The sequence below is a fragment of the Nannobrachium achirus genome (genome assembly GCF_963921795.1).
Source record: "Nannobrachium achirus genome assembly, chromosome: 18".
Lineage (NCBI taxonomy): Eukaryota > Metazoa > Chordata > Actinopteri > Myctophiformes > Myctophidae > Nannobrachium > Nannobrachium achirus.
Window position 1 is genome coordinate 44,066,965 of NC_137825.1, and position 72,089 is coordinate 44,139,053.

General features: G+C 41.9%; 3 protein-coding genes across 3 annotated transcripts in view; all 3 read left to right on the top strand.

Annotated features, from left to right (window-relative positions):
- Positions 1–790, top strand: part of raraa (retinoic acid receptor, alpha a) — a 90,272-nt gene extending 89,482 nt beyond the window's left edge. Inside the window, exon 8 of the mRNA XM_080747823.1 lies at positions 1–790. This exon is cut by the window's left edge and continues 716 nt beyond it. The gene's annotated coding sequence lies outside the window, so the exon portion shown is untranslated.
- A 6,763-nt stretch (positions 791–7,553) lies between these two features.
- On the top strand, positions 7,554–23,810 carry mki67 (marker of proliferation Ki-67; the record flags this gene model as incomplete). Its single annotated transcript, XM_080747449.1, has 20 exons — positions 7,554–7,669; positions 8,329–8,423; positions 9,234–9,315; positions 9,450–9,565; positions 10,144–10,213; positions 10,311–10,380; positions 11,245–12,150; positions 12,585–12,814; positions 12,921–13,455; positions 13,789–13,916; positions 14,451–14,619; positions 14,739–14,945; positions 15,273–16,153; positions 16,343–16,391; positions 16,798–16,962; positions 17,839–18,003; positions 18,336–18,385; positions 19,432–19,546; positions 19,932–20,303; positions 20,971–23,810. The coding sequence occupies exons 2-20, from the start codon at positions 8,335–8,337 to the stop codon at positions 23,808–23,810; spliced, it is 7,239 nt and encodes a 2,412-aa protein (XP_080603575.1). The 5' UTR covers positions 7,554–7,669; positions 8,329–8,334.
- Positions 23,811–25,267: 1,457 nt separating this feature from the next.
- tut1 (terminal uridylyl transferase 1, U6 snRNA-specific) lies at positions 25,268–45,873 on the top strand. The gene is made up of 10 exons (XM_080747556.1): positions 25,268–25,420; positions 27,199–27,389; positions 27,899–28,105; positions 28,881–28,995; positions 29,600–29,727; positions 30,471–30,697; positions 32,237–32,346; positions 43,108–43,230; positions 43,859–43,951; positions 44,668–45,873. The coding sequence occupies exons 1-10, from the start codon at positions 25,336–25,338 to the stop codon at positions 45,849–45,851; spliced, it is 2,463 nt and encodes an 820-aa protein (XP_080603682.1). The 5' UTR covers positions 25,268–25,335; the 3' UTR covers positions 45,852–45,873.
- Positions 45,874–72,089: the final 26,216 nt, after the last annotated feature.

The following is a 72,089-nucleotide window of genomic DNA, read 5'->3' on the forward strand; positions in this document are numbered from 1 at the left end:
GGAGACAAAATGGACACGACAGACAATAAAGAGACTTAACGGACACCAGACACTTTTTTTTCCCCCCGTTCATCGTTGAACTCTGTGGTGAAATCGCGAGCATGGGACTCGTCAAAGAAAAAAAAAAGCCACACTCCCCAGCTCCTCTTTAAAGACTCCTGGGTCTTTTCTTCTCTTCCAACTGCAGAAAACAAACTGATTTCGTACAGAAAAGATATATAAATATATATAGAAAAGTTAAGGAACTATTTGCGACTGACTTTTCCACGCACAGAATGGCAGGTTGGGGGGAAAAAGATTTAAAAAAAGAAAAGGAAAAAAAAAGAGGACAAGTTTTCTGAGATTAGAAACTGTTGTATTCCTTCACTGTTTTAATCTTTTCATACCCGTCAAGAGTACAGAGGAAGATGTTTCAGTTGTTTTATCACATACTGACATTAATTAACAAAAAGAAAAACGTCAAGAAGTTGCAATTACTCTCTTATCTTACACACACACACACACACACACACACACACACACACACACACACACACACACATACACTCGAAACACAAAACGTGCACAGAAAACTAGTCGCAATGAATATCACATGCTATTCCAGGCTGGGTTGGTTTTCCTTTCTCCTTTTTTCTTTTTCTCGCTGCGAAGAGAATGAGGGGGTGAAAAAAAAAATATGATTGTATTAACTTTGGTTGTATGATATGGTCACCGGTCCTTTCAAGAAATCAGATTAATGAAGATTCTTTATTAAGGTGTATTTTAAGTAGCCTATGAGTTCATGTATATAAGCTGTATTCATTTCTTTAAAAACTATGAAGAGTTTAGCCTTCACCTGATTTTAAAAAGAAAACAAACAAAAAAAAAGAATACCTTTTTAATTGTTTTTGTTTCTAGGTTTGTGATTCAAGAAAAGACATTTTGAGCACATTTAAACGGAAGGAACGCATCAATTATGTTTTGTGTCCTACTAGATGCTGGGCAGATCTATGTAGCCATATCACACTGGCTGACTGTTCCATAATGTCTCTCACAAACAATTTCATTCGCCCTCTTAAAAAAAAAAAGCTTTTACATCAGGGGTCTTCAACGGGGGGTCCGGGACGCCCAGGGGGTCCTCAGAGTTACTACAGGGGGTCCTCCAAATCCTTGCGTGATAGAAAGGAAAAAATGAAATCTCCTGCGCTGCGAGGCGTTGTGAGCTTGTACATCAGCTATTTTCGGCAAAGAGGTTTGGAGTAGAGGGGAGAAGTATTGACAGTTCAAGTGGTTAAATATCAGATATTTAACCACTTATATTATATATAGTATATAATATATAAGTGGTTAAATATCTGAAAACACAAATTGACATGAATCCAAAATACACTGATGATTGTGCTGTCAAACAATGAAACGATCTATGAAAAGGTTGTGGAAGTCCCTGCTTCATCTCTTTCTCGACTAAGGGGTCCTTGGCCTGAAAACGTTGAAGACCCCTGTTTTACATTGATAACAAATTAGCACTCTGATTGGGGCATAGCTTTTTGGCCATGTGGCGGAACAAAATCGAGTTCCTTTGGGAGTGGTGGAATCAATGCCGTTCTGACGCTATACGGCCACAGGCCAGTTAACTGGGCTCTAGCTCCAATGAGACTTAGGACTGATTTATGCTTGGTTTATGCACACCGAAAATAGCCGATCTACAAACTCACGATGCATCGCAGTGCGACATGTTGTGTGCTTCTAGAGCTATTTTCACTGGTGTGCAACTAAATATAAGTCGGGCCTTACAATGTGAAGGATGGCATACGTACATACTGTATTAAAAACAAAACCCAAGAACTGTTGAGTGTGAGTTGGGGTTGGAAGTACGTACAGTTGGTTGGAGTGGCTTGTTGTTAAAGGAGCTATAGTCAACTTTTTCTTGAAAAACGGATGCTAAAATAAAAATAATGTTTCGAAAATATTTAATAAAACAATAAGCTTCGTACATGTGTTTTTATTCAAAAATGACCACAAAAAGCGTAAAATAATGATAAAATAATCATTTTGGCCATTGTCAGACCGACACTTTGTTTTCATTCTAGTCTATTCTTTGATAGTGTAGGATGTAAACAAAGTGTCGGCCCGACAATGGCCAAAATGATTATTTTATCGTTATTTTACACTTTTTGTGGACATTTCTGAATTGAAACACACATATGAAACTTTTTTTTTTAAATATATATTTTCTAAACATTTTTATTTTAGCATCCGTTTTTTCAAGAAAAGGTTGACTATAGCTCCTTTAACATCGGCCCAACCAAACTGTCTAGCCCCTTTACAATGAGCTAGACGCCTAGGAGATGGATTACTGCGGTGGAGCACCACACCTACCGTCAGATCCCAGTCGTGGTGACACAAGCAGTGCTACTCATACGCCGAGTTGATGGTGCCTGGGATCAAACGCAGAAACCCGTGCTCCGAAAGCTAGCGCTCTACCGAATGAGCTACCCAGTACGCTGAAGTGGGAACAGACCCTCGAACCAGGCGATCCCTCCCCACTCTGTCTATTGTCAGACAAGTGAAAAGTTATCCCTAATGTGATATTTGTTGACTACGCCGTCACTCAAGTCTTCACATCAGCAACCTGTGATAGAAATGAATGTGACCTTTGGCCGGTTCCAGAGCAACCACCACACACACACACAAACACCTTGTGATTGACTTCACGCCAAGCGCCATCACCGCTAACACACATCCCATTTAGACCAGGGGTCTTCAACAGTGGGTCCGGGACCCCTAGGGGGTCCTCAGAGCTACTCCAGGGGGTCCTCCAAATCTTGTTTTTTTTAATATATTAACCACTTGATCCCTAGCATCCATATTCTGAGAACTTTAGCCAAAAATAGCAGATCTACAAGCTCACAACGCCTCGCGCTGCGAGGCGTTGTGAGCTTGTAGATCGGCTATTTTTGGAAAAGAGCTTTGGAGGGGGAAAAGAGCAGACTAAGTACAGTGAAAAGTGAAGTTTATTAAGTATTGACGGTTCAAGTGGTTAAATATCTGAAAAGCCACGTTAACATGAATCCGAAATATACTGATGATCGTGCTGTCGGACAATGAAACTACGGTATATGGAATCTATGATAAGGTTATGGGGGGGGTCCCTGCTTCATCTCCCTCTCAGCTAAGGGGTCCTTGTCCTGAAAACGTTGAAGACCCCTGATTTAGACCCATCGTTACTGTACACACATACACACTGATGTCTCAGGAAGGAATCATTTTGTGTGCTTTTTGCTTGTTCTTTGTAAATGTTCTCTTGTGCTGCAACCCCACCGCCCGGTACCCGCCGTTCACACACACACACACAGACACCGATACACATCCCTGCTACTGAGCCCCCGGGAATCGTTTCGATCACTCACTTTTGTTTGAACCTGGTTATATGCCAGGAGTTTTGTATAGAGAGAAGGGGCACTTCATCCCAGACCAGCAAAGTGTTACGACATAGGATGCCAGTGTGGAGTTCTCTCTCTGCGTTGTTCACGTGTTCTTTTCTTTTCTTTTATTTGTACGGTCAAAAGCTGCTTTCATCAATCAGGACTTTAACCTGTCCCGAACAGCGCACAATGTTTTTCCCTCCACGGCTAATCTGGAATAGCAACGGAACACACCCTCAAGTTTTTGAGAAGTATGGAATATGTTGCAATTTTGTCAAGATTATCAGGCGACTTTAAAGAAAAACTAAAAAAACAAAAACAAAACAAAAAAACAAAAAATAAAACCAACATTTAATAATTACTGAATGTGTGTGTTTACTGTTTTCTTTCTTTCTTTCTTCTTTCTTTTTTTCTATTTTTTCAATTCATTGTTGGTTTATGGCAGTGTTTCTCAAACTTTAACATTTCAAGGTCTCCCCTTAACTCTGACAGTGTACAAATGGAACCAAATGAACCCTAACGGGTCAGTGTACAAATGGAACCAAATGGAACCAAATGGACCCTAACGGGTCCAGTTACAGACTTGAATGGGTGAATTTAGACCCCCATAAAGGAACCCACAGAGTCCCTGGAATCCACTTTGAGAAACACTGATTTATGGTATAAAACCTGAAGTGTGTTAGCAATGGGATTCCAAGGAGGATTGTGTGAAGACTTGATGCTTTTAAAAATGAGTTAATGTGACAGCCACTGCATCCCATCATTAATCTCTAACTCAGAAGTCGTAAAAGACAAGTAATTTTATGTAATCAAACCAGACAAATTGTTTTAGAAAACGGGTTGGGTGTTTATACAGTGATTTTACTATGAGTCAGATTGTGTTACTGATGGCTTTGCACATTCTTTCATGATCATTCTCGTGATCAAATATTTAGACTTCGTGGAACTTTGTGGAATTTATTTCTTCCTTAACGTGTTTCTGCCAATCAGCTGTATTGTTACAAACTTGTTACAAACCCACTCCACCACTTGTGTTGTTGAAGGGATTTGTCAGTTTTTGTCACATTCTGAGCCAATAATTTGATGACCAGCAGCTTCTCAGGTAGGAGACTCAAGTCTGAGTACAAGCAACTGCCAGGGTTCTCATGGGTAACCTTGAACAAACACACTAACCACACAAAAACGTGATTTTTGGTGGAGTGGGTCTTTAAAGGGTAGGGTTGTAACTGTATACCATACTACTTGGTTGAAGACTTATTTTATCAGAGAACCGGTTGTTCAATCTGAACAATTTGTATGCTTTTTGAGCCTTTATGCCTTTATTGACAGGACAGTAGACGGACAGGAAATGGGGAGAGAGATGGGGAGTGACACGCAGCAAAGGTAGTCGGGATCAGGACTCGAACCAGCGACACGCTGTCAGGCTACACATGTGGTACCCAATCGGAACAATTTAAGGTATTTTGAATCATAGTCGCAAAAACCAAGGACTAGGTGATGAAACTGGCTCTCATGAGGACCAGGACCACCATGGAAGACCCAAACTTGCCCCAGCTACAGAAAAGGTAACACTTTACAATAACTTTATAAATCATAGTTAAAGGGATATTCCACTTTCAACAGCTTACAGGGGAGGGGCTTCTCTCCACATGCACACACATTGTAACTTCAAACTCCATTTTAACCACGATAGATTCATTAAAAACACCCATTATTTTTTCTGGTGACTCATATTACCCTCCTAATACGTGAGCAGGCCGTGTTTTATCCATAACTTTTTTCATTTATTTTTAATAATTATTTGGGAAAATGGAATAAATTAAATACAAAAAATAATTATTAAAAATAAATGAAAAGCGTTATGGAAAAAACACGGCCTGCTCACGTATTAGGAGGGTAGTATGAGTCACCAGAAAAAATAATGGGTGTTTTTAATTAATCTATCATGGTTAAAATGACGTTTGAAGTTACAATGGGTGTGCATGGGGAGAGTCCTGGGCCTGGAGGGCCTGGTAACATTTACATCAAATATCTAAATATTGAATCAAGCAAATTAAAAACTTTTGAAGGTGTTCATAAAAGCCTGATTAGACGATAAAATTACCAAACGTTTTTTTTTTTTTTTTTTTTTTTTTTAAGTGAAATATCCCTTTAAGTGAGGCTTAATTAATCAGAAATTCCTGGTGCTCACCATTAAGTCAAGTCACAGTATGTGATTAATATTATAGTTCACACTTTATACCTTTTCAGTTAAGACATGTTCATTCACGGGGCGCCCGCTGGCCTACTGGTCCAGGCGCATATCACATAGGCATTGACGGTGTCGCCGGTTCGATTCCCGATCCAGATGACCTTTGCCGCGTGTCACTCCCCATCTCTCCCCCCATTTCCTGTCAGTCTACTGTCCTATCTAATAAAAGCTCCAAAAATAAATATTTAAAAAATAAAAAAAAATCATTCACACTTACTCCATACATTAATTTTACCGATTTTTATTGTTCCTATATAGCTCCTTGAGATGCAGCATCTCATTTTCAAGAGGGACACATAAAAACATGAAAAACAAAAGAACATGAACAGCAGACATGGATAGGCTACATAGCATACAATAGGCCTACAAGAATTCAGATACATTCATACACACTGTAGCTTGCTCTCCCTCTCCGACATCTCGCATAAACACATTGTCAGACAGTGTTTTACGTTTTTTATTTGTAGCCTGCATTCAGATATTGAAGAAATGGAATGTAGGCCTATCATCTTGACTTTGAGAATCTGGATGGGAATAAGAACTTTAGTCAAAATAATAACCAAATTAATCAAATAGGACTGGGAGCATTTAATCCATACAATATGTAGGAGCCAAACACGGTTTATGTTTGTATTTGTGCACTGATTGATTGTTAATAGAAGATGTAGGCACCATACAATTTTGAACTTTACTTGAGTAGTTCCAATTCATGCTCCACTACATCTTGGATCCAAATATTGTAGTCTACTTATTACTCCACTACATTTATTTCAGTTACAAGTTACTTTGCAGATATAAATTATAATATAAAACATACATGAACCACTTTAGCCCTATTTTATTATACCTTGGCTATTTGAAAATAGCAGATCTACAAGCTTACAACGTGTTGCATCATAACGTGAGCTTGTAGATCTGCTATTTTTGTACTTTTGGTGCTAATTCCGGACTTTTAACAGAGTATTTCTATATTGCCATTATTGACACTTTTACTTATAAAATATGTGAGTACTTGATATCAACACTTTTTTCAAGTCTTTATTTGTAAGTCATGATGACATACAAGACAATACAATACAGACAGTAGGCCTAGCCTACAGTAACACAAACACAGACAACAAGTTATCAATACATCAATACAAAAACATCATAGCCAGGGGGAATTACTAATTGAAAAGATTAAAAAGTGAACACAAAAGCATTGATTTTTTTCAGCCTTCTTTATTCTTTCAGTCACAAATTGTTTTAATGTAGCTTACTAACTGGCTTCAATCTCAAATATGATAATGAAGGCATATAAGGACTCAATTTAGATTGAGTATATGAAATTTAGCTAGACTTATTATCAAATTAATTATGAATACCTATAATTTCTATTCTTATTACAATTATTATCAACGACGCCATATTTGCCACAATCTCTGGTATTTGCGTATTTGCCATGACTCCCACTGTTTACTACAGTGGGAGGGACCCGCGGCCAGAGCCACCAGAGTTTCATCCAATCACAGTCCTTCGCGCGGAATTTCAAACATTTTCAAAGTGACTTCTCGCTTTTTGCCTCCAGGATCCCTCCGCCAGATTTGTAAACAAAATAGGTCGGTCCTCGTGGACGCCGGAACCTCGCGTTAAACGAGTAAAATCTCAATGCACATGGAGAGAACGGGATGCTTAAAACCCAGAGCAGTCACTAGCTTCGTACGCAGAAATAACACCTTTTGAAAGTCTTATTTGTGTTGGTTTTCCCCCTCTGCGCTTGTGTGCACTGCGGAGGGATCTCGCAGTGAATGGACTGTGTTGCGACAACAGAACCCACGTTTACGTTCAGTAGTAGAAGAACAGTGGATGAGTTGTAGTGTTGTGTTTAAGCGCGTCGGAAGGGTTAGATAGGAAGTTTAGAAAGTTGATGACTTAATTTAGTTTAATAGGGATCCTTCATTCATAGATCGTCCTCGTCAACTCCCAGGAGTCGACGTTTATGGATCTGTTTCACCAGACGTATCTTTGAAAACAGGTAAAGTAATGTAGTTCGGTCAGTGACGCTCGCACAATGTCGTGTTAAACGCCGCGGTTAATGGGAATAATCTTTAAAGTATTTGCACGGAAACGCGCTACATGTCGCAATAACAATTGTGTCGCAGTAAATATAATCGCTGGGTAAGTTAATGCGGTGTGTTTGTGTGTCTCTGTGGAGTTAAATGCCTGTAATGTTCCCACGTTGAAAATGTTGTGGGCGCCATGATTCTTGGCTCGTGAGCGTGAGCAGACTGAGGCGTCGATTGGGTATGGCAAGCTATGGCAGCTGCCATACCTTGGCTACAGGGGGAAATAATAAAATGTACTTTTCATCGTGCCTGTTACTAAGGTATGGCAACATGACTGGTGTCTTGCACGTGCGCCCTCGCGCGCGTATAAGACACCAGTTATGTTGCCATACCTTTGCTTTTGCGGAACTGACGCCACTGCTCGTGTGAGGGAAGAAAAAGTAACGTACCAGCTCTTTGAAGTCTTGACTTCAAACGTGCTTTTTTAACATTGTAGTGGAGTAGAAGTAAAAGTACTGACAATTCTCAATTAAATCAACATTGTACTTAAATACAGTACATAAGTACACGTACTTACGACTTAGTTACTTTCCACCACTGAAGTTATGTTTGTTTGTGTGTTTTTAAGGTAACAATGCCGTTGCACGGGAAAGTAGTGGTGATTAAGAGGAGCGGTGTGGATGGAACAGAGTTCCCTCTCACTGCAGCGTGTGTTTTTGGAAGGTGAGGCCAACACATGTCAAATTATTTTCTTTGAAAGTAGTGTCATGTTTTTTTGTATCCTGTCACACCATTATGTGTAAAAAAAAAAAACGACAACCCATGAATAGGTTTGTCCTTTTTAACAAGGAGATAATCAGACTTTCTCACACAAATACTTTTTTGTCGTTCTCCATTTACACTAGTTAAATGCACCTAAGCTAACCTCATGTTGGCCATTGGCCATATGCCAGGCATGCAGGCAGGCTCTTGTCTGTCTGGGTTGTTTCAGTCATTTCAAATGGCAGGAGGCGGGGTTTCAACTGCAGACGTCATACTTCCTACATGCATACGTTGTGATCGAATGTGACAAGATGTACACATAGTTGGGAAAGTTATTAATTTTCCAGAGGGGAATTTACTTTCCAGTCTACTCTCCACAGCTGCTTGTACTGTAGATACTGAACAAAAATGTAATAAAAAAATAAAATAAGGCAGACAAGTGGTGAATAGAATATATCGCATACATGCCACTGATATAGATGAGAGGTGATACACATGATATAACATGCAAGTTCAAATTCAGGATATGTTCTATAGTGAGTGCATAATTATTAAATGTACCTAGGTTTAGTTTGTCCCTGTAAATAAGATGAGGTATGTCAAGGAAATATAAGTCTGCAGCAAAGCTAGCCTTTCAGCCACTTTTTTTTTTTTTTTTTTTTTTTGTGTGAATCTGAGCCAGCTGCTAAATTGACTTGGCATATGGACAAATGTGCCGTTCTGTAAAGCTGACAGTGACAGTTTGCTTCTGTAATTTATATTGCCAATTAGGAAAGCGGAATGTGATATACGAATTCAGCTTCCTCAAGTCTCCAAGGAACACTGCAAAATTGACCTGAATGAAAATAAGGAGGTAACCAGCAACCGAACATCAGAACTTTTTAAAGCTGTCGTAATTTCACAACTTCAGTACTTCACGCATAGTTGCATACATAGTTGCATACTGTGCATAATGTGTTACTCATGGTTTCACTGGTTTCTTCACAGGTCATTGTAACCAATTTGAGTTCAGTGAATCCAACACGCATCAATGGAGAGGTTTTGCAACAGGCAGAGCGTTTGAAACATGGAGATCTAATCACGATTTTTGACCGTTCTTTCAGGTTGGTATGAAGTGGATATGACCTTTTTGGTTTAGATTATAATTTTTCTTCTGTAAAACAGAATGTGTTTGTACCGTGCCCCCGATGGCCTACTGGTCAAAAGCGCATGTACATAGGCTTTGTGTAGCCTGCAGCGTGTCGCTGGTTGAGCCCGACCCAGGTTTGCTGCGTGTCTCTCCCCCCATTTCCTGTCAATCTACTGTCTGTCAAGGCATAAAACGCCCCCAAAAATATATATTAAAAATAATGTGTTTGTACGCTAAGCATGGTCTTCCTATTTTTCCATCTTTTTTGTATAACAGAAAAAAAGAATTCAGCTTGGGATCTCAATTTTATCCAACCAGTAGAGCACAATGAGAATTGATCAAATATTTATTTTCCAGTTATGGCATTGTTTCTCATCACTTCCTATATCACTTGCTTATGTTGTATGAGTTCACTCTCCTCATTGGAAAATTGGGGTCTCATTTGAACATTTAATTTTCTATTTATTAAAGAGGTGGAGCAATGTTGCTGTACCAAACAATACATTTACACCTTTTAATCTTGTGATTTCTCTCATGGTTCGCTTGTCTTAGGTTTGAGTACCCTCCAGAACCAACACCAAAAAAGAAGAGATCTTCCATAGGAGGCAAAGCTGAGACACGGGTAAGGTTTAACACTCTTTGTTTTGTTTGCATGCATATCTGCAAGATTGTGTATAGGTGCATGAAATACTTATTGCATTTGCAATGTGTTTACCTAGGTTCTTAAAGATAAGCAAGCAAGTGACACCACTGCTGCTGAGACAGATAAAACATCTGAAGCACCCACATGTGAGTATATCAAATATATCTTGTTAGGGGTTTGTTGCCACTGATTTGGTGTGTCAGTGTGTTTTGGATGTTTACCCATGAGAACCCTGGGGGTGTCCTGTACTCAATATAGCTAAAGCCAAATGTTTTTTACAACCAAAATGTAGTTTCCAGAGGAGCACTCACTGAAAACTTAACAGTGGGTATTTGCGTGTTGTGTGGTCACACAATCAAAGCATCAACAACATGCTCATAAACGCCTGGCATGTGGCTGTCCCTCATTTGTCTGTTGTACAATCAGATGCGTAGTCCAGACTCCAGAGTAGTCATCATTGATGAGACATCACCCCATGCAAACACCCTCTTTTCAAGCTCACAACACATTTGTTGTGAGCTGGTAGATCGGCTATTTTCAGTAAAGCAGTAGTTCAGTAGTGTAGAGTGAAACCGGAGGGGTGGCCTTGTATAGAGCCCTTGGGAAATGATGCCCTGATGTGATCAACTAATTATAGGGTTTAATTGGATAATATTTACTTACAGGAGAAGGAAGGGAAGTTCTCATTATAGGAAGATATTTTGCAGCAGAATTGAACATGATGCAGTAGTGGTGCATTGAATTTGAGAAATTGTTGTGTACAATGTGTAGCCATCAGATAAGTTTGATAAATACAATTACTTTTCTTTTATTATGCAAATGTGTTAAAAGTTCAGGCTATAGCATACAGGGTCATTCAGTGAATCCGTTAAGGCGGTGTGATTTTTGTCATATAGAACATCCCACCAACATACAACTACAAACAAAAACATAATCTAACCAGTTTAGCTGCATATAGGTACAGAATCTTGACATTTACCGAACATTGTCTTTATCTGTCTGGTCTCTAGTTCCCTGTCTGAAAGATGGAACAAACAATGACAACATCCAACGGACCCCGGAGAAAACGGTTGAGGCGGAATCCACAGATTCTCCTTTTGGTGACCTGTATCAAATGATCAAGAAAACCCTGGATTCAAAGCCCAGCCCATGGAAACCATCTGGAAGTCAGCCCCAGACGCCTGCCACGAGGTTTTGCACCCCACAACCTGTGTCGGTCAGAAAAGCCGCTGGAGAAGTGGCAACCCTCCCAAAAGCGGTGGAATGTCCCCCGAAGGAGGTGACAGCTGAAGAGTCCTCTGGCATCACTGCTGTGGAGGGTGATGCTGAAGTTGAAAACGTGGTTGTGGCGACTCCAAAGTCAGCGAAGAAGGAGCAGAAACCGCTGACTGAACAGGCCGCCAATCCTGCCACACCTGTACAGGAAACTCTGAAGATTAAACGACGGTCTTTGACATCCAAAACCAAAACACCCACCGCTACTGTGGCAACCTCATCACCACAGTCTCAGAAAAAGCACCAGGCTACTCCTCAGAAGTTCACTGTCACTGAGATGGACGAGCAGGTGTCAGTTGAAAAGCCCACTTTGACACCCACAAGGAGAAAGAGTAAGGCAGCCACACCCATCAAACCTGCAGTAACTGAGGTGCAAGACAAGACTGAGGCACTGCCCAGCACTCCCAAGACCATTCCTTCTCCAAGACATTCACCAAGGACCGCAGAGAAGAAACGCCAAGCTCAGGAAGCCACACCTATCAAACCTGCTGCAACTGAGCTGCAAGACCAGGCCATGGTGACTGAGGCACTGCCCGGCACTCCCAAGACCAATCCTTCTCCAAGGCATTCACCAAGGACGGCAGAGAAGAAACTGCAAGCTCTGAAAGTTACAGAGGCTGCAGCTGCTGCAACTATCAATGGTAAATGTATATCTTAGCGTTTTTTATTGCACATCATTAATGATAACTTCTCATTTCCTTTAATTTCATGTGCATTACAAATATTTTATCATGGGTTATTTCACTTCTGTGACAAATAACAATTTAAAGGCCCTGAACATTAATGCAATTGTTTTCAGTTACTCTCAACTGATAATCATAGTAAGGTTGAAGCTCGGTAGAATTAAGCTGACAATTCTTTCTCAAAAACCTATGGGTCAAGAAGAATGAATAGTGAGGTAAAGTGTTTGAGGAAGCTGTCCATCTAACCTAGTGAATAAGTGTAATAAGCTAGAGTAGGTATTTATAAAAAAAACCTGAATGTTCATGACCTTTAAAACAATAAGTTCAAATACAGTTTTAAATGTAATGTAAACTCCTATTGAAAATTAAATTCATAATTTAATATCTTACAGTGACGGCATCAAAGAAACGCAAGAGTGAAGAACTTGGAGCCGATTTGTCCATGCCACGAATGAAAAGGAAACGGGTTTCATTTGGAGGTCATCTGACCCCAGAGTTGTTTGACAAACGAATGCCTCCTGACTCTCCGCTGCGAAAAGGGGCCGCTCCACGACGCAGCCTGTGTGTTCCGAAACTCGAGAAATCACTCCTAAGAAGAGCATCTGTCAGTGGTTTTCCAAAGGTAAGACTATATAGATGAGGAATGGTATGCTTTTGCAGAAATGTAGTGTATTGAGCATGGCACAATTTAATTTGTTATTGAAATGTGACTTTTGACCTCACCAAAGGCCAAGACTCCATCCCCTGCCAAGAAGTCACCGAAGGCCAAGACACCATCTCCTGCCAAGAAGTCGCCGAAGGCCAAGACACCATCCCCTGCCAAGTCACCAAAGGCCAAGACTCCATCACCTGCAAAGAAGTCACCAAAGGCCAAGACTCCATCCCCTTCCAAGAAGTCACCAAAGGCTAAGACTCCATCCCCTGCCAAGTCGCCAAAGGCCAAGACTCCTTCCTCTGCCAAGAAGTCGCCAAAAGTTAAGACCCCTTCTCCTCCTGAGACTCCATCCTCTGCCAAGAAGTCCATGTCTCTGGTGGGGTCTGCTGCCCTTGAGGGGAGCACTCCCACTGTGCAAGGTCGATTCTCTGTTTCACGCATCAGCACACCGTCTCCTGTTGCAGAGGAGACCATTTCTGCCCCAGAGCCCTCAGCCACTATGACCCCCAAGTTGCCTTTGAGGCGAAAAAGCATGAAGAGCACGACACGGAAGAGTGTTGGGGAGGCTATGCGCAGGAGAAGTGGTGTGTCACGGGCATCTTTTAAAGGTAACCATGGTCACTCACAAAACCATAACACCATATGATATGCAATATGCTACCATTTATTTTATAAATTAATAGATTGATTAGTTGATTCATTTAAGTGTCCTCCATGAAGTTGAAGTTACGTTATTGTGCAACATTATGCCCAGAGGAATTGCAAATGAATGCAGCCATAACACAAGGTACAGGTACATTCTTGCACAGAGGAAGAAGAAGACAATCTGCACTTTAGAATTTCGCATCATGGACGTGAGGAATGTGACCGAAGCTTCTTAAATCTGTGTATATACAGTATGAAGTCATGACTCATGAGACTGTTTTTGTTTTGTTTCTCAGTTAAGAATTCCTGGGCTGACATTGTGAAGTTTGGCCAGAAAAAATCTCAAGTGGTAGCTCAAGAAGTTAAGAAAGCAACCGCCCAAATGAAGAAGAAGGCGGCGGAGGCTGTTGAGCCCAAACACAAGGTGAGGTGAAATCCCACGCATTAATTGTAAATTAATTTGTTTCTCTAGCCTTCTGACATCTACAAAAATGTATCTAGCGCGGCATAGTAAAGTTATGTATCATAGTAAAATATATGTACAGATGCCTTTCTGTGTAGAAAAGCTTTTGTTTTAACACAATATGCTTCTTATGGGAGACACTACAAACATCATCGGTTTTATGCTTCATTTGTGTGGTTGGCATGGCTTCTCCTAAAAACATTGCAGATTTTTCTGATGGCAGGGCATCGATAATGCTGTGCTTTGGCCAAAAGAAATATCCTCTGTGTATTCTTCCACAAAATGTTGAACCTAAAGTTGTTGTTTCACATCAAGCATACATTCTGTACACAATATGGTCAACCTTTCACAGACAAATACACAGAAGACAGGATATTTTTGCCGCACTATATCATTAATCTTTTCACATGTCCCGTGAATTTTTAAGATAATTTGTGTGACTTTAATCCATCATTGTCTCTATCTTAACTAGACATTCTTCTCTGAATCTTTCAGACGCCTGCCAAAAATGTAATGAACTATGCCAGCACTGGTCATGCAGATTCACCTGTAAGCATTGTTGTGGGCAGAGCTCATAAACGGGTGCAGCCTACGGGTGCAGCCCCAAGACTAGTCCACAACACTGTCCTTCTCAAGAACATGAAAATGGACGAGGATTTGACTGGTAATTACTTATTCCCACTCTTCACTGTTGAAGTGGTAAATTATTTAGTTCTGTATGGTATTGGTGCGCTTTGGTCTACTTGTACTGCTTATGTCGCTCACATTTTTACTTCCCTTCAGGCATTGCTGAAATATTTAATACACCAGTGGGTGCCAAGCAGAGGAAATCATCAGTTGTCAGAGTGCCTCCCAGTGTTACCAAGACCCCAGTGTCAACATCTGTGATTGAGGCTTCATCAGTTGTGAGTGTGCCTCCCAGTGCTTCCAAGACGCCTGTGTCAACATCTGTGATCGATGCTTCAGTGATTAATACACCAGAGGAGACTGGTAAGTGGTTTTTGACAATGCAGATGTATATTTAACCACTAAAACCCTCTAGACGTACTGAGACAGACCTGAGCTGGCGCTGTACTCAGACTGCTCCTTTTTTTCCTTATACACTGAATCTCTTTTACAAAAATGTCAGATCTACAAGCTCACAATGCGTCATGTGAGCTTGTAGATCTGCTGTTTCTGGTGAATGTTTCCACCAGATTAGGGGGTGTTGGCGTTCAGGTGGTTAAGACGACAACATTAAATAAAATCTATTATTGTAAATACTATGTACTATGCCATACTTCTGTCTTTTAATTTGATCTAAATATTTAATCTCAGGTGAAATGATCGTGTCCCCATTGGCTGTTGCATCTTCCGCCAAATCCGGAAAATACAACCATGAAGCTGTCGAACGCCTCTTCGAAGAGCCCAGCTTTGCCAGTGAAGATGAGGCGCTCGTTGATGACGTCGGTGAACAACAGTGCCCAGAACTGGAGACCGAATTGACGACAACTCCTCAGCAGAAGCCCCCTCAGCCTGACTGTCTGACTGGAGTGAAGAGACTGCTCAAAACCCCAAGACAGAAGCCGGAGCCAGTGGAGGACCTGAGAGGGAAACTGTTGAAAACACCAAAACAGAAAGCTGAGCCTGTGGAATGTCTCACCGGCGTCAAGAGGATCATGAGGACGCCGAGACAGAAGGCCGAACCCGTGGAAGACATCAGAGGGAAACTCCTTGTGACACCCAAACCCGAGAAACCTGAGCAGCCTGAGTGTCTCAGTGGAGTGAAGAGAATGATGAAAACCCCAAGGCAAAAGGCTGAACCTCTTGTGGACCTCGAGGGAGAACTTCTGAAAACTCCCAAAGCGCCAGCGGTCGTAGAAGAAGTGAGCGTGGATGGCGTCGGAGAGCTTCTGGAGACACCCATACACAAAGAGCCTCTTAAAAACCTTATTGACGACGACTCCACCACGACTGGTACCGGTGAAGACATGGTCAATGTTGAGAGCCTGATGAAAACTCCTAAGAAGGTGGAAACTGTTGACGTGCAGATGAAAACACCCAGGCAAATGGAAGCACCTGTTGAGGAGAGTTGTCCTAAGAGCCTAATGAAGACACCAAGGATGTCAGGGAACCCTCCTGGGGAAGACTTGGAGGAACTACAAGAGCTCACGGTGGAGCCTCTGACTAATGTCTCTGTTCAAATGGCGACAACTGAGGTAATACTGACATTTTGTTTGTTTGCCCAGCATTTTATGAATAATTTTCTCTCACAATTATTATAAAATGCCTTCTATGGTATCAATAGTAATATACTATTGTGTAGATATCATTATTTTTTAAATGAATTTCATGCATTTTGAATTTAATGTTTTCTAATAATTCGTTTTCCGTCTTGTATTTGACAGGTTCATGATGAAATGCCCCCACAGAATGAATCAGACAAGTCACTACAAGGTTAGTTCCCGATGGAGCAGTTACACATTTACACACGTTTAAACAGTGGGATGTTCAAAGACAATAACAGTGGTCTGGCATGTTTAGCTTATTGACTACAACTCGCTGTGTAGTTGACATTATTGCCAATCAATCTTTTTACAAAGCAATTTCCAGTGGGTCAAGGGTTAAGCTAACATTCCCTGAATTATTCAGCTAAATCCAGTAGTAATGGCTTTAGACAAAATGTTAAACGTACGACAAAATAAGCCATTAATGGTAAAATTCTGTCTTAACGCAATATATGCACAATGCTGCGAGTAGAGAGTGACATATGGTCCATGTTTCTGTGTTGTATTCTAGAATGTTATTCATGTACTACTCCGTCTATTCATGTAATTCATTTCCTGCTTTTCTTTTTCTTCAGAACCAGAGGTTGAGACCATTGTCCCCGTTTCTGTTGATGATACTGAGGAGGTGAAAGAGCTCTCTGTTGAAGCTGAGAACAACACATCTCTGCTAGCAGATGATGACCAGCAAGCATCTCAACAACCCACCAGCACTGTGGCTGATCTAGCAGAAGAATCACAAGGTTAGTTCTGTTTGGGAGCAGACAATGGTGCACCAGACTGTTAATAATATCCAACTTACTATATAATGTACAAAATGTACAGGTAGATGAAAATGATTAAACATCATACATACTGTGGTTTGTACTTTGAGGAAGGCAGTGTTTTCCATTTAATTCAGTAGTATGAAAGTGACTTAACTGCATGTTAGTGACACAGTATGGTCCTTTAACAAAATGTTTATAGAAATATAACTGCTTCTGTTTTGTATTCTACAATATTATTAATGTATTAACCCATTTAGGCCTGAACACATTATGACGCAATATTTTATGCTTTAAATATAAAAAAATAGCAGATATACAAGCTCACTGCGAGCTTGTAGATCTGCTATTTTTGAAAAATCATGAAAATTAGAATTTTGACCCGATTCTATAAGTGTCTTTTGAATCCTTCTAAGATTTTTGGAAAAAACCTATGTTTCTATGTCAGCAATCTGGCCAGCCATCGTCAAAGAAAAGGTCCTTTTCACTTAACAGGAGCTCAGTTAGTCTGTTCTTGAGAGACTACCATGTCAGTGGTTCTCAAACCTTTTCATGTGAAGGACCCCCAAAATTATATTTATTTGGCCACGGACCCCCATCTCAAAATATCTAGTTCCAGGGACCTCCCAGAAGCAAAATTTGAGTTACAAACGTTCGCTTTGAAAATACATATACTCAAAGATTTGCACTCATTTTCACGACTTTTTCAAAAATAGCAGATCTACAAGCTCGCAGCGCGGCACTCGGTGCCGCGCTGTGAGCTTGTATATCTGCTATTTTTCACTGGTTAAAGCATTCAATAATTCTAGGCCTAAATGGGTTAATAATCTGTTCCTGCTTTTTCTTTGTCTTCAGAACCAGAGGTTGAGACCGTTGTCCCTGTTTCTGGTGACGATGCTGAGGAGGTGCAAGAGACCCCTGTTGAAGCTGAGAACAACACATCTCTGCCAGCAGATGATGACCAGCAAGCATCTCAACAACCCACCAGCACTGTGGCTGAGGAAGCAGAAGAACCACAAGGTTAGTTCTGTTTGGGAGCGTACAATGGTTCAGTTGCATGTTAAGTGTTAATATACTGTATAATGGAAATACAGAATGTAATTTATTTGTCATACAATGTGATACGAAATGATTAAACGTCATTCTGTGGTTTGTTTGTTCTTTGAGGAAGGCAGTGTTTTCTATTTAATTCAGTATGAAACTGACTTATCTGCATGTTGGTGACATGCTATGGTCCTTTACAAAATTGAACCAGTATTTCTTTAAACATTTTGTTATGAATAGAGAGATTAATACATTAATTTAATAACATTCGAGAATGTCATTTATTTCCTGCTTTTCTTTATCTTCAGAACCAGAGGTTGAGACCGTTGTCCCTGTTCCTGGTGATGATACTGAGGAGGTGCAAGAGACCCCTGTTGAAGCTGAGAACAACACATCTCTGCCAGCAGATGACCAGCAAGCATCTCGACAACCCACCAGCACTGTCAGTGAGGAAGCAGAAGAATCTCAAGGTTAGTTCTGTTTGGGAGAGTACAGTGGTGCAGTTGCATGTTAAGTGTTAATATAATATCAAAATACAGCGAATGTAATGTATTAATCATACGCACACACATTTGGGTTGTTATTGATGCAGCAGATTGCTACAAGTAATGTTCAACCTACTGTGTACAAAATGTAAGTGGGTAAATGGATATTATATATAATGGTGTTTTTTGTTCTTTGAGGAAGTCAGTGTTTTCTATTTAATTCAGTACAGTATGAAACTGACTTATCTGCATTGTTGGTGACGTGGTTCTATTTTGTCCTTTACAAAATAGAACCAGTATTTCTATAAACATTTTGTTATTCTAGAACAGGGGTGGGCAATATTTTTTTCCATGGGGCCACATGAACAAAAGAAAATATTATGTAGGGCTGGGCCAAAAGGCAGTGCTCCCTGCAAGATGTGCTCCCCGCAAACTAAACACAGGCTTTACCCCCGACTTCAGTAAATAAATACTTAGCAGTCCAGTTTTTGTTGAAAACCCGGCATTCTGCATCGACTTTTCTTTTTTTATCCACTTTAGCCATTTTTGATGGTTACGGTAGGGAAGGTCGTCTTGACTCGTGACCAGTCTGACCACCTGCTTGTTATTGAGACAACATCCAATGATCACGCACACGTGCTGATGTACGCATTGCGTCCATATGTACGTGAATACAAAACGTCAAAATAAAATAAATGCAGCTTTAGTCCATGCATGAGGTAAAATTTTAAAATGTGTTTATTTTGTAATTTGCCATTAACCCTACAAGGGCCGGTCAGTGAACCAAAGGGCCGCACAATGCCCAGGTCTGTTCTAGAATGTTATTAATGTTTTAATCTGTCTATTCATTTCATTTATTTCCTGCTTTTCTTTGTCTTCAGAACCAGATATCCCTGTTTCTGGTGACGATGCCGAGGAGGTACAAGAGACCCCTGTTGAAGCTGAGAACAACACATCTCTGCCAGCAGATGATGACCAGCAAGCATCTCAACAACCCACCAGCACTGTGGCTGAGGAAGAAGAAGAATCACAAGGTTAGTTCTGTTTGGGAGCGTACAGTGGTGCAGTTGCATGTTTTTATTTGTCACACACTCATGTACGGTATGACCAGATTTTGGTGCGGCAGACTGTGCTGTAAGTAATGTCCAACCTACTGGATATTATACAAAATACGAAATATTATCCAAGTGGGTATCAATGACAATAATTAACTGTGGTTTTTTGATCTTTGAGGAAGGCAGTGTTTTCCATTTAATTCAAAACAGTATGAAAGTGACTTATTAACCGCACGTTAACTGACTGATTATTCAGCTAAGCTCTGTAGCACTTTAATTACTTTTTATACAATAAATGCACCAAGCAGTGAGTAAACAATGATATGGTATGGTTCTTAACAAAATGTTAAATCTCTGCCAGCAGACAAGGAAGCTGTCATCATCCCAGCTGAGAAGCCAAGACGAGGAGGGAGGAAAATCAAGCAGGATACAAAGAGTGAATCTACTGAGGCCCAGGACCTACAGCTCATAATCGCCACAGAGACACCCAAACGAGGGGGCAGAGCAAGAAAAGGGACAGTCGTCAAAGAGGTGGAGATCATGTCAGAGGCCAAACCTGAACCTGCCAAGGACGATGTCCCAGAGGAGATACTGGATGATCTTCCCCAACCTTCCACTGCCAATGAGGAGAGGGAGCTGCCCGTTCTCAAAACGAGTTCCAAAAGAGGAAGAGGGAGAAAGGTTAAACAGGATTTGCCTGAGGCTGAGACTCAAGAGAGTTCCCTAAAATGTTCAGGTAAACCCAGTAGTTATGGTTTTAAACAAAATGTTAACAAATGTATGACAACCGTGACATCTAAAAATTAAGCCATTAATGGCAAAATTCTTTATTGTGCTGTATTTGCACAAAGCTGTGAGTAGACGGTGACTTGGTATGCTCCAAAACTAGAGTTTCGGGCCGCTTGGCCGGTACTCCCCGATAATCCCGAGATTATTTCAATGTCTTTCCCAGGCCCGATAATCCAGAGAAAAGAAACATTTTTGAAAAATAAAATCCAAAAAATGTAGTAGGCATGATATAAATCGCGAAATTGCATGTTTAACCCCCATAGCAACCCCATCTTTCAAACATGGCAGCCATCTTTGTTTACATTTTAGGAAAACATAATGGCTGCTATCTCATGAATGCCTGAACGGATTTCCATTCAGATTTTTTTGTTTGAAAGCTGTGAGCAATGTGGACACACGTGGTGCATTATCTAGGCATGGGTGTGCATGATCCGTGCACTATGAATTACATGGAAGTCTATGGAGACTGGAGGCATATGAGAGTACGAAGGTATTGTTAAATGGCAGGGAATGTGTTAAGCCAATTTTAATATAGCATGTTTGTATTCTAGAATGTTGTTAATTCATAAAGCCATCTATTCATGTAATTTATTTCCTGTTCCTTTTTCCTTCAGAACCAGAGGTTGAGACCATTGTCCCCGTTTCTGAGGACGTTGCCGATGTGGTGCAAGAGACCCCTGTAGAAGCTGAGAACAACACATCTCTGCCAGCAGATGATGAACAGCAATTGGATGATGCTCATTCTTCCACTGCCATTGAGGAGAGCGAGATGCCCGTTCTCAAAACGAGAGGAAGAGGGAGAAAGGCTTTGGCTGAGACTCAAGGGCCACACCAGGAGGCTGCCCCAGCTGAGAAGTCTAGGAGAGGAGGGAGGAAGATCAAGAGTGCGGTGTCTCATGAATCGACAGACGTCCTGGACGAACCTCTCGCCATCGCCACAGAGACGCCAAAGACAGGAAGCCCGCTGAAAGAAGAAACGCCCGTAACAGAGGAGCCAGAGGAAGAAGCAGCCACTGTCATTGAGAAAACTGAGATTCCGGTACTGAAAAAAGGAGGAAGAGGGAGGAAGGCAAAACAGGATTCTGTAGAGGCACACGAGGAAGCTGTCGTCATCCCAACTGAGCCCGTAACGGAGGAGCCAGAGGAAGAAGCAGCCACTGTCATTGAGAAAACTGAGATTCCGGTACTGAAAAAAGGAGGAAGAGGGAGGAAGGCAAAACAGGATTCTGAAGAGGCACACGAGGAAGCTGTCGTCATCCCAACTGAGCCCGTAACAGAGGAGCTAGAGGAAATATCTGCCACTACCTCCACTGCCATTGAGATGCCGATTCTGAAGACAAGAGGAAGAGGGAGGAAGGCAAAACAGGATTCTGAAGAGGCACACGAGGAAGTGGTCGTCATTCAACACGAGGAAGCTGTCGTCATCCCAACTGAGCCCGTAACGGATGAGCCAGAGCAAGAGTCTGCCACTACCTCCACTGCCTCTGAGAAAATTGAGATTCCGGTTCTGAAAACAAGAGGAAGAGGGAGGAAGGCAAAACAGGATTTGCCTGAGGCTGTTGAGACTGAAGAGGCACACGAGGAAGCTCTCATCCCACACGAGGAAGCTGTCGTCATCCCAACGCCAAAGAGAGGAGGGAGGAAAGCCAAGCAGGATACCCAAAGTGTAGCGCATCCCGAATCTACAGAGGCCCAGGACCTACAGCTCATAATCGCCACAGAGAAACCCAAACGAGGGGGCAGAGCAAAAAAAGCAACAGTCGTCAAAGAAGTTGAGATCGTGTCGGAGGCCAAACCTGAACCTGCCAAGGACGATGTCCCAGAGGAGAAATCGGAGGACGCTCAATCTTCCACTGCCGTTGAGGAGAGCGAGATGCCTGTTCTCAAAACGAGAGGAAGAGGGAGAAAGGCTAAACAGGATTTGCCTGAGGCTGAGACTCAAGAGGCACACGAGGAGGCTGTCGAAGCTGAGAAGCCTAGAAGAGGAGGCGCGAGGAAGAAGGGAAGCACGATGAAAGAAGAAAAGCTCATAAAAGAGGTGGAGGTCATTTCAGAGCCAGAGGAAGTACCTGAACATACCCAGGAGGATGTACAAGAGGAGAATACAGGTGATGTTCAAACTGACACTGCCATTAAGAAGAGTGAGATGCCACTTCTGAAAACAAGAGGAAGAGGAAGGAAAGCTAAACCTGAGTTGCCTGAGGCTGTTGAAGAGACGAAAGAGGAACATGAGGAAGCTGTCGTTCCTGCTGAGAAGCCCAGAAGAGGAGGGAGGAAGAGCAAGCAAGAGAACAAGAGTGTAGTGACAACTGACTCAACAGATGAACCCAAACAAAGTGTGGCAGAAGCTGAAATAATCGTCAAAGAAGTGGAGATCGAAGAGGAGACAGAAGAAAAACCTGAACCTACCCAGGATGGTGTTCAAGAGGAGAAACCAGATGATGCGCCTGTTGTTAAAGCTAGAAGGGGAAGGAAGGTAAATTCTGCTGTTAAAGATGATGATTCACAAGCTACTCCAGCCAAAAGAGCTCGCAGAGGAGAAGTACTGCAGGATTTGGCTGAGACTCAAGGGCCACACGAGGAGGCCGCCCCAGCTGAGAAGCCTAAAAGAGGAGGGAGGAAGATCAAGAGTGCAGAGACACCCAAGAAAGGAAGCCCGTTGAAAGAAGAAACACCCGTAACAGAGGAGCCAGAGGAAAGATCTGCCACTACCTCCACTGCCATTGAGATGCCAATTCTGAAGGCAAGAGGAAGAGGAAGGAAGGCAAAACAGGATTTGCCTGAGGCTGTTGAGACTGAAGAGGCACATGAGGAAGCTGTCGTCATCCCACACGAGGAAGCTGTCGTTGTGGAGACAACTGTTCCCGCTACCAAGTCTGCTACTCGGGGTCGAGGAAAAGCCAAAAGTGAGAGCAAGGCTGAAGGTGCTGACAGTAAAACAAAGGTGTCTGCAGGGCCTGTCAGAAAGGGCAGAAAGGCAGCTCGGGCAACTCCTCCAGCAGATGACACTGTGGTTGTACCAAGCACTGAGGAGGGGATGGAAGAGGTCGAAGATGATCAACAAAATCCACCTTCCAAGAAATCTGTAGTGTGGAAAGATGATTTGACAGTGACCCATGTTATTTCACCTGCTGTAAGGGCCGCTCGAGGGCGTAAGGCAAAGCTTGCAGACGATGTTGCTTCACCAAGAACCAGCCCTGCCAAAAGAGACCACAGTGTTGAGTGCTCTGCTTCTGAAACTACGGCATCAACCAAGCCTGGCAGCAAAAGAAAAGCCCCAAGAAACGCGAGCAAAGCTGAAGAGGAGGAGCTCTCCGATAAAACGGTTCCGTCAGAGCCCATTAAAAAAGCGAGGCGGGGGAAATCTGCTGATGCAGCTCTTGTTGAGACTGTGACCCCAGCTCCTGAAGTGCCAGAGACCAAGCCCCGCAGAGGAAGACTGGCAAAGAAATAACCGTTTTTTTTTTACAAACAGGGAAATATTTTATATTTACTTTTGTATCTCTTAAATTGATAGATTTTTAGAAAATAAATACGTTCAGATTTTATGTTCACAATGTTTTGAAAGTTCGCAATATTTTGATGTTTTTCACTTTGATAAGATTTTGTTAATAAAGTGTTAATAATTTTAAAATGTCTGATTTATTCCCCCCCCCCCCTCCCCTGTCAAGGTAATATGGAGTAAGGTCTGTGTTAAGCGTAACGTTAATTTGTGTATACAATTGGGAGCGTGTCATCATTTCGACATAGCATCTTTTCGGTGTGGGTGAATGCTAACCTGGTAAATGTTAACCACTATGCCTAAACCTAACCTCAGTAAAACTATGCCTAAACCTAACCCTAAGTCGAAAAAACAAGATTTCCCCTATACAATTGTTATTTTCTCTTTGGTACAATACAGCTGGTAGCAGCATTGCAGGCAAAAAAAGATCATGTCCTCTAAGCTTCCCAGTTAAGAAATAAAATGCAATAGTCAGAATAAAAATTGTTTTATCCATTAATTTGTAAAACTGCAATATACACTATAAATAGTGCAGGAAAAAGTAGTCTGCATTCATGGAGGTAAAGTGAGTGAATAATACCATTGTTCTAGACTTATAATGTATTTACACAGACTGTTGGTGTCTTGTGGATATTTAAAGAAGCCAGGCATAAGGTGTAGCAGCCATAGACATCTGGCATGATTGTCTGTCCAGATGTGATGCACCTTGTTTTGTGCTGCAATCAAACTCTGATTTACATTTAGGTAATCTATACAGAAGCAAACATTCATAGTCTAAAGCAGGGACATTAAAGGTGTAAATGACATTCTTCTGTTCAAATAAGAGTTAATAGCTCTATATTTTGATAGTATCTTTGCAAGAGTGTTCAGTAAGATGGGTCCCTCCAGCCTTTTATGAATCAAAAAATGCATTTCAGTTCTGGTTACCAGTTTCATCAAATCAGGAGAGAGCGTTCATATGGATACAGGATCATTTGGAACTGGAGCTCTGAAATTGATGATAAATGTGTCTCTCCTAGTTTGATTAAATGATATCTAGACTTGAAAATGTGTTTAGTGTTCATTAAAGCTGGGGAGACCCTTGTTACTGAACAAACACTTATAGCTATCAGAATAAAGAGCTTCACATGTTTTATACAAAAAATATGTATAATATCACGTACAGCACAGCACCCCTAAAATCTGGTGGTAATGCACTGTCCGATATTGTTTATAGATAGATAGATTTTTTGTTTCTTTTTCTTATTATTTTTTTTGTAATTGCAATTTGCGAAAATCTAAAGGCGGAACCTGACATGAAGAGAGTCTAACTACCCGGACAGATGTGGAGGCGTACAGGAAAGTAACCAAACGCTTGTCCCACGCGCTCAATGGTCCGACGACGCAGGAGGGAGATTTAAGAAATCTGTTGAACAGAAGTTTGTTGTGGCCACGCGGCGCCATTCCAACTTCGTCGTTGGATTAACTTGTGATAATAATGTCTGATATGGAGTTGCCCGACGACATACAAACAAAACTGAAAGCGTTTCATTGCAGTCTTTGCAATGTGGACATACCCAACAGTAAGTAGCCGCTGTAAATGTCAGCTATTTAGACACATGACAAACGTAGTCTAGACGTACGATGGATGTCTACTGGCTATGTTACCGTTACTCCCAATAAACATGATATGGAAGTCATTTCTAGTATCTTGATATGCGCAGATGACTCCGAGTAATATTATGCTCCTAGTTAGCTAATGCTAGCTCAGAATGCAAAGTTTACTACATCCTGGACGAGACGAGTAAGGCTAAGGCCTAATAACACTGAGACAAGCCATGGCCCACGTAACTACTGTAAATCAACTACGTACGTTTGCTTAAGTACTGTACTGTAAGCTTGTAGATATTGTTTTTACATTTGAAAACTTCAAATTGGACATTCATTTCTGCATAATGAGTACTTTTACTTTTGTACTGGTGAACATTGTGAATTCCAGACGTTTTTGTAACGGAGTATTCCTATACATTGCAGTAATGGTACTTTTACTCAAGTAAAACATTTAAGTACTTTTTCCACCACTGCTGTAAATAAATTCGCATCCCTGAGTTGTGAGCCATCGTTTTAGCTTGTCTCACTATAAATAATGGTTCGGTTGTATGCTCTCTGCTCTGTACTTGCCCCCCTTCGGAACCCTGTATAAATGTCGTGTATACAGGGCTATAACCAAAATGTAATGTGTAAAAAAGCATTGCAGATGGCAGATGCCATAGCACTCCAAATCATAACTGACTGTTGAAACTTCCAACCGGACTTAAAGCAACTCTGACTTCAGAGGGTTGACATTTCTCTGTTAAAAATACTTGTTTTGAGTGGTCTTGTGTAATATATATTTTTTTAAATTTTAACAAAAAAAGGTTTGGAATAATTCAATAAATGTGCAATGTATGTAGAATATATGAAAGTTAAAAAAAAAGAGAAATAAAACGTACTTTTACAAAATATTCTATTTTTTTGGGATAGACCTGTATTTGGGATACTGTCACCCCAAATACAACAAAGATACAGGGTCCCAAAATGTCTAGCTTTACTGTCCAGCTGGCAGGCAAGTTATTCACAATTTATTCAGTCATCTGTCATTCTTTATAATCATATGTGTCACAATTAACTACGTATTATTTTGAATAACAAACTTGCTGTCATGTAAATTATTCACCTTTGCATTGTTTTCATCCATACATAGGTTTATTTTAAAACATTCTCAACCTTTTTAGTGATGATTATGTTCACATGCTAATCAGATAATTATGTACAAGTTTGAATAAGGATTTTGAAGTGCATTGAGTGGAACTTATGGTAGGGGTGGGCGATATGGTGATAATTATGGTTGAGATGATACAATGTCTCCATGATATGCCTTTTCAGAGATATTGTATATATCGTGATACAATTGAGGGAGCCTTGTAAAAAGATCCTGTTTAATCGTTAATACAGAGATTCATTGCAGAATTCAATTTAAACCTGCATTTTGGTCTAAATCAGTAGTTCTCAAACTTTAAAATGTCAAGTCTCCACTTAACTCTGACAGTATACAAATGAAACCAAATGGACCTGTACAGGTCCATTTGGTTTCATTTGTATTCTGTCAGAGTTACATACTTGTAAAGTTCAAGTAACTTGCAAAATAACCATAAAAATCAATGTGAAAAAGAATTGTGATAAAATCGTGTATCGTAATACAGCTTGGGAAAATATCGTGATATTGTATTTTTCCATATCGCCCACCCCTAACTTATGGTCATATCTGTTGCCAAATGACACTTAACAACAACGATTAACAACATCAACTTGTATCTTCAAGAACCAAGCTTGGACGAGCACCTAAAAGGCCGGAAGCACAAGACGCTGAGCAATGTGCGAGCCACGCGGAAGGCCCAGGAGGAGCACAGCGTGTTTGTCAAAGGTTTCAGACAGGGGACCGCTCAGAGTGACCTGGCTGAGTACTTCCAGCAGTTTGGCCCGGTGGCCGATGTTATCATGGACAAGGACAAGGTCAGTAGCACCATAGAATAATATAGAGCTCATTATATGAGTGCCGCAAGGTGTGTTTCAGAATCCTTTCTTATGTTTAAAGTATCTGTCGTTGCAGCCAGTCCCCCATCAGAGCCTTAAGAGAAGCAAACGGCGTGAATGTAGTAGTTTTATTTAAGAAATGTCCAACTTGTTGACCCTTTAGCTTCCCCAGAAAACACTTATAGACTATGCAGCCTTCATCACAAAAGACTTTTTCAGCTTCACATTCAAACATAATTATTATAAAGTCAAATATTACTTACCGATAACCCATAACTTTCACCCTGGCATCCATATTTGGGGGCATGTAGCCATTTTCGAAAATTGCAGATCCACAGGATCACAGCACGACGAGCATGTTGCTGTGCAGATCACCTATAATGAGGGCTATTTGGATCACCCGACATACACGATGCATTTGATTATGCTTAAACAGGCAGCAGCTTTAGACTAAGCCTCTTGTTTATACATTAACTTTGCCTATACAGGGGGTGTATGCCATCGTTCAGTTCAGTGAACTGGATGGCACCCAGGCAGCCTTGGCCCAGCTGGATCACCAGATGCAGGGGCTGGTGCTGCGGGTCAAACCCCGTGAGAAGAAGGAGTTCAAACTCATCCCCAAAAAGAGGTTCGATCCCCAAAACCTCCAAGATGTCCTGGAGCGACTCAAACCACAGCTGTGCCATGCACTATCTGTGAGCACGCCATTATCAAACATATAATTTTCCGAATGTCTGTCTGTCTGTCTGTCTGTCTGTCTGTCTGTCTGTCTGTCACAGCGTTTCTCCTCAGTGGCTGGAGCAATTGATCTGAAATCGCATCACCATTAGCATATGAACACACCTGACATAACTGTGAAGCCTGTTTGTCACTTTCACAAATCATATGCTGTATATTAGCATTTTTATGGTGTATCTATTCTGCATCTAGCATGAGGCATATGTATTCTGCATCTAGCATGAGGCAACATGTTTAACCAGCTGTGTGTGTGTGTGTGTGTGTGTGTGTGTGTGTGTGTGTGTGTGTGTGTGTGTGTGTGTGTGTGTGTGTGTGTGTGTGTGTGTGTGTGTGTGTGCGTGTGCGTGTGTGCGCGCATGCACGCGGGTGGGCGGGCGGGCGGGGGGGGGTGGTTGTCTGGCCCTGTTGTGTAGTTTGTGTATGCGACCTGACGGTTGCTTATTTCCCAATTAGGGAGTCTTACTGGTATTTATGTAGTGAGTTCTTGGATAATTTAGTCTCCCTTCCCCCAACACACACATAAGATGTTTCTAAAAGTACCTTGGTATTTTAACACTCATAAATTAGCAAATTTATCCTGTAATGATTTTAATGCATTCTAATCATTGATTTGCATCCTTGTCCTTCGATGTTTCTTTCTTCGTTATGCAAATTCTACAAGGCCAGAAGCTTGTTTTGCTTATTGTGTTTACTGAGCGAAGGAGTCGTGTCCTCTGTCCTCGTGGTCTCCAGGTGAATGAGCAGATGCAGCTCGTCATGGAGCACTCTCAACTAAGAGAGAATGAGAAGAAATCACGGAACTTGGTGATCGAACTCCTGCAGGAGGTCTTAATTGAATTCTTTCCAGGTATGCCATCCCTTCCCTGAAGCTGTATTATTTCTCCTGATGTATGTGCTGTTATTAAAAAACAAAAACTGAAAGTAACCTTTTTTTAACCCATTTGGGCCTAGAATTATTGAATGCTTTAACCAGTGAAAAATAGCAGCTTGTAGATCTGCTATTTTTGAAAAAGTCGTGAAAATGTGTGCAAATCTTTGAATATGTGTATTTTCAAAGCAAACGTTTTGGTCCGTGGCCAAATAAATGTCATTTTGGAGGTCCTTCACATGAAAAGGTTCGAGAACCACTGACATAGTAGTACTAGTCTCTCAAGAACAGGCTAACTGAGCTCCATTCAAGTGAAAAGGACCTTTTCTTTGACGATGGCTGGCCAGATTGCTCACAAAGAAACATAGGTTTTTCAAAAAATCTTAGAAGGATTCAAAAGACACTTATAGAATCGGGTAAAACATCGAATTTTTTAAAAATAGCAGATATACAAGCTATGTGAGCTTGTATATCTGCTATTTTTCAATAGTTAAAGCATAAAATAATTATACACAATAATGTGTACCCATTCTAAATGGGTTAATCTGTACATGTATATAATCTTTTTTTGAATGGTTTGCAGACAGCCACATTATGCCATTTGGTTCGTCTGTCAACACCTTTGGCATCCATGGCTGTGACTTGGACCTGTTCCTGGATCTGGAAAACACCAAGGCGTTCCAGGCCCGCAGCAAGTCTAACACAGAGCAGGTACTGTGTGCTATGCTGTCGGACATGACTCCGTTGTTCTCTTGTCAAATTTACCACGGGTGCTTCGTGCTCTAGTTGTTTTCTTGGCCCAATAGACACAGCATACTGGAGGTGAGATCTGGTAATACCATCTGCCCCTATTGTTCTTTAGTATAAGGACATCCCTTTATTTCTATAGAGAAGCAAGTCCACTTTCCATGGATGTCTTCCTTTCTTTTCTCTTTTGAGATACGATAGGAAAGCAGATGTGGAGACGGTAGTGCAAAATATCTACTTTGTTTTTAATTGTAATTTCATATTATTTTGCATTCATAGAAGAAGAATCCAATTTGTCAAAGAGCGTCTGCGTTAACTCGATGTTTTGATGGACCGTAAAGCCCCTATCAGAGTCTGTGGTGAAGAGCCTACCACCGCAAACTTTAGGTGTAAAGCTATCCACCTGAAGTGAGAAAATAAGTGGAGGCCATCATAGTCAGTCACGGTGAAGTCCTATTCACCGTGACCCTGACCGTGACTGACCAATCAGTGAACGGGGGGGAAGAGCCTATCTGTCTGAAAGTAAAAACAGAGAGATGTGTCGGGACTCGCAGTGGAAAGCTCTTTACCGCGAGTAATGACGCAACATTGTAGTTTTATGACTCAAAAAGACTACACCGCGGTGGATTGCTCTTCACCGCGGTAGCGACTCTGATAGTAGCTTAAGGCCAGTGATCCATCAACTCCTGTGCCTCTGCTCTCTCCAGGCAGGGGAGGGCATGTCAGATGACTGCCGCTCAGAGGACTCCATCCTGTCAGACATAGACCTGTCCACGGCCTCAACGGCTGACGTGCTGGACCTTGTGGCGGCCATCTTGAGGAAGTGTGTCCCCGGGGTGCACAAAGTCCAGGTGGTCAGCAGCGCCCGCCTCCCCGTGATCAAGTTCCATCACCGCGAGCTCAACCTCCAGGGAGACATCACCATCAACAACAGGTCCAGAGAAAGCATGTGTGACTAGACAATAGACATAACGTTCCATAATGTCTTGAGAATCCCAGAATCACTTTGTTTCATCTAGGTAGGTTTGTGAGATATAATGGAGGATATGAAAATTTCATATCACGATTATTGGGTCCAAAGATATCACGATTTATGATATTATCGCGATAATAAAAATATCCCCAACATCCATTATTATCCTGTGGCCAAAAAATTGCAGATCTACAAGCTCACAACACGTCGCGTAGCGACGCGCTGTGAGCTTGTAGATCGGCTATTTTTTGGCAAAGATATTTGGTAGAGAGTGAAAAAAAGACTATCAAGTGTATATATATTACCAGTAAGACTCCCTAATCGGGAGATAAGCGACCGTTGGTCGCTTATCTCCACAAATATCACAACCTCCACCTCTCACGTCATACGGGTAGCCATAGTTACACCTGGAATGTTGAATCTCCATATATGGAGATAACCTACGCATCACACAAAGTCTGACCTCACCAGCCCATACTTGGGCATGGACGACTTATATCTCCATATACGGAGATGGCCATATATGGAGATACGATGACATCACGCCACATCATCAGCTGTGGACTCTGTACAATACACAAACAAGCCCTATATAAAGGGGCAATTCTCACCAGGGAAGAGAGCATTGCCTGGAATGTTGAATCTCCATATATGGAGATAACCTACGCATCACACAAAGTCTGACCTCACCAGCCCATACTTGGGCATGGACGACTTATATCTCCATATACGGAGATGGCCATATATGGAGATACGATGACATCACAGAGTCCACAGCTGATGATGTGGCATGATGTCATACAATAAACAAACAAGCCCTATATACTGATGCGATACGATGACATCACAGAGTCCACAGCTGATGATGTGGCGTGATGTCATACAATAAACAAACAAGCCCTATATACTGATGCGGAGATATGAGCAGGGCAAAGGTGTGACGTGTGACCGACCGACAGACGGACGGCCGGTGGAGGTTTTCATAGTAAACTGCTCCCTGACGGTCGCAATTAACACGTTTTACCAATAGAGGGTTTAAGTGGTCCTGGATATGCAGCTTGGCAAATAAAAGGTGGATCGATACCAGTGCATGACCGAGGACGATATCACGATAAATTAAATCTTGATTATCGTGAGTGTTTTTTATCACAATAAACGATAATATTGCTTATCGTCCCATTGCTAAGAGGGGGGATAGCATAGGGAAGACATGTTAGAGAAGGATCCTAATCTGTCAGGTTATCCACTGCACCGCCACTGGGAAAAGTGCCTTTTTGCACCAATACCAAAGCAAATGCTTTTATTTGGACTGCTTCTGAAGCAGGCCAATCATTATTTGGTTTTCTTTTTACTATGAGTAACCCAGTTGTATAGGTTGTCGTAGCAATAAGCAAGAAGATTGACTGTCATTGAATACCTGATGAGCAATGTTGGTGGTTTGTGCGGAAGGGGCATGGTTTACTCAATGTGTTCCTTTGTCTCCTGTCCTGTGTCCCCCAGACTGGCAGTAAGGAACACCCGATTCCTGCAGCTGTGTTCAGGGATGGAGCCCAGGCTTGGACCACTAGTCTATACTATCCGCCTCTGGGCCAAGCAGAGACAGCTAGCTGGTAGGACCCATTTACCACCTCATGGCTGACACAAAAGAAAATAAGTGTCAACACTCGCATAATAATTGATTATACTGATGACTGCTGTCCTGTTCCTTTACGGGGTCCATATTGACACATACAAGTCTGTAACTCTGACAGCATACAAATGGAACCAAATGGACCCTTATGGGTCCATTTGGTTCCATTTGTATGCTCTCAGAGTTAAGGGGAAACCTTGACATTTTAAAGTTTGAGAAACACTGCTTTATTCCATTTGTAAGACAACAGGGGGCAGCAGAAAGTCACATATCACATTTTGACTTGGTCATCAGTCAGTGTTGTTTATTGTTTTCACTTAAATGCTAATACACGCTGTGGTAAAATAAATCCTTCCACTGTGAAGGGTTGTGGTGTTTCAGTACTCCCATGGGGAGCATTATAGACTAGGATTATTAAAGATCGACTTGTCAGCATTCACACGAGCATTAGAAAATCACTGTACTGGGAGACGAGCTTTGAATTATGCTTAATTAACAAAACCATGCTGTAGTTCCCTCCGGTTGATAGATACGCACACAAGGTGATCTTTTTATAGACAGACATTTAATGCCAAATAAAATGCCGTAAGAACTGTAACAAACAAACACAAAATACAAATATGCATTAATACAAATATTCTCACAGAGAACAGTGATCAAACAAAATATACAAACAAATACAGTTCACTTTCAAACAAACAATGCATACCTCATTGGCCGCATCAACTCTGGGGAAATAAACTTAAATCTTCTGTAACGTACTCTTCTTTTTAACTCGTGTTTTGTCTTTACTTTATGATATTATTCTTAATCAATAGCAACTCTTTTGTCTCTCAACAGCATACAGACAGCAATGCTGTGCTTGCTTCTCCTCTCAGTGTTCTGTTCAGAATGAACTGGTTCCCCTCAGCTCTGCTAATTACAGTGATGCCAACCACCCTTGCTCATTAACAGATCAAAGATCAAAAGGCCAGTGTGACCTGGGCCAATCAAGAACACAGAAATCACCTCAGTATCATGTGAAACAAAGAAAGAAACCTAGATACATGAAATTGTCCAAAACAAAAACATTATGAACTTAACTTATTGACCTTTTTAACTTATTTATATAAACAATGAACTTTAATTATGATGTCCGTTTCTGATGGCAGCTACACTCCCACCGAAATCACTTGGGATTTCTTAAATGAACTTTAACATTTTTATTATCACTTCTTAAATCACGTCATTCATGTATTCAAATGAGCGCTAGTGTATGGAATGCAAGAGGTAGAGGTCGCTTTAGTCGGCTTCCAGCAGGGTAACCGTCTTGTGGATAGGCCTCTCTAAGTAGACTGGCTTGGTGAGTCTCTTTCCTTTGTCATCTAGTGCTGCATTTCCAATGAGCAATTGTAGCTTCCTCACATATCCATCTTCACCAGGGTACACATCCGTGACCTTGGCTATTTTCCACTCATTTCGTGGTGCAGTGTCATCTTTTACAATCACTACATCGTTGATCTTTGCATTTCTGCGGGTCTTGTGCCATTTTTGTCTCTGTTGCAGGTTCAACAGGTACTCTTTCTTCCATCTACACCAAAACTCGTTGGCTAGATATTGCACTCTTCGCCATCTTTTACGTAGATAAAGGTCTTCATTCACAAAGTCTCCAGGTGGTGGCAAGACTATTGAAGACTTCATCGTCAGGATGTGGTTAGGCGTAAGAGGCTGTGGCCCAGCCGGGTCACTGAGTGTGCCGTTAAAGGCCTGCTGTTTATGATTGCCATGACTTCGTACAGGTAGGTGCGCAAGGATGAACAATCAAGTCTTTGGGATGACTTATCCAGGATGGATGTCAACACACTCCTTATTGTTCTGATTTGCCTTTCCCAGGCTCCACCCATATGGATTGCAGATGGAGGGTTCATGACAAACTCACAGCCTAGTTGCTTTAGGGATTCTTGGTCCATGTCCTTCACAGCTTCCAGAAACTCACGCCTTGCGCCAACAAAGTTGGTACCCTGATCAGATCTGAGTTGACGGACGTTTCCTCGTAGGGCAATGAAGGAACGGAGAGCATTAATAAATGCATCGGTAGTCATGTCATCGAGGAGTTCAATGTGCACAGCACGAGAGCAAAGACAGGTGAATAGTAGCCCATAGCGCTTCAGCTCCTTCCTTCCTTCCTTGACATGGAACGGGCCGAAACAGTCCATACCACAATAGGTAAAGGGAGGAGTTGTTTCCATGCGTTCACGGGGTAGATCTGCCATTCTTTGTTCTTCTGTACAGCGTCTGAACTTCCTACACTTGACACACTTGTAGATGTAGGACGACACAGCTTGACTACATCCAAGGATCCAGATGCCGTTGGATCTCAACTCATTCAAGGTTATGCCTCGCCCCTGGTGTTCCACCCTTTGATGGTAGTGGTCGATCAGTAACCTTGATATGTGACTGGTCTTCGGCAAGATTGCTGGATGCTTGACGTGCGGATGCAGAGCAGCATGTTCGAGTCGACCTCCAACCCTGAGGATACCTTGTTCATCCAAGAAGGGATTCAGACGGTGTAGTCTGCAGGTCTTATCCTTGCTTATCTCCTTCTTGTGTTGAAGACTTCGAATTTCCTCCGAGAAGGTAGCTCTTTGGACAATGCCTATGATGGTAAGTTCAGCTTCTTTTCTCTCTTCGAGACTTGTAGCTTCATTGGTTCTTGACGTCAAACCTTTAAGCTCCTTGCCACGACGCTTGAGTCTGGCAATGGCTTTGACTAAAGTTGTCCAGCTGGAGAACTTCAGGAAACGATCGAGCAGTTTAACTTCTGTTGCCAGGGTCCTGTGTACAACTGTCTTACGAACCTCTGGGTCTTCAACTGCCAAGTCTCCCACCATAACATCTCTGCTGGGAAGCTCCTCACACCAGAGAAAATCTGGACCCGTAAACCAGTTGGAAGCAATAAGGTCCTTCGCTTTGAGGCCTCTTGACACGTGGTCAGCGGGATTTTCTTCAGATCGTACATGCCTCCATTGACTTGGATTTGTGCTTTCCTTGATTCGTGTAATGCGGTTTGCCACGAATACATGAAATCGCCTGGCGTCATTGTTGACATAACCCAGGACGACCTTTGAGTCGGTCCAGAAGTACTCCTGGACATCTTCCATATCCAACTCCTTTCTGAGCAGGTCACTTGTTCGAACAGCAACCACCGCTGCTGCTAGCTCAAGTCGTGGCACTGTGGTGACTTTCGTGGGTGTCACTCGGGACTTGCCCATGACTAGAGAACAATGGATCTGTCCTGATGCACTGATCGCTCTCAGGTAAGTACATTCTCCATACCCTGTGACACTTGCGTCGGAGAAGTAATGGAGTTCATACTTCTTAACTTCCTTGAAACTTGCTGGCATGTAACATCGCTGAATCTTGACATCAGCTAAGTTCTGCAGATCCAAAAGCCAGGACTCCCATTTTGGACGAAGCTCTTCAGAGAGTGGTTCATCCCATCCAATCTTGTCTCTGCACATTTGCTGTAATATTTGCTTCCCAACTAGAATGAAGGGTGCTACGAAGCCAAGTGGGTCGAAGATGGATGCTACTGTCGACAGGACTCCTCTTCTAGAGAGTGGGCGTTCATTCACCACGACTCTGAATTGGAACTGGTCTGAAACGACACACCATCTCACACCTAGGGCTCTTTCAAGCTGCGGCTCACCCAAGGCTAGATCAAGATGTCTTACTGTTTCAGCACATTCTTCTTTAGGGATGGATGCAAGAACCTCCTGACTGTTGGAAATGAACTTGTGGATTCTCAGCTTGCCAGCGCTGCAGATCTGCCTTGCTTCACTGACCAACTGGATTGCTTCATCTACAGTTGCCACACTTGTCAGGCCGTCATCCACGTAAAAGTTCCTTTCGATGAAACAGATGGATGCTTCACTGAAGTGACCTTGTCCTTGTGCAGCAATGTGCTTGAGGCCGTAGTTTGCACAGCCTGGCGATGAGGCTGCTCCGAAGAGGTGCACTCTCATCCTATAGACTGAGGGCTCTGATTGAATGTCTCCTTCATCCCACCAGAGAAATCTCAGATAGTCTTGGTCTTCTGCTCTTACGTGAAATTGATGGAACATGCGTTCAATATCGCACATTATTGCTACTGGACCCTTGCGGAACCGGCAGAGAACACCTACTAGGGTATTCGTAAGTTCTGGTCCGGTAAGCAGATAATCATTCAATGACACTCCTTGGAACTTAGCAGAGCAGTCGAACACAACCCTTATCTTGCCGGGTTTCTGAGGGTGATAGACCCCGTGGTGAGGGATGTACCAGACAGGACTTTTGTTCATTTCTTCTGCTGGAACTTTCTCAGCATCTCCGCGAGCGATCGTTTCACTCATGAAGGCCATGTAATCCTTATGATACTGCTTGTCTTTCTCGAATCTCCTTCTCAGACACTTGAGACGGTGATTTGCACATACTCTGTTGTCTGGTAGATTCGGTCTGTCTTCCTTAAATGGCAACGGCATTTCACAATGACCGTCATCCTTGATCTTGATGCCATCCTCCATCGTTGTGATGAAGCGTAGGTCCTCTTGAGAGAAATGTGCATCCTCTACCGTTCTCTCGTTGAAGTCTGATTCAAGCACCCTTATCACATCTGGTGGCGTGAATACTTCCTTGACTTGAGTTCGGCAGATGTAATGGACTTCACTTGTTAGATTAGAAGGCGAGTGATTGCTTGGCGTCACTTCCTTGACAACAATCCTGTGGCTGCTTCCAATCTCATCGCCATAGTCAACATAGGGATTGACACAACCGACTATGCTCCAGCCGAGGTCTGTTCTTTGTGCAAATGGCTCATGGTCTTTGCCCGACACCACTTCTCTAGGTAACATGGCCTGAGAACAATCATAGCCAATAAGCAGACCAATGTCACAGTCGATTAAAGGTGCGATCTCTTCAGCAAGGTACTCTAGGTGAGGCCATGCTCTTGCTGTCTTGGGTGTAGGAATGTGACTTAAATTGGCAGGAATGAACTCTCTTGTATAGGTGACCGGGAGGGGGATCTTCTTAGAGGAATAGAACCCTCGGACCTGCAGTCCCAATAACTTCTGACTTGAAATGATAGTACCTCTGGATGCCAATGTGCCCAGTTTTAGCTGCACCGGTACCTTCTGTGTGTCCAGAGTGTCAGCTTTCTCTTGCAAAATGAAAGTGGAATCACTTTGACTGTCCAGAAGTGCATATACAAGAACTTCATTCTCTGGTTTACTTGTAGTGGATAACCATACAGGAACAACTGTGGATGTGAAACTGTTGCTCTTGTCCTGAACTACTCGAAAAGATGTTGCATCATTTGCTGTTTCTTCGGTCTGTTTAGACTCTGACTTGTCCTTTGACCTTTCCTTGTTGTCCTTTGAGTGCTTCTCACTCTCCTTTCGTTTGTCATCTTTTTGTTCTTTCTTTCCGTCGTCCTTGGAACGGTCCTCATGTAAACAGGTAGGATGCTTCCTTTTACATGTGTCACAGACACTCTTGTTTTCACAGTTCTTTGAATGATGACCTGATTTCAAGCATCCAAAACATAATCTGTTGGTCTGCACAAACTTGACTCGTTCTGCAACTGATTTAGCCATGAACCTTCGACATGTGTGAATGCCATGGTTTGGCTTTTCACAAAAGACACACTTAGCATCTGTTTTCTCTTCAGATGTGCTTGCCAGCACCTTAGCACCAACACTTCGAGTCTTTGGTGCTGTCTTCACCTTCTCTCCATCACTCGATTTCAAAGCATAAAGAGAGGTCACTGGATTACAGGCTATCTTGGCTTCTTTTGCGACAAACTTAACAAATTGTGTGAACTTAGGGAATTCCTGGGACTGTTCCAGAGTTTCAATGACTTTTCTGTTCCATCTGGCTGTTAACCAATCAGGAAGCTTGGTTAGTATTCTTTGGTTTTCAGAACAGTCGTTCAGGACTTCTAGGCCTTTAATCTGTGACATCGCCGATAGACAGCCTTGCAGGAAGTCTGCGAACTCTCTCAGTTCAACACTGTCTTTGGGTCCTATCTTCGGCCATGAGGTAAGTTTATCCCTGAAGGCTTTAGCTATCACGAATGAGCTTCCATATCTTTCTTCAAGTATGTCCCACGCTGAATGATAAGCTGCTTCTGTTCCTAACAGGAAATAACCCTCTATGGCTTTCTTTGCAGGTCCGCCGACATACTTGCGAAGGTAGTAGACTTTCTCGTTTACTGGAATATTCTTTCTTCCAATTAATGTTTCGAATGACATTTTCCAGTCCTTGTACCTTAGTGGGTCTCCACTGAAAACTGAAGGCTCTGGTACAGGAAGTCGGCTTGCATTGATGGACTCTGCAATTGCTCTAGCGATTGCCGTAGCGCTATCATCTTGCTGAGCATTAGTAGCAGGCTGGCCGCTTGTGGTAGTTTGGTTTATCAGAGTCGCTTGTGCATGCGAGACATGTTGTGGTGAAGTCACGCCTTGCACTGGGAGACTTCTTGGCTTAACTGCGGGTGTCAGTTGCTTAGATTTGTTGTCTTGGAACAAGTCTAATATGTCGTCATCTGAGCCCACATCTTGTTCATACACGTGTAGTCGTGCCTTTGCAGCATTCATTTTCTTAACTGTCTCTAAGCGCTCTAACTGCCTGCGCTTTTCTTCTAAAGCACTTTGCCTTGCAGCATTTTCCACTTCTTGTTGTGCAAGCTCAGCTTCTATGATTGCAAGCCTTTGTTTGTTCTCAGCTTCAATGGTTGCAAGCCTTTGTCTGTTTTCAGCTTCAAGTATTTCAAGCTGTTGCTTCTCGTGTTCCATTTCGTCCATGACTTCCAAAGTGGCTTTAGTTGCAGCTAGTTCTGCTGCAGCATCTTGTTTCTTTGCAGCGGACAGGGCTGAGTGTTTTGATCTCATGGTTGTCTTACTTGCAGACACTGAACTTTGGCTTGCACTGAATGTAAACTTTGAGCTTGTCTCACTCCATGCCTCTGAATCTTTGTCTTTGCGATTATAAGCACGCTTAAGGATCTTCTGCGACACCTCTACACAAGTGTCGACTCGGCGGCGGATCTCATTATCAGGAGTAATGTGTCGGCGCAAGTCTTCATAAGCATGCGTTACGTCCTTCTGAGCACAGTTGATATTGGTCATAATGCTCTGTAATATCTCACCGGATAAAGGTCCACTGAAAGCCTTCTTAGTCTCCTTGGCAAGACATTTCCATTTCTCATAGGAAGTTGTGAAGTGATGCTTAAAACTCCTTATTTTGTTGTCTTCGATTTCTTGACCCTTTTGAGTAAGCGTTCGGGTTCTCTGGCTTTTTCGCAATTGCTCTGGAACAACTTCGGTCCCTCCTGCTTCATCGTGGGTCTCTTCTTCAACCTCAATTACCTCAGTGTCCTTGTGTGGGTTAGTGTCTAAAGGTGCATTATCAGTGTTTTGAGACTGGTGAAATAATGCTTCAACATTAATGGTACTATCTAAATGTGTTCCATTGTCTTCGTGTTCAGACATCTTTGTTTGCTTAAGATTTACTGTAAGCGTTCTTAATTAGTAGCTTTTAAAATAAAAAATAACAAAAAACAACAGTTGAATTAACTGGCTTGGCTTGAGTAGTACTTATGGGTTTTAAATTGCAATAACACTTATTGCAATGAACTTGGATTTTAGTTTCACCAAAAACGTTTTTAGAATAACTCAAAAGTACCCAAACCGTTTTACAAACAAATGAACTTGTTTTCACTTGCAATGAATTGGCATAAAGTTAGAATGACTTAATGTATTATAAACTCTTTTACCATACACATGAACTTAAAGTGAATTAACCCAATGAATTGGATTACCCTTTTAACCTTTAGTAACTTATATCACACTTAGTTGTAATATATTAGTCACTTGACTTCTTAGAAATGAATCACTTAAATGAAATGAATTACTGGGAAAATACAACAGAATATTTTTACCCCTTTAGCACTTTAAACTTGCTTAATTGAAAAATGACTGCGTGGAATCATCAAAACTTTGATCAAATAAAACATGTGCATAACACCATGACATTTCCCTTTTAGCACTTAAAGAGTCCCTTTAAAGCAGTTAACGAGGTTACTCCACTTATCAACATTTAACTTGTTTTAAATGTATTACTTCTTGGTTTAACCACGCAAAAGCTCCCGCACTCCATTTGCTGGGATGCCAGTGTAAGCACAGTCTTATCTGTACAATGCTGGAGTTACTGTAGGTGGAAACTTGCTTGAAGCTCGGTCGACGTCAGGCTGGTAGGCCTCTTCTCCTAGGCCAGACAGGCCCCTTTCCTAAGCCAGACAGGCCCCTGATCCTAGGCACAGACAGGCCCCTTCACCTCGTGTCGAGCAGGCTGAGTTCTTACTGTAGTTCCCTCCGGTTGATAGATACGCACACAAGGTGATCTTTTTATAGACAGACATTTAATGCCAAATAAAATGCCGTAAGAACTGTAACAAACAAACACAAAATACAAATATGCATTAATACAAATATTCTCACAGAGAACAGTGATCAAACAAAATATACAAACAAATACAGTTCACTTTCAAACAAACAATGCATACCTCATTGGCCGCATCAACTCTGGGGAAATAAACTTAAATCTTCTGTAACGTACTCTTCTTTTTAACTCGTGTTTTGTCTTTACTTTATGATATTATTCTTAATCAATAGCAACTCTTTTGTCTCTCAACAGCATACAGACAGCAATGCTGTGCTTGCTTCTCCTCTCAGTGTTCTGTTCAGAATGAACTGGTTCCCCTCAGCTCTGCTAATTACAGTGATGCCAACCACCCTTGCTCATTAACAGATCAAAGATCAAAAGGCCAGTGTGACCTGGGCCAATCAAGAACACAGAAATCACCTCAGTATCATGTGAAACAAAGAAAGAAACCTAGATACATGAAATTGTCCAAAACAAAAACATTATGAACTTAACTTATTGACCTTTTTAACTTATTTATATAAACAATGAACTTTAATTATGATGTCCGTTTCTGATGGCAGCTACACATGCACTTATGAATAATTTATTATGTATGTACATAAAACCAGCAGGGCATTTCAACAGTTTTGATTAGTATAACCAATGTTGGCTCGTAGCTAGAAAGTTCTTAATATGCTCATATCCATTTGCAGAAAGCAAAAATGGCTGACTAGTTAAAACAAAATGCAACAGACATTAACTATGGTCTTTCAAGTAATACTGCCCAGTGTAGGACAGTGTGACGAGTCAAAAAAATATATTTAAACCCTGGTTTAATCCAGCTTTAAGAACCTTCTCCCATTTCATATTAACACATTGGATAGTGAAAGCTTAGTTTCTCCCAGTGCTGAAGTACTTCTTTGAAAATATTAATGTTGCATTTGACTCCGGGCACTTTCAGTGTCTCACAAGACGTCCTTCTAGTGTTGTAAATCAGAGAATTGAACTGTATTCTACTATTCATCTCAATGTATGTCATTTTAGTGGAAGAAATTATTATATATCGTCACTGTCAGGCAGAAACCTTGTATCTCCAAGTTTCAAATTTGTACATTGTTTTGCGAAGCAAAGCCCTGCTACATCATACAAGGCTGTCGCACAAATCTACAAGCACAATTGTGTGCTTGTAGATCGGCTGTTTTCACTAGTTTAAATCATTTTTTTTTTGTTTCCACCCGACAACGACGATATATATTATATTTTTGAGGGTTGGCTGTGGCTTCTGAGATGGGTGATGTATTCATTAAACAGGATGAGAGTGGCACCGTGACTTTAAAGAGCATGAGTGAGATATTAGCCCTGCGTCAGGCTCTTCTTAACAAGCCATTCTGATCCAGAAGGGAGCTGGTGTAAGTAGCGGCTGAGAGGATGTTGTCACAAAGTTGGCAAGCTCACATGAAGGCTCATTAGCTTCAGTGGTGGTTAATGCCTGAGTTATACTACGTTGGCCTGTGGGTGTTGCACACCGGAAATGGTCAATATTCACACCATGTCGCTTGTAGATTAGCTATTTTTGGTATGCAACACCAGTGTGCAACTAAGTAAAAATCTGACATGGCATATGGTAGATAACTTATTCTTTGTAAACAACACCACCTTGTTTCTTATTCCATATTCATATGAGACACAATAATTAATCACAAAGAAATAAGACAGGAGAGTGAATCAATATTTAGATTTAGATTTTTACTGTGCTGAGAGGAATCAGACAAAGGTAAAACAGTACAGAAATTATGGTTCAAAGGTTCGTGCTCTCTGTGACAAATAATGTTTTGACAAATAAGTATGGTCATTTGGTCAGTCAATGGATGACGTTTAAACAGTTCATAGGATGTTACCATGAATGACAAGACAAAGTTCAAATAGGTTACTGGGGGAAGTGATGACACCAGATGTCCCAGGCTGAGCCTTATAAACCAAAACAATTCTCATTGTTTTAGGTACAGGCTCCATGGCAGTAGATAAGGCCTGTTCCACCAGACGGAGACCTGTCCTTGTGAATGCTGTACATGACATTATAGCATGGCACAGTCATGAGCTGGGCCTTAGGGTCAGATGGTCAGTTAGTCATCAATATGAATTGATAAGATGATATAAACCATAACAAAATACCTGGCTCGAAACCAGAAAAAGAACTTGGTACGCCGAACAGCGGAGGGGACGCTTGATGCTTTTTCAAGTGGTCTGTCGCCATTGTCCGGTTGTTAATGAGCTCCATGGCAACTTGTTCCGACCAATCCAGGTAACCCCAGTGGTGCCGGTCCCCTGCTGAACAACTACGCTCTGACCCTGCTCGTCATCTTCTTCCTGCAAAACTGTGACCCTCCGGTCCTCCTCACCGTGGACCAGCTCAAGGACTTGGCGTGTAAGTCGCCTTTTCTTTTTTCACACCCCATCCTATTCAGTGCAATGCTACGCTACAATACACTACCGCAGTGTTTCTCAACCACTGTGCCTGGGGACCTTTGGTGTGCCCTGAGGGCCAAGTGTGCCCCTTGAAACTGCTTGAAAGCCAGTATTGTATTTATCATTTTAAAAATGATTTAAACTAGTGAAAACAGCCGATCTACAAGCACACACCGCCTCGCGGTGCGAGGCGTTGTGTGCTTGTAGATCTGCTGTTTTCGCTACTGTTATGCGACAGCCTTGTATGATGAAGCAGGGCTTTACTTTGCGAAGAAACATACAAATTTGATACTTGGAAATACAAGGTTTCTTCCCGACAGTGACAATATTTACACCCCCGTATTATGTTGGTGTCCCAATGGATTCTTGGGACATGAAAAGTGTGCCCATGCAGAAAAAAGGTTGAGAAACACTGCACTACCGCTTCATCTGTCTATGTGGTCGAGTTTGGCTTTAGACATTGGCATTCGTTGTCGAGCTTGTAGATGGGCTATTTGTGTGTCATGATATTACAATACCCAACATCCTAGACAATATCTAGTCTCAAAATCGCTAAGTTGTTGACGCTTTTTCATTCCTGTCTGAAGGTGAGGAAGAGGAGTGTGTGATCGAGGGTTGGAATTGCACCTTTCCCAGTCAGCCTATTGCCGTGCCTCCAAGCAAGAACAGCCAGGACCTCTGTAAGTTGTTATAACTCTCAAATACCTGGAACACGCCCGAGTTACGTTAGATTTTAACCACTTTAACCGTTATTTTATACTTTAACTTTAGAAAAATAGCAGATATACAAGCTCACAGCGCGGCACCGAGTGCCGCGCTGCGAGCTTGTAGATCTGCTATTTTTGAAAAAGTCGTGAAAACGAGTGCAAGTCTTTGAATATCTTTGACCGATCTTTGACCCGACTTCTAAAATCCTTCCTCTGAACCAGTGGTTCTCAAACTTTTTCATGTCAAGGACCCCCAAAATTACAGGTATTTGGCCATGGACCCCCATTTCAAAATATGTTGTTCCAGGGACCACCCAGAAGTAAATATTTGAGTTACAAATGTTCGCTTTTACGTAGATATATTCAAAGACTTGCAAAACAAATCATGATTTTCTTGTATAGCTTGTATATCTGCTATTTTTCAATAGTTAAAGCAGTCAATAATCCTAGGCCTAAATGGGTTAACTAGTACTAAGTGCACTTTATCAAGGGTAATGTGACATGAATATTTTTTATTTATTTGTACAATACAACAAAACATGGTCACACCAACAAAAGCAGATTATGTAGTTGAGATGGTAAAAAAACCCAGTGGGGTTTATAAAGTTAACCTGACCTCATTTCACATAATTATCACAATAATCAGAAGAATTTTCAAATGTTCTTACATTTGTTCTCTCTATATCCAGGTTCCCTGCTTCCTGCCTTCTTCACCTTCTACGCCCACTTTAACTTTCCTGACAGTGTCATGTCCCTCAGGGAGGGCCACGTGCTGCCTATCACCTCTTACCCCGGTCAGACTGAGAAGAAAGAGGCAGGAGAGGAGGCCATGCAGGAGGAGCAACCCACCAAATCCCAGCACCCTCCCCCCAAATTCGGGCCTCTCAACCTGCTGGACCCCTTTGAGCTTTCCCACAACGTGGCCGGCAACCTGAACGAGCGCGCTCGGCTCAACTTCCAGAAGGAGTGCCAGGAGGCAGAGAAGTACTGCCGAAGTCTCCAGTATCAGCAACGGTCCACCAAGGGCAAGCCGTGGGGACTGGTGCGCCTGCTCACCCCACACGAAGCAAAACCCCAAGGGGGACCCAGTAGTGACAAGGCCCTGATCATCATTCTACCCTTCAGGCCAGCTCTGCTCCCAGAGGGCTTACGTAACCAGCTCCATCTGGCTGCTGACAGTTTGCACCTCATGTGGTTCCAGAAGGTTTGCTCTGCCGTCGAGGGAATCTTCCTCAATATTCTCAAGTGTAACCCCGTTCTCCTCACGGACCCTGTCTTTGCGGAACAATCAGGAAGTTCCACTGGTGCTACCGAGGGGATGGATATGTCATCATCTGACCTCAACACGTCGGCCCTCAACTCATCCTCTGAGTTCGACGCATCGGCCAACAACGGTGATGACGGCATCGGTTCCTCGGGTGAATGCAGCCTTCAGGTTAAAGTTGGAGTCAAGAGGCGTCTGTCTTCGTTGGGCAGTGACATGTCGGTGTCGCCCCAAGAGAAGAAGTCGAGGGTCGGGAAAGGGCCCAAGCCTGATGCCCCCACCTGGGCCTGGGTCCAGAGGCACACGGTGTGGGCCGGCCGGAGGAAGGTGAGAAGGCTGCTCCTCAAAGGGGCAGACGCTAAGCCAGAGGGCACCAACGTGGAGCTGGAGACCCAAGTCACAGAGCACATCCTGGAAAAAGAGCCAGAGGTCAAGGAGCCCCTGGCGTTCAAAGTTCAGGCCCGGGTGACGGGCCGGTCTGAAAGCACTAGAGCTGTCCTCAAGTTCACACCGGCCAATGACAAGGCTGGACTCTTTCAGGACTTTTTTCATTTCCTGGAAATCTTCCTGCCCAAAATGGTGGAGACACTGTTGGAGCCATGGGTGTAAAAATGAAGGGGGTGAAACGGCACTAATTGTTGCCATTACGGTTTTCGAAATATCTTTATGTTGAAGCAGGATATATGTTTTATATTTTCGTACCAAGATATTTTAGTTTTTTTGTAAATAAGAAAAAAATTAAAGGTTCCAGAAGGATATTCTGTGATTGTTATGAGAAAACACAAGTTAAACGAGTTCTTAGTGTCCTGCCATTAATGAATGCTTTTGTAAATATTGAATCTGCTCTAAGAATGCTATTGAGCTACTTATTGTTTGTGATTCTGGGTTTATCAGTGTTTCTGAATACTATTGTGATAAAGCCTGCTCCATTTTTATGTTACTAGTAATGGTTGAGTGTATTTTTGTTGAGTTTTTGGATATTAAACCGAACCCTCTTATTAATTTGAATGTTTGTGATCAACACATTGTACACAGTCACTGATGCTGTTGTAATAATAAATGGCCTTTGTAAATGTTATATCCTTAATTATCATTGAACCCAATTTTCACATTATCTTGTACCATTTTGTATGGCATCCAATCTTGTAAAACTAAACAATTTAGAAGTTGAGTTTCTGTAAAATTATAAAACAGAAGTGAAAGAACAAGTACTATAAATAAGCTGTGAAAAGGACTATCCTTTTTTAACAGCTGACCTGGGTTTGAATCCGACCCTAGGCACTACTAGCCTGGTATAACCAGCCTAGATACTAATGCAGCTAGCTACTAACTGCAGTATCTCATCCCTACCTTGTTTTAACATGGCTGGGATGTCTAAGGCACTACTGCCTGTCATCATCCCTCTTTCTCCTACTGCAGGGTTTCTCAACCCTTAAAAAAAGAACTGGGGATTTGAACTGGGGACCCCCAAAATATTTCAACTGAAGACCCCCCCCCCCCCCCCCCCCCCCCCACCGACAAGCACTTGGAATTGTGGGAGTTGAGGTATTGCATTTTGTTTTTGACTCTGTTCAGCAGATAAATGTTGTGAAAATAGGCCTGGGCTCAGTGTAGCCTGACAGTGTGTCATAGACAGTGTGAAGCATAGAAATACCAATTATAAATCTTAGGAAAAGAAAGTACTCCATATAAATAATACACTATCCATTCCACCCTGATTGAGCGTTGAGGTAATGAGATACACATTATGTTGTGCTTAAACTATTGAAAAATAGCAGACATGTTGCGAGCTTGTTGGTCTGCTATTTTTGAAAAATCTTGAACATTTGTGTTTTTTGAAAACACCTCAAAATATTTAGTTCCAGGGACCCCCCCCCCCCCCCCCCAGAAGCAAAATGTGAGTTACAAATGTACAAAAAGGTATAATCCACTTTCCATTCCACCCTGATTGAGCGTTGAGGTAATGAGATACATCAACACATGGCTGTGCTGGGCCTGCTAGGGGCAGACCCTGTAGACCAGACCTTTTTACCCAGACAGGTCTGAGACTGATGAGAGTAATTACTGGGCCAGGCACACTGCTTTATTACAGTGGGATGAGCTGGGGCTCAGGGCCGTGCCGTGCTCCCTGTACACTGATTAACATCATTCATCTGGCTTCTTAGAGGCTATAGGGATGTAAAGGGATGAATAAAAACCCTCGAATTCATACCTCGTTGCACAGCTGTCGCTTGCTTGAAAGTGACAGATTTGACCCACTTGACCTCTTGTGTCCCTATTGTGGGGCCTCTCATTATAGGCGAACGATAACATTCAGCGAGAATAGGTGATCTAACGGTACAAGCTCACAGCACGTTTTGAGCTTATAGATTGGAAATCTTTAGTATCCACCTGTTTCCACGAGAATTTACTGTAGAATTATGTGTGGGACACATCTGGAGAACAGCAGACATACAAGCTCATGTAGCGTCGCAGATGCAACCGTTGTGAGCTTGTAGATCACTCTCGGCTGTGACGCCGGTGGAACGATGGAACGTTGGAAACTTGTGGATAGATTTTGTGTAGAGGGGAAAAAAGGAGTGGGCCAAGAATATAGTAGTGCATAGTTTCTCACACGCGCACACACACAGACACACACACACACACACACACACACACACACACACACACACACACACACACACACACACACAGTAACACACATACATATAGCCATCACTAAATGTGTAAGTGATTATGGGCAATTACTGTACATGTTTGAAAATAATTTAAATATTCTTTATTGATTTTGACGAATGTACATCACAATAGACAATCACAATGGAACAAACACAACAGACAATACTGCTCAATGCTCAAAAATAGGACAAAGAACGCAGACCAATTATTGTTGGGTACAAACCAAGAGAGAAAATACCTTCTGTACAATGAATTGGCACTTACACTAAGTCAATAATAAGTCAAATAAATACAAATCTTAAATCAACAGCAGTTTTAAACTTCAATGTCTTGAGTAGTTTCACTATAGAAACTACCCAGATAGACATCTGATAGAGGCGAGCTGTGTATTGTGTAAACCTCTTTGAACGTTCTAATCTGCTTTTGTCACCCTCGTTTTAAAATGTATGCTCCGGGAGAAGTGGTTACCTCACCCTTTCTCCTTGATGGTTTATCTCTTGAGCCAGTGGTTCTCAACCTTTTCAGGCTGCGACCCCCAAAATAATCATATTTTAACTGGGGACCCCCCCACCCTGACGAGCACTAAGATTTGAGGCAATACATTTTGTATAACATGGTTCTATTGTGAAAATAGCAGATTTACATGATCGTGTTGCGAGGAGCATGTAAATCAGATATTTTCACAATTTCTGCCTCTAATATTTTACAATGTTGCACATTAAGTTAATCATGTGAGGCCCCCCCTCCCCCCAAAATAAAATGTGGACCCCCCCTGGGGGTCCCAACCCACAGGTTGAGAACCACTGTCTTGAGCTACAGCCATTTTCCTCCGCCAACTCTCTGAGGCTTGTTTTGTTCCCACCTTCTGTTTCACTTCCAATTCAGCCTCCTCCAAGCAAGAGAGTGATAGAGAGATGGATATCAGAACAGGGTGTTTTTCTGCTGTTGGCTGGAAAACAAAACAAAGCCATTGCTGGTTATTCTGGTGATGGAGATTCTCATACATCTTATTTTCTTCTGAATAAGCACTGCGTAAAACTGTTCTTGGAGTGACTTTTCAAAATGATACAACATTTGTATTCCACCAGGCACAGTGATCGTCTCACTGAGTATCGATGACTAACCATTTTGAGTTACATGTTGGCTATTTTGCAGTAATTACCGGTAGGCCGAGAATTGATTCTCACAAACATCTGTGCATTTGTCAGACGACAAGGCCTATTCATCACTTGGAATTACCTAGGGATGAGGATTCTAAGGTATTTTCTTTGTATCCTTCTTCCAGAAACAATCCAATTTGAAGTTAAGTGTAACTGGCCTTCGCTGAGGAGATGTTTCTGAGTTAACTCCCCAGAGACTGTGTTTCTGGATCTTGCTGACAATAACAGCCATTTCTCATATTTCTTTCCAGTCTGGCAAGAACTATACTGAGTCAGATGAGTCATTCCTCTTGTAAATGGTGATCTTGTGTTATTTTTACCTCAGTGCGTTAAGGTTACTGTAAATCAAGCCACCTGACTTCTAGCCAATTCTATAATTCGTGCTATTCCCATAGGAATGTGACTGACTGGAAGGCATGGGTGAACTTAATAAAATATTGACAATGTTCTGCTTACATCCTGCTACATGTGTCCCTTAAACCCGCTTGGGTAATCAGCTCCATACATTAATAATAGTGTGACTTTACCGGCATGCAGTACATTTGAAAAACATACTAAAGCATCATTGCAGAGAACCTCTGCCGCCCGTACACAGTACCACCATCCATCTGGGTTACCTGAGGCTTGCCTCCTGGCCAGCTCTCATAAACACACGTATCAGGTGGCTGGATATTGGTGTAATTGGTCAGCTCTGCTTTCCAGAAAAGACAAATGGTCGAATTGATGTTGCTTTTGGCAGGGCAGCGGGCTGGGCAGCCCTCTGGGAGGGAGAGGAGGGAAGGACGACGGGTGCATGAGGTATCACTGGAGTGGGAATGAAATCAGATGCCTTGGTCTCTGGACCCCTTCACTGAAATGCCTGAAATAATGGTTCATGGTGCTCTAACGTAACTGATATTACTGTGTGTGTGCGTGCGTGCGTGTGTGTGCATGTACTTACTGTAAGAACTCATGTCACCTACCTACACAGTAAATGTATCCCTTTGTAAGAGTATGACCAGTCCTTTTTACTGTATGCATATATAGCACACACAAATACACACAAATGACCTGTTCATTTCTTGATTCTAACCGTAACAATGTTATATAATCCAACGGTTACAGCCCAGGCACTCAGCCCGTAACACATACGCTCTAGGGAAATACCTCATTGTTTGGCTACTGGGCATTTGACACAGGCTTCTGACAGACCCCCCGCCCGGTGGCCCTTTTTTAGAGCCATTTATATGGTCATGAGTTATTGTGACAGTGAGCAGTCAGCAAGCCCCCATTTTCTGTCTCCGCGTTAAATGGAACTCTGCAAACACAATCCAGCTGCCTGGAAAGCACTCTGTCCATATTAGTGGCTCCCCCACTCTCCAGATGAAGCTAAATAAAAAGGCATCATCATTTCCCCCTTTCTGCCTCTCCATGTTAGCAGGAAGGAGTCAGGCCCTCTCCGGGGAGATAGCTCTTCACATCAGGATGGCCTCCTTGCGTGAGAGTAGTGTGTGTAATCTCCTGTCACTATTTGAACAAGACGGCACACGTGCCAATGCAAATGGAACACGCAAGTAAACTTGAACTAGCCGTTCAACAGAAAGGGTTCATTTTGTGGGTGACATTAAGAAGATTCTGCACTGCTGCATTGTAGCATAAAGCTGTATGTTATGTCATCTCCATGCTGGCTTGAGGTGGGGATCTTTGTAAAAAAATAATAAATAATATTACCAGAAAGTAACACAAAAAGAGATAGCGTTGAATGACCATAACAGGTCTGTAACACTGAGAGTGTACACATGGATCCAAATGACAGTGTCATGGGGGTCCTTGCAAATAAAATATGTGAGAACCACTAGTACTAGTGGACTCCTAATATGCCAGAGTGTCATAGTAAATAAGTGTCATACATATTCTGAAGAAAACCTGGAGACATGACATTCATTCATTGGGTCTTATGATGATGAAAACTGACACATTTGTCCGTGTACTGACATGTTGATGACTCCTGCTGTGTGCTGTGTGCCTCATAGTGCTTTCCCACTTCGAATCTACTCACCTTTTTGTGCTTTTCCACTAGACAGAAGCTGTGGACAGTACGGGCAATATATTGAAAATGTAAGTTATACATATGGACAAAGATGGCTTGAAATGAGGTATTGGTGTATGTGTCAAATTAATTTACAGACACACGGTGCATGATGCACGTATCACATACAAAAAAAGCAGTCCATCTGTAAGGTGTGGTTATTTCAAAACCTACCTAACCCTTCTATGTGTACTGTGCAGTGTGCATGCATGGATATGCTATTCATTATCTTGGTTAGGAAGGCAGTGGACCTAAAGCAGAAAAACATTAAAAACGATATAATGCAATTGTTTTTACTAATATCGTGAGTAATATCGATATCGAGGTATTTAACAAAGTTATTGAATATCTAAGGTTTTCCTAATATTGCCCAGGCTTAGTACCTATTACCTTTGACATTGAAGTTCACTGGCTGCTGAATCATCATCATCATCGTCATATTCATTTTCTCGTTGGAAACAAACAAAATGCCAGAAAGGGTTTTGTGAAATCAGTAGGATCCTCCGGGCCAATTGCTACTGGATGCTACTCAGACACCAGGAGCCACGAGCTTCTCTTCAGCAGTGCATTAGCTGCAGTTTATTGGCCCGTGAGAAGTTAAGTCATCTGCCCTTTCACTTATCTCACGCTGTTACTTTCTCAGTGTTTGCTCACAAACACAAACGATGGGGAAGGATAATGAGTTTGCCCTGTGCACCTTGTTGTTTCTTACCATTTAGTTTTACTGCCTGTAAAACAAACTGCTGGAGGGTTGATAATGGACGCTTCAGGAAGTCCTTTGTGGGCAAAGGATGATTGCAATATAAAGGTTACATGTCAATGCCCTTGAAGATGTCATCGTGCAATCAATTGACTTATGACTATTCTTCTTTTTTCAGGCATAGAATGTAAGCTCTTGAAACCTTTTAGGCTTAATTTGGCCACAAAGCCTTGGGCAGTCTGCAGGCCTCTCACAACTGATTTATGGACATTAGTCACATTACCATTACCAATGCTTCCAAATCTGAACACAAGCAGTTTACATTTGTAACCAAGCTAATTTCCCTTGGTAAAGAATGCCTCTTCCAGACAGTGGTCAAATATACACCAGAATGGTCACTTCTCTACTGTCCTCATCATCAACAACAACAACAACAACAACACCACACACGCACGCACGCACGCACACACACTATCAGTTTGAATTATAGAACAATAATTGTTTTGGAATGGTCAAGGCAATCAATGTGTAATGTCACAATCCACTTACTGCTTTTATGGCATGGTCATACAATTTAATTGCCTGTTTATTGTCAACAAGAGTGGCATCTTTGGAGGCTGTCATCTGTGATTTAAACTGAAATAAGTTGGACAGGTGCGTGTAGGGACAGACAGAGGCACATATCTGAAAGAAAAATCCTCTTTACAAGCCTATAAAGGACATGGCAGAGTGCACAGTAAAATCAGGGTACTGCTCCATTTTACACCTTGAATGTTAAATCAACTCAAAATGTTACTGTGTAGGTGCAGCTTCTCTCAGAGAACCATTGGTGTGATAGGTTTAAGGCCCATTCCCAATGGGCCAGATAAAAAGATAAAAAAATGTCTTTCTCCATTCAAGTGGATGGTAAGATACTGATAAAACATATCGGTCACAGATTTTTATCAGTATCTTGCCATCCACTTGAATGGAAAAATATCTGTCACAGATAATATATTTTATCTGTATCTTACGATCCACTTGAATGGAGAAAGATATTTTTTGTATTTGTTTATCTGGCCCAGTGGGAATGGGCCTTTACTCTTATTCCAAAAGTTATTATTGTGAGGCTTACTTTGTTGCGATGTACATCAACAAAACGCTTCCACTCAGTGATGTTCACTTATCTTCCAGGTAGGCATGACAGTCCGGTGCCAAGGACAGACAGGGAGGATACATTATTTAAATTCTTGTTGCTTGTAATGTTCCGGGCATCCTTACTGACAAGAAGATGATGAAATGTTTGGGCATCGTTCACATTTCCCTGCTTTACAGTAAGGCTATATGAAGACATTAACGGAGACACTGACATTTCTGTGTTCATATGAATATTGCATGTATTACATACTCTATCTATTATGTATTCATAACACACTCATTCTACATATATATGGAACATTTGAATTTAATGTGCATATACTGTATGTATATATGTGTGTGTATATGTCTGTGTATATGTCTGTATATACTGTATATACATGTAAATAGGCCTATTAAACACATGCAAACAGGGCACGCGCGAGCACACACACACACACACACACACACACACACACACACACACACACACACACACACGTACACGTGAAAGGTTGTGATCAAATAGCATAAAAGTGTGTTGTCTGATACAACTGTATACCTGAGATAAGAAGTGACTTGGGCATCGTGATCTAAGCAGCAGAGCACAATGATCTAAGATAAATGGGAGCCACTGCATGCTGTAAATGCTGCAGATGAGCCTATGACTAGACACTGGGCTGATACCCAGCACTTCAGAGCTGAATAGCACTTGGACTGATGACTCTGTGTGTGTGTGTGTGTGTGTGTGTGTGTGTGTGTGTGTGCGTGTGTGCGTGTGTGCGCGTGTGCGCGTGCGCGCGTGCGCGCGTGTGCGTGCGTGCGTGCGTGCGTGCGTGCGTGCTGACTAAATAACTATTAGTCAGTATAGGCCTTTTGTTATCTTTTTTCAGGGGAAGAACTTTAAAGTAAATGCATGGGAAAAATGGTGAAAACAAACAGTGATTTAAGTGGATTATTATGAACAATGTCTCTATCTCTGCATGAAGAACAACATATATGCTATATTTTACACTTTAATTATTCAAAAATAAAAGAGAGCTATTTTTGAGAAATACTGCACATTGTCTGCCGAATCTTGAAGAATTGTGGAACGTTTTTCGTTTCATTGAGTTAGCTGGTGACTTCTTCATCACCACCAATTGTGGAGAGACGTGAATAATGTGTGAGTCTGCTTCGGGTCAAAGGTGTAGCAGGCTATGATTAGTGGAGATACTATCCTCTGTGTTGAAAGCGAATGTGTCTGTTCATTAATTAGAGAATAGATAAGACTCAATATAACTCTACTGATGGCCTGTGATTGCACCAGTCTGGCACAGCACAGCCTTCATTAATTCATTTGCCTGGTGTGTGGCTCATACATGAGGCAAGTCAACACAGTGTGACACAAAGTGTGAGACACAGTGCTCATAGCGATATATAGCCTACAACATGTTTACTGGATTATTTAAATCCTTTTTTTGTATAGTGGCAGTGATGCTTTCTTTTTAGGGCTTTAATGTTTACATTAAAGGAGTAGTTCACCCCAAAATGACTTTTTTTTCTATCAGTTACTCAACCCATGGAGACTTAAGTTCAATATAATTATTTAGTTTTTGTCGCATTCCTTAGCCAATCATTTGAGGAGACTCTTTGTAAATTATTGGCTTAGGAATGTAAGGAAAAAATATATATTATTGAACTCTGACTGTCATACATTTCATTTTGGGGGTGAACTACTCCTTTAAGCTACAGATAATATAACTATTTTGTTGTTATTGGTGGTGGTTATGTTTTTCACAACTAAGTGTATTTTTACAATACATTATTTGATGATAATACGGTTCCAAATAGCTGTTGGGCTATTTCTATTTCAAAACAGAAGCCTTAGTCATTCCATTAGTCAGTGCTGGTATGTTTCTGTTGAGAGGTCCATTTCAAGCCAGAATGTCAACTGTCCCATTAGCCTATTTTTTTTGAAAGATCATACTTTAATTATTTCCATGTGCAGCCTATATAGCTATATTAAGTAAGAGTATGGCATCATCAGTGCTGAGAAGCAGGGCAGCTACAAAACCATCCATGATAGAAGGTGAACACTTGATCAGGTTTTGATGTAGACAATCAGACAATACAAAGTATGAGTCCCCTTTGTAGGCCTATTGAATGGTCTATTGACTTGGATCAAAAAGGCGGTTAAGGCACATAAAAGAGCTCTAAAGGTTTACGGAGCTAAATGTTCAAGTCTAGACTCAAGCTTGTCAGAACACCTAACTTAGATACCACTCGTCCTCTTAAAACATAATGGGCTGGATTTATTGCTAGGCTGTTAACTTTAAAGACGCTTGTGTAACGCATATAGCGCCGCGGCGCTGTCCGTGGTTCTGAAAGTCGAAGGCGTATGGAGCTGGCTGAATTCCTGCATCACACAGAGACATAACTGGGTTATGTGGGTAGAATATCGCCTGAGGTAGCCTATGTGTTACAAATATGTTAAAACAGGCATGGTTTAACCTCTAATCTCGATTTAACTTTTGCTTTAAAAAAGAATAACGACGGACCCCTCCGCCCACCCATCTTTCATAATCAATAGCCTAACCAATTGTTCTAAAGAGCTTGCGGCTGGCAGGAATAAACGAGATGACATTCTGTCTATGCATATAGGCTACCTGGAAGACTTCCAACATGCGCTCAAGTTTAATGGGTCTAATATGCCAGAGGCAGGCTGCCTATACTAAATCTAAACGGGCTAAACTTCATTCGTGAGTATCGGCTTTATGCTAAGCCAGAAATATGCAAGGCAATATAATGGACAGCTCTTAGTGTTCGATGGCTTGACACAGCAGCTGGAGGAGACATCATCAATGACCCTTAACACACCCAACACCAGCAGATACTGTAAGGGGGTGTGGTTATGTGTCACATTGTCATCATCACAGGCCTATCAGGTATCCATCCCACACTATATAAACCTTGGAAATGAGGGGAGAAGAGAGAGACACTTCTACTGTGGTCACAGCAAGAGGAGCCTGCAACAGAAAAAAGTGAGTAGTCCTTTTTTTATTTTTCTTCTTTTTTTTGGTAACAGCATGCCTATAGATTCAGATTTTAGGCCTGTGTGAGTTAGGGTAAATAATTCACTGTATTATTCTATTCTAACCATAGAATAAATCTAGGGGGGAAAAGTTAAATCAATCAATTGATTTAGGCACCAGTGGACTGTCAGCTCTGGTAAAGTTGATGCATAAGTTACTGCAAGAAATCAATTGAACAAGCCTAAAGACAACAAGGAACTCTTGACTTGATGTTGATGTTTTTTTCCCAAAAAAGTTCTGACATAACTGCTTTTCTTTCATGAGAGCCTTTGTTTGCATCTATATAGGCCTACAGCCAGAATAACCAGATGTCCATCATGAGACCGTGGGTGTGCCTTGTGGCGCTCGTCCTTTGCCTGCTGGTGTGTTTGAGCAGCGTGGCGGACGCATACCCCCCGAGACCGGTGAGCCCCGGGGGCAACGCGTCGAAGGAGGATTGGGACAAATATAACACCGCGATCAGACATTATGTCAACCTCATCACTAGACAAAGGTCAGTGCACTCAACATGTTCTTATATGCAGGGGCGTCACAAGGGGTAGGAAAGTGGGACTGAGTTACTGGGGCCCAAGGTGGAGGGGCCCTAATAACTTTATCTATTGAAAAATAGCAGATATACAAGCTCACAGCGCGGCACCGAGTGCCGCGCTGCGAGCTTGTAGATCTGCTATTTTTGAAAAGTTGTGAAAATGTGTGAAAGTCTTTGAATATATGTATTTTTTAAGCGAACATTTCTAACTCAAATTTTGCTTCTGGGGGTCCCTACTCCCTAGAACTAAATATTTTGAGATCGGGGTCTGTGGCCAAATACATATCATCTTGGGGGTCCTTGACATAGGTTTCTTGCACACATTTTCACGATTCTTCAAAAATAGCAGATATACAAGCTTGCAGCGCGGCACTCGGTGCCGCGCTGTGAACTTGTATATCTGCTATTTTTCAATAGTTAACATTCATGTGGGGCCCGCAGTGAATCCTTGTACCCAGGGCCCAGAATTGAGTGTGACGCCCCTGCTTATATGCTTCAAACAACTCCACGAGATGTCGGTCAAATAACTGCGAGCAGCAGGCTCTGCCTCCCTGGGAAACCATATGGGTCAGATGAGTTCACTTCATATTTGACAGGCATGGGAATCAGTATGGTTGAGATTATGGAGTATTATGCTTGTTATGGAATCAATGAGCATAAGGAGGACTCAGAGTCTGGATTTCTTCAACTGAGAGATGAAGTTCAGACCAGATAGCAGCCTCTATTACCTAATAATATATGGCTACCCCAGAGACCTCAAACTGTGTAGAGCAGACCTAATAGAATGCTATCTCATCATACAAACCAGGACCTCTGTTGTCCTGGCTATAGTCAGGTCATTATACTAATCATTTCCTCTTCATTGCTCAACATAATACAGTTTCCCCCTGACAATGCATGCAGGCAGCAAAACAAAATCTATATACACATATGACTTTGTCCTTTGTCTGCTGAATGTGTTTTACCTTAAGTTGCGTGTGAATGCATGAGAAGGGTAAATGCATTATGTTGTTAGAACTGAAGTTGTTCAGTCCAAAGGCAAGTTCACTCGTCAACAGCATTGATGTGATTACATATATTTTAAAGGAAGGAGATAAGTGTTTTTGCCCTTGCAAATGCCTATTTTTTCTCAGACTTCATTCTTTTGTTGAATCACCTTAGAGCAGTGGTTCTCATCCTTTTCAGGCAAACACTAAAGGATTACATTTCGTATAACCCGGTTCTATTGTGAAGATAGCAGATCTACATGCTCACAACGCCTCGCAATATTTTCACAATATCTGCCTCTTAATATTTGACAATTTGGACAATGTTTAATTTGTCATTTTAGAGGTACTAAAAAGTCCTTAAATTGTCATTTTAGAAATGTGCATATACCCTCTATCTATACACTTAAACTTTATGTTAGTTTGTCTACTGTTGGGTCCCGACCCACAGGTTGAGAACCACTGCCTTAGAGAACCAGCAGTGACACAGATGTTAAGGACTGAACTAGCATTGTTATTTTGAGCCCAGCTGTAGCCATGCACCAATTGCACCATGGTGACCGTAGAAGTTACTTCCACTGCACGGACTGTGACTCCACATGTTCACCTTTAGTTTCACTCTTTAGGTTGAAATGTCTCTATTTCTGTTAAATTATTATTGTGGATATTATTGTATTATTTATCAACTGCATTGACTTGGGACTAGTTGCAAATTTTTATTTTGTCAGTGACAATAAAGGCATTTAATTGGCTTTAGGGTGGATATTTAAGTCCCAGCTAAGAGACCCTACCTTTGATGACATAATTGGTCCATATATGATATTGGACAGGATGTGACATTGTGCTTTGTCCATCTCAGGTATGGGAAGAGAGCCACCCCTGAACAGGCTGTGGCCCAGCTCCTGTTTGGAGCCGACACTGATGGTGCAGAACCACGGTAAGAGAAGAGCAGATGAGCAGTCAGCAGACGTATTGTTGGTGTGTTGTTGTGCATTGGCTATTGTCTTATTATGTGACAGTGTGGTTGCCTATAGCAGTGGTTCTCAACCTTTTCAGCCCGCGACCCCCAAAATAATCATATTTTAACTGGGGACCCCCCCACCTTGACGAGCACTAAGAGTTGAGGCATTACATTTTGTATAACACGATCTATTGTGAAAATAGCAGATCTACATGCTCACAACGCCTCGCAACGCAAGGCGTTTTCACAATTTCTGCCTCTAATATTTGACAATATGGCCAATGTTTAATTTGTCATTTTAGAGGTATTAAAAGTCCTTCAATTATCACTTTAGAAATGTGCAGAACTGCAGATACACTCTATACACTTAAACTTTATCTTTATCTTATCATTAAGTTAATCATCTGGGGACCCCCCAAAATCATTTGGGGACCCCTCTGGGGGTCCCGACCCACAGGTTGAGAACGACTGACCTATAGGACAATCACACTATTGTTCTTATTATTTAATCTAGAGTAGCCTAACCTTTTTCTGTAACCTTTTCTGTAACCCCAAAAGTACATTGAGTTGAATGGACCTTTTCTGTCCCTTTTCTGAATCAGACAGGATTGGTCAAGCTTCTCCTGTCATCACAATATATAGGGTGGCAGGGCCTTTTGATCACATAAGTGCCAAAAAGACTGGCGGAGAAGACTGGGAAATTGCACCTTTCTAGTTCTCATGATTATTGTACTTCCTCGTCACTTTTAAAATATGAGAGATTGATGAAGTTGTTGGTCACCAACTTCATAATTCTCTAATAGGCTATTGTACTTTTGGGCATGGACATACATGTAGTGACTTTGTTGTTTTTCTATTTCTGCTTTGTCATCATGGCTCCTCAACAAATACGGGGTGTTGTTTTCCCTGTTGTTCATCATTGTCATTGTGACTTATGAACTGGCAACACTGTGTGTCAAATAGTTTCTTAATGGAGCTCTTTGTTTATGTTCTTGCAGCTCAGACTACAGTGCCCAGTGGCCGCTGACCGGTGATGAGTGAACCTGTCTCCCTCTTACCCCTCTGTTGCCTCAAAGGGCCAGCTGTCAACACACACTGATGCTCAACAGCCTGCACTGAACAGCGTGGCCCTCCATGTTTAACGTCTCAATGTGCATGCAAACCTCTCTCGTCTGCCTACTGTCTGTCTGTCTATTTTTTTTAATTCTTGCATTGTTGCATTTATCTCTCTGACTTAATGTAATTTGCTTGAATAAAAAACAATTGAAACTATTTTTTTAATTGTAAATAATTTGTAATACATTTGAATCTCTTTCAAATAAAGAATTGGACATACAACGCTGCAGTCGTGGTGATTGTTTTTGGAGCGGCAGTGGCTCAGGGGTAGAGCAGCCGGATGGGAAACACAACAGGTTCCCAGTTCGATCCCGGGCTCCCCCAGAGTTAGTGTCGAAGTGTCCCTCCCTGAGAAAGACTCTGAATTGTGTAAACCTGTGTGTGTGTGTGTGTGTGTGTGTGTGTGTGTGTGTGTGTGTGTGTGTGTGTGTGTGTGTGTGTGTGTGTTAAGATAAGATGTTTATTTGTCACTGTATGAAACATACACTAAACGTTGTTTAGTGCACGCATAACAACAACAGCATCAACGACAAAGAAAATAGATAAAACACAGATTGAGCAATAGGTGAATGAGAATGGGTGACTGTAAATGCACAATCTATGTAAATAGCTTTGGATCAGGGGATATCAATGTCCATACATGGACAAATTTGTCTGTGGCAAGGCCTTGTGGCAAATTTTAGATTTTCTGTTTTACACTCCATTATAATGTTCTTATTTTGATCATAAGATCCAATTACTGAATGTCAAATCTCCAGGTTTTCTTCAGAATATGTTTGACACTGATTTACTACAACACTATGGCACATTATAAGTCCACTACTAGTACTAGTGGTTCTAAAACATGTTATTTGCAAAGACACCAATAACTCTGAGAGGGTACAAATGGAACCATTGTACACCCTCTGAGTTACATACCTGTTATGGTCATTCTAGGGCTAGTGGTTCTCAAACATGTTATTTGCAAAGACCCCAATAACTCTGAGAGGGTACAAATGGAACCATTGTACACCCTCTGAGTTACAGACCTGTTATGGTCATTCTCTTTATGTGTTTTCTGATCATATTATTTTGGGGTTGTTTTTCCTCAAAAGTGTACTTGATCGAGTGGGCACTAGATGGCAGTATATCACCAGGAAACGTTTTCAAGTTTACCTCTACCTTATTGTTTCTCGTGTGTGGTGGTCACTCACACTACACTACGTGGATGTGGTCGTGTAAGGTTGGTGGCTGTAACTTCAGACAGACCTGACAAAATAACGACTGACTGTCGTGACAGAGAGGAGGTGACTATCTTTTAACATCCTATGGGAGGGGGAAAGAAGAAGGAGCCTGCATACACGCGCCTCAATTGCGCATTGATGGGCTCATTTCCAATTGTGTGTTTGTCATCATTTTAGAAAGCAGAAAAGGTCTAATAAAAGAGAGCGGTTAGCGGGGGGTTGCTGCTGGCTTCAGTGTTGTCAAAGCATCGATTAAGCAGAATAATAAGACCCTCGAACAGTGGAGACCAGTCAGACCACGCAGTGTTGTGCCACGGACCACCTTTTATTTCCAGCAACGGTTTAACGGCGTCTCGTCCTCGTTGCTTTGTGGATTCGAGGAAAGGACCGATCACCGGGATAAAGGTGACTGAACAGGTGAGCTCTCAGACCCTTTTTTTCGGATTTCATGAGGTGAACGTAAATGTTGTCATTCGGAGCCTTTTTAAAAAGCGGTGTGACAGTCAGTCGGTGGCGCGCGTCACCAAGTGGCTGCACGCTATGTGTTATTGCTTATTGGACGTGGATGTGGCAATTAAAACCAGATCTCTCCAGACAGATGAACTGCAATCGCTCCAATAAGACAATAAACCTACCCAATGGCCTGCCCCGTGTAGCCGTATATCTATTATCTCCCCCAGGCAGTCATCACAGATTACACACATTCGGTCTCACTTAGCCGCAAATTGCAACACTAGATTTTTTTATAATGGGATGAATCTAGGGTTGCAATACCTCCCATAGGCCGCCGATGCATGAAAACAGTTTTTTGCTAACTGATTGTATTAAACGACTTCAAACTCATCAATATTGTAGCTCTATGGAAAGCTTGGAATTTACTCTTGCTAACTGCAAAGTGTTTGTTTCAGAAAAATCCACAGTAGACATGTTAGGAGCTACTTTCTATCCAAGAAATTTGGTTCGGGTGATCATTTTTTCTAAGTCCCGGAGTTTGGAAGCGCTCGTGGAAAATCCCTCAACGGTCCTGTGACCACCTGGTTCTAAATGTCACATTATGCAGGAGGCAGCGGTACATGGCGTTATAGAAGACGAGCGCTTCCGAAGTTCAGCACTTAGAAAATAAACCATGTCTGCTCGGATTTCTTGACAGAAAATAAATCATAACAATTCTTCGGTGGATTTTTCTGAAACAAACACTTTGCAGTTAGCAAGAGTAAATTCCAAGCTTTCCATAGAGCTACATACAATATTGGTGAGTTTGAAGTCGTTTAATACAATCAGTTAGCAAAAAACTGTTTTCATGCATCGGCTGCCTATGGGAGGTATTGCAACCCTAGATTCATCCCATTATAAAAAAATCTAGTGTTGCAATTTGCGGCTAGGTCTCACTCTCATCATCTTTAGCGTAGCTTATCTTGCCTCATCAGCCATACGTTTCTCTTTAACTTATTCTTTTTTAATGAATGCCGCTCGGCGCTCGAGACCATGTAATTATTACCATGAATTCGTTCAATTTTGAATTGTCTTTAGGCTATTGTTTTCTGTTGTACACTGATTGATCAGACATACAATAAACACTTGGTGGAAATAACCCCCAATCATGTAACTCTGAGCATCCATCATCTCAGACCGTGTTGTAAATTAGAATCGTGTTGATGCTGATGTTTGGATGGACAGCTGTCATCAGTGATGTTGCACCTGTTCCTGGTCATTGCGCATGCCCAAAAAGACAATGATAATATTAATAAATAATAAATGGAAGGACAGGTGTCCCATCCACATGACACTTTTACTATATCTTATAGGCTACCATAAACCAACCAAATTTATATAGCCTATATACAGTTAAGAGATGTTAATAATCTATTCAGACAGTGTATGTATTTGACAAATAGCTGCACCAAAATGTAGGTCTAAGTAAAGAGTTGTTTACACATAGAGTAGCATCAACTAGTTTCAGGTAAACATATACAATGATTTCTAACTAATGTATTCTTTTTAATAACTTTTCAAATGAAAAACAATGGCTCTTCTATGAAAGACAGCCCTAAACCTGCACTCCCACAGCAACCACCATAAACATAAAATAAATTAATGAATATGATAATATGACCACAATAACCAATTATAATTCAAATTAAGAAACGGATGTATTAATAATTAAATAAGGCAGGCTATTATACAACAGTTTTTAGCCTGATACAGCTATTTGCCCAGAATAGTGCATGTCTCTTATCGATTCTCAATGTCTTAGGGGTCAAAACAAGACCTTGGCAGATTAATGTGATGACAAATTTAGCCTCCATGAAATGTATTTGGTTACTTTCTAGGTCTAGGCTTCTGCAGTTTTGGGACTCTTTTACTTCAATCAGCTTGGGTTCAACCATAGACTGTGGTGACAACAGGGTTGGAAAGAAGGGCTCCAGGGACCGTCCTTTTACAACAATCTTGTATGATGAGGGTCCCTGGCACAAAATATTTTCAGATGGGTGTCTGCGGCCAAATACATGTTAATTTGGGGGTCCTTGACATGAAAAAGTTTGAGAACCACTGTAACAGGCTACTAGATTTTAGGGCATTAAGGACTTGTGATTTTTGCAAGTCGACTCGACTCAGTAAAAAGTTGAGTTGAAGTCGACTTTGTTATTGTTTGACGACTTCATCGCACCGTGCGTGAATGGGGGGACAAAACCTGAAACCCTGTGCTCAATTCCATTGAAAAAACACCATTGTAAAAGGAGAGAATCATTCTGTCCTTGACAATAAGCAATCCTACTGTTTGAATGCTGTACACACACACACATGGAAAAAATACGTTTTTAGTTTGTTTTTATTTCTTTCTTTCTTTTTTCAACTTTCGACTTTCCCTGGTGGGAGTCGACTTGTGTAATGAAGTCGACTGAGTTGACTTGTCGAATTTTTGGTTAATGCCTGACTAGATTTTAGAATGTGTGTGTGTGTGTGTGTGTGTGTGTGTGTGTGTGTGTGTGTGTGTGCAAAGTTTGGCATGGATAGGGGTTGGGGCAAAAGTGTGACGTGTCACGCGACGGACAGACAGACGGACAGCCGGTGGAGCTTTTCATAGTAACTTGCGACCTGAAGGTCGCAACAAGTGTTACTTGGCTTAAATATTACTCATATAGAAGCACATTAAGTAGTTATTTTTGAAGTCCACTCCAAAGAGTTACTTTAGCTGTGGAATGAATGCTGTGCATAACCAGTTCAGTATGAATATATCTTCCCAGACAATCCCTTTTCAATTCAGTGAAGCTCCTGGTGACAATCTTGTATTCATAAGAAAGCTCTCTGAAAGATTGCCTTTTGAATGAAATGCGGTTCAAAGAAAACTTTAATGGAATATATCCACCTGATTGTGACATACCGGCATAACTGAAGGCTGCTCTACAATACAGGTACTTGCTTTAAGTACAAGTACAAGAAGAAACTACTCTGACAGTTACGAGAGTAATTAGGTACCACTCCAGTCTATCAAGAACACTTTTTCAAAACACTTTCCCTTTTATGCCTATAGTTTCCTGGCTTTGAGTTTTGGAGCAGAGTAGAGAGAATGGCCCATGTTAGAGATGTCCTTAAAAAAATCCTTAAACTAGCTTTGTATCTGTTTACTATTGTTGCTAACTGCTACTCAGGATATGTCATTGTCAGTTCATTGATGTCACACAGAAAATCTTTGTGCTGTTTTTAAGTGTTTTCAAAATGAGTTCCTGAACAGTAGTGTGTCTTTAATAATGACTATTATTCTTGTAAACTGAATCTTTGAAAGCCTCCACAACATTTCTTTTAGTTTGTTTTAGTTGTATGCCATAAGGATGTTTTTGTTACACCAGAATACAAGCTGAAAGAGGCCATTAATTTGGGCCCCTTAACAAGTGCACTGTGCTGTATACTCTGCATTATAGATAAATAGGCCTATAGTATTCAGTGGATGATTTTAATTACTGTTCCATTGAGCTTCATGGAACAGTAACACTTGAAGGATTTAGCTTTGAAAGTGTCTTTCAGAGTTATTAATAATACTAGGAAGTATTAGGGAATGTGTAGCAGTTTAACCACTTAAACCCTGTGTACGTCATTGACAAGTTCCTCAGGGGTCTATACTAGGCGCCCTCCTTTTTTCCCTGTACACCGTATCTCAGAATATCGCTGATCTAAAAGCAGTGATGTTACTAGGTTTTAAATGTAATGGGTCCCGGGACCCACAGGTGGTCATTCAAATGGGTCCCAGAAAAGTTTTATGAGTCCTCAATACAATGTTTTCGAGCGCTGTGAGCTTGTAGATCGGCTATTTTCAAAATGTTTGCCTATTTCTTATATTTATTTTACAATTTGGCTAATGTTTGAACTTAGAACTACTAAAACTACTAAAACATGTGCCCCTAATGAATTCGGGTGCGGAAAATGGCGTCGGACGTCGGTGGAATCAAAACATTGACGTTTCTATCGCCTGTTTAAGACTTTCTACGTGGATTTTATTTGTGTTAACGTAGGGTAAAGTAGGATGCTTTCACCCATGAACAATGGTGGTGTCTGTGGAATTTTAAAATGTTTTTCTTTTACCGCGACCCGGTAAATTATTTTAACATGGACTCCAATGGAGGCGCATCCCCGGGACCCCAGGACCATGACATGAATGAGTCCCTGGGCGACTTGAATGAGTTTTTGATGCGGGATGCGCACGTAATGACATCACTGTAAAAGCTCACATCACATTAGGAATGCCACATGTTAAGAGCTTGTAGATCTGCTATTTTCACCAAATGTACGCCCCGGAAGTGGGCTGGGTTACTAATATATATAATGTTATTCTACTTTTTATACAATGTTGAATGTAGCAACTTGGGAAATATCCCTGAGGTACACCATTAAATAAACCATTACCATATACTGTATACGTATTATTAGCTTACAAAAAAGGTTAAGCTATCCAGGGCACATATTATTTGGTTGTGAGTCTTGTTTCTTTTCATATCACAGTACTTTTAAGCACTTAGCAGATTTCTCCTTAAAGGCTCAACTTTATATTCATTTATAGATTAGAGCTTTGAAGATTCCACTGGTAGATTTCCATATCAAATCCCAAGTTAGATAGGTTAAAGGATTAAAGGAATTGAAGCCTTCTTGGTGTGTGTTTTAGTACTGGGAACTGTAGCTCCTTTCGACAGCTGTGGGAATTGGCTGGGAGATCCGTGGGAAATGTTTGCGTTTACCTTGACAGAAACTCTGCATAAGCACTCCTTTCAGGGTTTAAGAGAATAGGCCTTGAAGTATTTAAACGTAGAAATTATGGCCTTCATTTCACCTCCTCGGAGACAGATTTAAATGACTTTCATAAGACATAAGGCTTGATAAGTTATGTGAAAGTGGTTGTTTGCCTTTCCTTTTGCCTGAGTAAATTGGATATTCACATCACAGCAAATTGGCTAGTGATGATTTATGTAGAGCAGTTGTTCTCAAGCTTGTTTGAGCTCAGTCTGGTCCACTAGCATATTTTGAACGATCCTCAAGGGCCACCCCACTCAACCTCCCAACAGCAATACTAATATACTATATACATTCAACAAATGTACAACATACAGTATGTATTTCTTTTTATAAAACATTTCCCCATGGACCATTGGGGACCACTGGTTGGGGAACTGTGACGGTGAGGATGTGGCCGCTGCTTGTCTGAACCACTGGGTAAAAAAACCCACACATAATTCACCCTTTGTCAGCCTTCTGGTTGGTCCCTGACTGACCAACCAGCAGGCTCTATCTGCCTTGTCCCACCCTGGTTCCGCCTCTTTTTTGTTGAATTTGCTAAAACATCATTTTTGGAGGAATAAAAACATTTTAAAACATGCCCTGTCACTATAATGCCACTGAGAGGCTCCTTTTTACTGAAACCAAAATTTAAATGAGAATTGGAATACATAGAATAACAATACGAAGCAACTGAATTACAATGGTAGTGGATGGAGAGAAAGCACATTTGTCCCACCAAGACACAGCAACCAATGGGTGCGAAGAGAGGCGGGACAACGGGCGGGAAATTGACAAAGGGTGAATTGATATCACACTGCTGCTTTATAATGCTTTGATTAGCAGCTGGTCCCAAGTCAAATGGAAATGCAATAAATACATAAATAAAACTGTCCCTGCCTGACCCCCGGGATTCAGGGCCAACCCTTTATCGACAGAGAAGGCCAGTGAGGATTATGGGTCTTTGATTTGAGACGTTCCTAACGAGAGCTTAAATGGTATCAGCTGACCATAACGCCGTGGCGGCATTCAGTTCTACTGTCATTGCTTCATAATAAATATGTATGCTTGAGAGGAAAGGCAGACTGGTTGTGCTCTGCAAAAAAAAATATCATATTATTGTCCCCCGGGCTGAGTAATTACCGCATTAAACAGGAATTGAAATCAGCTGTTGTTGGCAGACATTCTCTTAGGTTGGGTCCCCTACTGCTGTTTCAACCGAGCGTTGACAGATTTTGTGGTGGCGGCTTTCCACCTCTCGGCCTCCTCACTCGTACAGCTCCAGTCTTCTCCTTCATAAACACTAGACTGGTGCCCCTTTGGGAACCACGAAAGTCGGGAATGATGTAAATTGGGAACGATGCACGTTGGGAATGAATTCTACAATACCTGTTTGAATACCCAGTCAGTGCCTGTTACTTACCACAGTTCTAAACTTCTGTAAGTCGTGAACATTGCAAATTAGGAATGCATGCTCCATCTACCCGTACTTAACCCAAGTACAGGCGTGTGTACCCGTTCCCAGATTACCCATTGCGATACCCATTAACATGCGACCGATCCACTAAATATGGAGATACAGGGAGCGATTATGGTGTCGTCATGTGGATGACGTACATAGGAATGCACAAATGCAGTTGAGTTCTATATATATTGTGTGCTCGGCAGCACTGCACACCACTCGCGCACACACGAGTTTGAGGTTAATCAAGTATGATGGGATGGCACCTGAGTTATGCCCGACAGACAGAGGTGCCATGGCATTGGTCTGACATCTCATTGTTCCTACATCCCATTTGTCTGAATTAGCCATAAATCATAACTCTTGTAGAGTGCTTTTATTTTGGGACGTTATCCCTCTACAAGAGTTATAAAGGGGAGTCAGAACGCTCTTACTGGGTGAGCCCTAACGTCCATTTTCGTCTCAAAACATGTACAAATCAATAAGGTGCTCACCGCATTGTCCAAACAGTTTTCTATCTACCGACCCGTCCACTCGTCGGCATGTCCATATGTTTCCAATAAATGAATGTTTACTCAAACTTCTCGGAGACTCGCGTTTCGTCGTCGGATTTGCTTCTGCATACAGAGCGTAGGAATACTTCCGCATACAAAACGTCATGTCCTAGTATGAGCGAATAGCAAAGGCGATCGAACGTCACGTGATATGTAGGCCATTTTCACCCAACAACAAGGGTAGATAGAAAACGGTTTCGACAATGCGAATGCGGTGAGCACCTAACCTTATTGATTTGTACATGTTTTGAGACGAAAATGGACGTTAGGGCTCACCCAGCAAGAGCGTTCTGACTCCCCTTTATAACTCTTGTAGAGGGATAACATCCCAAAATAAAAGCACTCTACAAGAGTTATGATTTATGGCTAAGTCTGAATCTTGTGAATGTTAACCTGGTGAATGATACTATGCCTAACCCTAACCTCAGTAAAACTATGCCTAAACCTAACCCAAACCCCAACCCTAACCTCAGTAAAACTATGCCTAAACCTAACCCTAAAACCTAACCCTAACCAAAGTAGGACTAATGACATGTAGGACTAATGAGATGTAGAACTTATGGGGCAGTCCCCCAGAGGGACAAACAGATACAGAGATCTTGTGAATTTCTAGATGGATAACCTCAGTGCCCACAGTCAGGGGTGTCACAAGGGGGGGAAACGTGGGACTGAGTTACTAGGGCCCCAGTTGGAGGGACCTTAAAGCCATACTGTGTAAGTTGCTCACCTAGTGGTCATTAGCCCTATAGCGAACCGCGGTCGCGTCCGCGTCTTTCGGCCGTTTTTCGTACCTTCAGACCCCCGCGTCTGCCTCCACCTCGCTGAGATCTATCTTTGGAGGGGTCCCTTGTTCCTGTGCGTTCAGTAATTCCAGAGATACACTCCTTCACCCTGCCTGGTAGGCGAAATTACCTAGAGACTGGATGGTACAAACCGGCGACAACAAAATGGCGACCCCACTTCAAGATGCGATGTGATTGGCCGGCAGTTGTATAACCCTCGCTGTGATTGGCCGGTAGTGTGATGACGCAATTTTGGCGCGAGATCCGGTCCACGGCAAGGATCTCAGTTTACTATATAGAGAAGGCTTTACAGGCTGAAATTCACGGCGCGGATCTTCTAAAACTTTTGTGTTTTAATAGTTAGGAGAATTTTAAGATTTGTTTTATAAAAAAAGTTACATAGTACAACTTTAATTATTTTATACTTTAGCTATTGAAAAATAGCAGATATACAAGCTCACAGCGCGGCACCGAGTGCCGCGCTGCGAGCTTGTAGATCTGCTATTTTTGAAAAGTCGTGAAAAATGTGTGCAAATCTTTGAATGTATTCTTTTCTGGGGGGTCCCTGGAACTAAATATTTTGAGATGGGCGTCCGTGGCCAAATACATATCATTTTGGGGGTCCTTCACATGAAAAGGTTTGAGCACCACTGACATAGAAAAACATAGGTTTTTCAAAAGACTTGCACAAAATGTTCACGATTTTTCAAAAATAGCAGATCTACAAGCTCGCAGCGCGGCACTCGGTGCCGCGCTGTGAGCTTGTATATCTGCTATTTTTCAATAGTTAAAGCACAAAATAATGCGTAATAATGCGTTCCCAGTCTAAATGGGTTAAACCCCCTCCCCCTATAAAGAACATTCATGGGGGGCCCGTATTGAATCCTTCTACCCAGGGACACCCCTGCCCACAGTGCTCACACACCTGCTATGTAATCTGTTTTCACTCTGAGGTCCACACATGACACACAACACGAGTGGCTGGCCATTACCATGGCAACCGCTGAAGCTTCCGTGCTCCGCAGTGCAATTTTTAACTACGTGATTCTCCTGGCCTTGGTGCCTGGTAGCGTCTCTTTAGAGCACTTTGGCTGACATTGAAACAGTGGCTTGACTGGCTACATTTGTCCCTCTGCTTGTTTCCTTTGAAAGTATGACAAGAGGGAAGCTGGGACCTTGAGTGATTTACAGGCAGTGTGTGCTGATTGTGAGCAGAACCCCTCAGTGCCTTGCAGCTCTTTCAATGAGTCTGATTGCCTCCCGGTGGTGTGTGCACTGCGATCAGCACACACTAATTACAACCCACATCAGTATTGTGGAGAAGGGGATTAACACTGATAAATCGATGACGTTTTATCCGTAGAATTCAACGGCAAACGTCAACTGAGGATGTGAATGTCTTATTTTTTTAATGTATTGCATTAAATGGTTTCATACGCTGCACTCACTGCAACATGACATACAATTCTTATTTTCTTCTTTTTTGGAGCAGTGAAACTGCCTCCCATAGAACAGCTTTCAGTCTGTGGCTGGCTGGCTGGCTGGCTGGCCGGCTGGCCGTGTATGTCCGTAGCCTGACAATACCTCTAGTGGCCACACACACTAAAGGAGGGGCGCTGTTGAGCAGGCTAGGCACACTCAACACTCTCTCTCCCTCACACACACACACACACACACACACACACACACACACACACACACACACACAGGGTATAGCTGCTCAGATTCACTGCTCCACTTTGAACGAGGTTTGATTTTTTAAATTTTGGGGGCTTTTTCTGCCTTTATTTAGATGTACAGTAGACTCTACTAGACTGAGGAGAGAGATTGACAGATTGGACACGCAGCAAAGGTTGACTTGTCGGGATCTGGACTCGAACCTGCGGCACGCTGTCAGTGTTCGGTGTGAAGGGCCCTAGTAACATGTATAGTGCACAGTCTGCACACGCAACATGACTGAACAAAGTCAAGAAATGGCTTTAACCACTTAAAACCTATTTACTGTACATCAATAGCAATCTGTAGTTTCACCTATTTTTGCAGAATTGTTTGCCTATTATGACATGCCTTGAGTAGAAGGGAGAGTGTTTTCTGCTGGTGTTTCAGTCCGAGTGTATCAAAGGGTGCGTTCGAAAATGCGCACCGGTTCTGGTTAGGGTTAGGGTTAGTTTTAGGCATAGTTTTACTGAGGTTAGGGTTAGGGTTGGGTTTAGGCATAGTTTTACTGAGGTTTAGGGTTAGGATTAGGGTTAGGTTTAGGCACTCACTACACTGAGCACACACCCGGTGCGCATTTCCGAACGCACCCTTTGATACACTCAGACTGAAACACCAGCAGAAAACACTCTCCCTTGAGTAGAACGGGTAACCACTGATCAACTTTCAACAAAGTATTCTACATGCCATGAACCACTCAGCTGTTGCTATCTGTAGTTAATTGGTGGTTAATGGGTCTCCCAAGTTTTTAGTCAACAGGTTAATTATTTACAATTTAAAGCAGTTAATATAAAGGTTCATTGTCACATTCAGGCCTGAGCTCACCTGCGTCAGGGAAAGAGGTTGTAAATGTTATTTTCCACAGTCATTATACTGTGAGTTAGCAACACTTCATGCGTATAAATATGCACGAGGCAAGAAACGGTTTTACTTTAGCTTCTTCACCACCAAGTGCTCTTAACCAATTCGGCCCTGTATACTTTGCCGTATGATGAATAGTGAAAATAAGGATCTAAAACTCACAGCTTGTAGATCTCTTACATTTGCTATTAGATCATTTTGAAGAAAAAAAGTTTAAATATACACTGTATATATTTCTAAGTTCTTGTTTGCCAGAATAGGGTGCTACAGTACTAGGTTCAAAGTGATTACTGTTAAACTACTATTGAATTTCCCTCTCATTCAAAAGACCTCTCTGAGACTGATAAACCGATAGCCTTGATGTGCTGTTCAAGGATGTTGCAATGAATGACATTAAAGGTCCATAGCGGCGTTAGTACCTGTCTCAGCCTCAGCCATATATTACACATGAAAGTAGACCATTTGCCTATTAATTGCTTTAGTTTTAGATTCTCCATAGATTTTCTCCATAGTCATTAAAACTTTACAGAATTTGTACCTGAAGAACTGAGTCAGTGTTGGTTGAACATCATTGTTTTGTTTGAAGTGATAGACATTT

Excerpts from the sequence above, each read along its gene's own strand:
- tut1 (XM_080747556.1), top strand. The coding sequence starts at position 25,336 with ATGTCTGATATGGAGTTGCCCGACGACATACAAACAAAACTGAAAGCG. Across the intron at positions 28,996-29,599 it reads CTTAATTGAATTCTTTCCAG|ACAGCCACATTATGCCATTT; the intron begins GTATGCCATCCC and ends AATGGTTTGCAG. Across the intron at positions 43,231-43,858 it reads CCAGCTCAAGGACTTGGCGT|GTGAGGAAGAGGAGTGTGTG; the intron begins GTAAGTCGCCTT and ends TCCTGTCTGAAG.